This window comes from Wyeomyia smithii, chromosome 3 (genome assembly GCF_029784165.1).
Source record: "Wyeomyia smithii strain HCP4-BCI-WySm-NY-G18 chromosome 3, ASM2978416v1, whole genome shotgun sequence".
Lineage (NCBI taxonomy): Eukaryota > Metazoa > Arthropoda > Insecta > Diptera > Culicidae > Wyeomyia > Wyeomyia smithii.
The window spans coordinates 268291705-268363793 of NC_073696.1; the positions used below are offsets into that span (position 1 = coordinate 268291705).

General features: G+C 38.2%; 3 protein-coding genes across 3 annotated transcripts in view; 1 reads left to right on the top strand and 2 right to left on the bottom strand.

The window, feature by feature from the left end:
- Positions 1–5733: 5733 nt before the first annotated feature.
- On the bottom strand, positions 5734–23349 carry LOC129733126 (uncharacterized). Its single transcript, XM_055694716.1, has 4 exons — positions 22257–23349; positions 6688–7170; positions 6248–6616; positions 5734–6148 (listed from the first exon to the last, which is right to left on the bottom strand). Exons 1-4 carry the CDS (start codon positions 22306–22308, stop codon positions 6060–6062), a joined length of 993 nt encoding a protein of 330 aa, XP_055550691.1. The 5' UTR covers positions 22309–23349; the 3' UTR covers positions 5734–6059.
- Positions 23350–34957: 11608 nt separating this feature from the next.
- Positions 34958–57973, bottom strand: LOC129733128 (GILT-like protein 3). Its single transcript, XM_055694718.1, has 5 exons — positions 57716–57973; positions 57241–57586; positions 35394–35552; positions 35185–35331; positions 34958–35110 (listed from the first exon to the last, which is right to left on the bottom strand). Exons 2-5 carry the CDS (start codon positions 57511–57513, stop codon positions 35018–35020), a joined length of 672 nt encoding a protein of 223 aa, XP_055550693.1. The 5' UTR covers positions 57514–57586; positions 57716–57973; the 3' UTR covers positions 34958–35017.
- A 12179-nt stretch (positions 57974–70152) lies between these two features.
- The window catches only part of LOC129729279 (uncharacterized), a 3241-nt gene continuing 1304 nt past the window's right edge, over positions 70153–72089 (top strand). Inside the window, exons 1-3 of the mRNA XM_055687791.1 lie at positions 70153–70305; positions 70480–70954; positions 71253–72089. The exon at positions 71253–72089 is cut by the window's right edge and continues 1304 nt beyond it. Of these exons, the coding sequence (XP_055543766.1) occupies positions 70153–70305; positions 70480–70954; positions 71253–72089 (1465 nt within the window). The remainder of the gene's footprint in view (positions 70306–70479; positions 70955–71252) is intronic.

Consider the following 72089-nt stretch of genomic DNA (forward strand, 5'->3'; position numbering starts at 1 on the left):
GCGTAGCGAGAGAATTGCGAAATGATGCTTAACATTCGCGTTGTTGTCAAAAATACGATTTGTGGTTGGAATAAGTTTTAAATATATATATTTTTAATAAATCGCTCGCAACTTTTGTATCCGTTGTTTTTTCATAGAGTGAAAGTGGTACATCCCAAGTAACAATTTAAGTCGTATTGCATTCTTTTAGCGGTTTTCATGACCAATTTCGCAAAATTGCTGTTAAAACTAAAAATACTATCAGAACCTCCTGATAACCGCTATAGGTTTGCTTTACAGCCAGGTGGCCCACCCTTGCCAAGCTTATTGAATCAATTATAAGAATGGCAATAAAACTACTTTGAAACCACATGGAAAGAGTACCGCATACTATAAGCAGCTGGCATTACCTATTCAAGAGCGCAATAAGTTTGATTACATTATTGCGCTCTGCTACTTGCCACAATAAGTCCAAATCAACTCTTCATTGCTTGACAGCAACCGTAATAAGATTATTTGTTGTGCCGTTCCTGCACACACACCAGAACATCACGCCACTTTTTTTAATAAGGAAATCTCTCGTCGCGGGAGAAATGTTTTACCTGTGTTGGTTATCATCGTGCAATCGATTTTATTTGATGGTGATATTGTAGAAAGATAAGAAATAAGGAGGGGTTTTTGGTAGGTTTTGTAGCTCTCAAGCATATGCGCATGAAATTTTGTCGTGCATTTTGAGATTATAGACGCTTTAAATTTATGCGCCATCAAAATAGAACGGGCTTACAAAAAAGATCTCATTGTTAGCAAAAATGAATTGGATTGTTTCAGCTCAGTTTTTCAGAAAAAAAATCTAGCCGTGTTCTTCAATACAGAGATAGATCAAAATCAACTTAGGATATTCAATTTATTTGTTAGTCAGACGACGATTCGATTTTCGTTTCAAGATTATAAAATGTTTCAAAAATATCAATATGGCGCGGTTGGTAATTAGTTGGCATTCATCGTAGCCGCAATAAGCCTAGTTTAATGATATATATGTTGTAAGGTGCGGCAAAGGTTGGATGCCTGTATTATTAGAGAAAAATATGGTAAATCCCTGGGGCCTAGACAACTTTATTTTTATGAAAAATCTGACATCACACCGACGATAATGAGGAATCAACAAACTTTGATATAAATAGAGAGGTGCACGAAAAATGCAACGATACATACTTAGTTTAATTGAATATTGAATATATTTCGAAATATATCAATAGTGTCTTGCTCCTACCTTATTTTTAAGGACGCATAATTTAACGACATAGGAAATTACTTTCAACCAAAACAAGCCAAACTGGCGATAAAATTTAAAAAAAAAATCTACCGAAAAGTACTAAGTTTGCTGTGTTACTTTATTAGATTTTTGGAGTTCTACGTCATCAATGTTTACAAATGCGCTGCAAGATGCTCTAAAGCATTTTACACACATCTTACGGAGACTGCGACAGAATTCTGCATCACACTAAACCAACTCAGCCGCTTTTGTCTCACCTTTATGTATATCATTGCCTGCATATATTTGTTTACAAGTTTGACAGGTTAAAACTGGGCATTTGAATGACCGCAATAAAACTGGTTTCTATGTTATATGACAGCAAGCTGGGGTGGTTTTATGGGGCAATAGATAGTAATAATAAAACCAATAATAAAGCAAAATCGCATTGACTCTTGCCGGTTTTATTGGAAGTTTTATTAGAGTTTTATTGACAGCTATCAGTGTTCATTACGACTTGCTATTTTTGGCAACGGGTTTAACCGCCATAAAATCGTTGGTGATATTCATTGCTGTGATAAAACCGTTAGAAAACAAGTAGCTATAGAATTGTTACTTGGGATGCTACATGGCCGTCGTATCAAAATACAATTACGTTTTAATACAAAATTCCAATTCTTTTGATCGTCTCCTTTTGTTACATGGTCTGCACTGCATTAGTGTACTTGAATCTATGAAATTCAAAAATCAAAATAAGTTATCGGAGTATATTGATTAACAGCATTTAAAGAAAAAATCACCATTCTTGCTCGCAACAACGCAAAAAGGTGGTATATACCGTAAAACGGGGTAACATTGATTAGTTTTTTCACTTTTTCGCGAGTACACTGGGGACTTTTTTTACGCGATTTTTTACAATAACGCGGATTATTTTTACGCGTTTTTTTTGACATAACGCGGATTACACTGTGCTACAAATGAAAAAAAAAATGCAAGAACTTCTGAAGTGACCTAGTGTAGGTTATAGGTCTTGTTGAGTGTAACATACTATTTATCACATATAGGTAAAATTTAAAAAAAATATAAAAAAAAAAATAAAATCATCTTATTTTATTAATTATAAATCATCTTATTTATTTTAGAACTATTCATCACATATAGGTAAACTCTTTAAACATATTTATGTATATCAAAATTTCTATTTTTCGCCTTTCCAAAATTTGGGGTTTTTTGAAAAACTTCAAGTAAACGCGCAGGTAACACTTGACTAAAACTATAACCCACACTAAATCACATCAATAGTTCTTGCATTTTTTTATCATTTGTAGCGATAGAAGCCAAAGATACTGGTTTTCTAAAATAATATGTAACTAAGCCAAATATCAACCGATTTTCACAAAACTACTTTCATTTGATTCGAAAGTAAATATACTTTCAAAATTATAGTATAATTGTGGTATATTTCTTAAAAAAATAGACGGCGAATTTCAAATTAAGTCGAAAAACTGCGTTGAAAAATCTAAAAACTTATATTTAAACTCAAATAACTCAACATGTTTCATTGATATTAGTAGAAACCTGTATATATTTTGAAAGCTCTATTTGTCCCCTTTTTTAAACTGCTTAAATATTAAAAATCGGTTGATAAATGACTGAGTTAAAAAATATTATATGCGCTTAGGTCCAAAAAACCGTATTTTGACCCTAACTTCAGAATTTGAGGGTGTTTGTAAAATTTCTAGTATGGGCGAATGTTATACTCAACAAGACCTACAACCTACACTAGATCACTTAATAAGTTCTAAATCGCTGTAGCACAGTGACGATTATTTTTACGCGAAATAAGTTTAGTATAAGTAAATGCAATAAAGTAAAAATCAATCGTATGGTTCATGACAATAAGATATTCTGTTTTATCAACCTAAATAATGCATATTTTTAATATTTGCTTTTGAAATATTTTTAATATTTGCTATTTGCTAATATTTGCTGTTATTATCAAAAAACAGGCAATTTCCGTTGATTCGGGAAGAAGAAACAAAAATACAATAATAATTTTACAACGATACGAGTCAGGGTCGTTGCGATTTACTTCCGTTTAAGAAACGAAAGCTTAAACATGTAGCGAAATTATTATTAAAAAAGTTATTGTCATGTTCTTCAATGAATTTTCATTTTAGAAGCACTAAAACTTATTTTGTGTGTTTCGTTACCATTTTCATATCATTTTTCAAGTTTATATTTACTTACGTGCCATTATTTTTAATCGGATCTTATTATTGAATGGAGTTTTTTCAAGCGGTTTTTTAAAATCACGCGGTTTTTTATGCGCGGATTTTTTCAACGCAGTACAACCAACCGCGTAAAAAAAGTAAAAGTAAGTCTGCAATCGTTGCAGAAAACGTATGTTGATCATATATGCAAGGCCTTTCCAAACACGGCGTACGCCAGGATGATGTCTTGGTTAGAGCATAAAACTGGACTTTCTTAACATATATAAATTAATTAACTGTAAATGTAACAAATTTCCATAAGTTTTTTTCTAGTTGATTGAGAAAATTAGATAACGGATCTGGAAAACGTGTCAATGAATACGAAATGTTTAATATTCGACTAGTATAAAGTGCTTTTTTGGCACTTACTGAGAGTAAGAAATATAACGGTCGAATTGATTTTAAAATTTGGTTATCAAAACAATAAAAAATTTCAAACAATGCAATATTGTTCAGATCTCGAATGACACAAGACTAAGATGTTTTACTCAAATTTAGCAAAAGTAATCACGGGGCAGTTTTATTTCAACTATTCATGAGACGGGTAAAACTGATCAATGTTACCCCGCTGATCAATGAAACCCCGTTTTTCAGTACAAGATATTGATTAGAGAATATGATTTCTTTTACACCTTCAAAGGCCATCCACCTCAGATGCATAGCACACAATTAGGAAATAGCAAATCACATGTGTTAATTGCCGCGCAAGCGACCGAAAATTATTCCATTCTTAACTTCCCGCCTTCGGTGCCGTCTTCGCTGGCCCGCAACTCAGCGAAGCTGTTGAAATGGTACCAACTGCCCTATTCACTTTGTGCCTTGAACGTATACATAATGAAAGATTGAACGAAATAAACGAGCGCTGCTATAGCGAATGACCGTCACCTAGGAACTAAAAAAATGTTCAATTCCACTTTGACTGCTCTTTCTCCGGGCGATCGCTGTACTCTACCGAGCAGACAAGTTGACTGCGGAAGGCGATCGCATTCGTGTTTTAACAGTCAACTTGCGATCCTTTACAAAGCACTGGTGACTGTCACACACTGCTCAAAAGCACGCTTGCAGGATTGCTGCTGACACAAAACAAGGCAATGGACCTCCCGCCACATCCTAATTGGAACGATTGAGTGCTAATGTTGCCGCTAAACGGGACGCTCGAACCGAACCTCATTTTATCGATCATATGGCCTGAAGTCGCTCGAATCCTCATGCACGAATGTTGCGTAACGCCTGCTGCAAATACGTCGATAACAAAACCCGGCTTTAATGCGACAATGATTTTGCCGCTCCCGAGGGTACGCCAACCACCTCTCGTTCGGCGGATGCTGGACAGGACACACGCGCACACCCCGCCGTACCACATCCGCCGCCTGTTGCTGTTCGCGTCTCTAGTGCCGCTGGACAGATTCATTTGAAATTTACAATCATGACTCGCATATTTCCCTCGGTTCTCGTAAAACTTCCGCTTGGTGGAAACTCCATTGCCGCCGGGAGAGCAAAAGTCCCGTTCCCCAGCATCGTGGGTCCGTGTGTACTGCGCCAGAATGGAAAAGCTTGCCCCTCACTTACTTCAGTCGTCATCGTCATCATCGTCGTCGTTGTCGTCGTTTTGCTTTTGGTGGAAACAACCCACTTTCCACCCTTTTGTGAGAGTGGATAATAATGGTGTAGATTTAGTCTGGTACTCGGGACTGGCGAAAAGGGGGGGAGGGGTCTGTTGGGGCGTTCGCAGCTTAGAATCCGTTCGTTGTATTATTTCCTTTAGCCGCTGGCAGACTGACTGGCTGCATGAATGGCTGGTTGGTTAGCTTGATGCGAGAGGCATTGTAAATGCAAAACTTTCCCGAACCATGGATTGCGCATTTCTGTACACACACACTCACTCACATATGAGTGTTGTTAGCTTTCTGTTTTAGACGCCTATCGCTCGAGTTGCAGTTCGTTCGTCAACCGGGATGAGGGCGGAAAGGATATCCAGCAACGGTAAATTATCATTATACGACAGTTGCAGTGCGTTGCCGGAAGGGTGACTGCATAAATAAGAAACCTCACGGTTTACACGGGTCGGTTCGACCGCCGGTGGGATTTTGTGTCGATAGCACCAAAGCTCGGTGGTCACCGATCTGCGGATCGAACAATATCCTCTTGTATTGTCATGAGTTGAATTGAAAACAAAAACGAAGCTGAATGGATTTCTTTCAATACGCAGATAGGAAAAAAACGCTCGAATCGTAAAAAAAACCTTACCTATTTCGTAACTTTATTTACAAACTTCGTTCAAGTTTTGCACACTTCTGTGGACTTTTGTTTTTCTTCTTTATTTGCTATTTACACTACTGCATTATAGATTTGCTAGAGCTACTACAAGTTTTGTTGGTTTTGCGCCCATTCTAATCACGAAAAGCAACTGATTTTTGATCACTGCATGTACACAAATCATAAATAAGTTAAGCTCGCCGAAAAACAAATCACATTCGAACAGTATTCAATTTTACATTACTTCTTCTTCCTTGATTCTAAAAGAAAACAAAACAAAAACACTACCACGCGTGACTTCATAACAAACTTATCAACAATTGTACCACTAAAACACCTAGAACAGTTAAACTGCTGCATAATCGTTGCCCAGTTGTGCCGCTTCTCACTGTGGAAAATGGTTAAGAGAAAAATGTTAGCAAATATAGTGGAGAAAATCAGTCTGGAATCCCTCCAAAGGAGGAAACCAGCCTTTTGAAAACCTTACCAAGCAGCATAGCTTCGCGATTGTCGATGGTGGGCTGCTCCCACTGAAGGATGCTCTCCTTGCCCTCGCGCCACAGTACCGGCGACAGACTGGCCACGCACTTGATCCGCATGATGCCGTTTTCGTAGTGATGGGGAGCCACCACTACGCTCAGCCCGAGGTGGCTTATGATGAGACCGTGCGCATTCTGGAAGCGGGGATACGGCACGAGCAGACTTGCATCGGTGACTAGCTGATCGTTGAGGTACCACTGAAGGGTCGACGCCGGATAGGATCGGCCGGAAGTGCAGTTCAGCTCTAGAGTTTCACCCATGCTGTACGAGTTACGTTCGACATCACCGTTGATGTGTGGACCGTCCTTTGGGATATCTGCAAAAGAATTGCATAACAACGATTTTATGGGTGAGTGAATGGTCAGTAAGTGGGAGACTCCAACTCACATATCACATCCATCCGTCCTTCACCCTGCACCGAATCGAAACTGGGAGCTTCGGCCGATATTTCACACCGGTACAAACCGGACGATTTTAGGGTTAACGCACGTAGTAACACCTTAGTGTTGTCAGAATGATTCGGATCCACTCGGATGCCCTCGATTTTGTAGCTTTTGATCGGGGGGCTCGCTGACGGTACGTATCGGTAAAACTCTTCGTTGTCTTTGTACCATTTGACGGAGTAAATTTTCTCCCCGGTTGCGCCGAAGTTGGTGCTTCCACCTCCTCCTAATCCACCTACTCCTCCGCCACCGTCGTTGTAGTAATCATCGTTAGAGGAATGCGTTCGCGAGCTTCGATAGTCCGAACGATCCCGGTAGTGGTGTTGGTTGCCGTTGGCCAGCTCGTACTGGCACTCTAGCAGGGCGGATTCACCCCGGAACTTGTAGGATGGAATACGAACGTGTCTGAGGTGCAGCGGTGAAATACCTGCAAGGGGGAGATTGTTTTGTCGCCATAAAATATATGCTATTCATAAAAATATATAAATTTGAAATTTGTCTTTACCAAATGGAAAAAAGTTTAGGAAAACTAGGTCGACTTTAAGCACCAAAGGTATCTGAATCATCCACCGACAATCAGGTGAACTTTGTTTAACAAGACAGAAAACGCTTCAAAAGATTAAGAATAAAGTTCTAGATAAAAATGATTTCGAAGCGCTTTTTTACCATTGTGTTACTGGTGTGAAATATTAGACACTATGTCAAATGAATTTCATAACAATTTGCTACAGAAATCATTGCAATAAGCTCTGTCTATAGTTAATAGGCTATCAGTCAAGGTAGTTGTAAGATCATTCCCCTTTTTCACAAGTAGGTTAAAATCCCTTCGAATGGTGAGCCCAAGTTGCGAAAGTGAACAAGTCGTAACGGTACTAATTACACATCTCTAATAGTGTTGGGAGCTTCCCAGAAAAGTCACAATTTGTGATTGGCCGCATAAAGTAATTAATGAGTTACAAACAAACCCAAAGACTCCCTGCACCACGTTGAAAGCCGTGGCTTTTGACTATAGCAAAATATTTATTCGCTCCATTTATTCGCTCCATTTACGTATTTGACTTATTAATTTGGATGAAATTTAAAATGCACTTTCGAGACGGGTGAAACAAGCCTTTCAACAAAAACGAAAAGATTATTTAGCAATCAACATGATTATTTAGTGCTACAAATATTGACCGTTTCTGATTAGAATGAAACTTTGCACACTTATTTGACTTAACAAACTGAGTATTTTCGCGAGCGAATAATTTTTTGATGCACAAGAGTAATTTTTCAAGACGGCGTTAGCATTTTTGGCATAGGTTTTACTCAATGCTTAGTAGCCCAGGAATCTTTGGTTGTACATAAAAATTGTCTGAGAATGTTTTGTAGGGACTAATCATGCTTAAGTAGTATGATTATTAGGGTGGGGAATCGTTATATGGAAGAAACAAAATTTGATAGCAGAAAGCCAGAACCAAGTTTTTTTTGTTCTATTTGGGGCCCCAAACAATCCTGAATTTATTGGAAGTCGATTGGTTTTGTCTCCGCTTGGCGCATTGCATTTTAAATTCATATGGAGATTTGTATGGAAAACCCAACTTTTTTGCATTTTCCATTATAAAGAGCTCAAAATGGCTCAAACCATAGGTTTAATGACTTTATATGGTAGGTTTTTTGATGCCCAACAACTTGGCCGAAGACACTTAGGGGCTAGGGTGTGCCAAAAAAATACTAGAGCTGTTCAAAGTTGAGTATGTCGAAATTTATGTTGCAAATCATTTTTTCTGCCAACACTGCCAGTGTACCGGCGTCAGGCAGATTTCCATCAGAAGTAACCTCTGAAACACGTTGTAGATTCTATCTACGCCTAGAATATTGGCCTAAATTTGTTTACTTGATCCAGCTGAGTGTATAAACTCGTTACGACAGGTTACTTCTGATGGGAATCCTACTGACGCCGGTACATTGGTAATGTTGGCAGAAAAGAAGATTTTCTGCATTTAAATCGACATACTCAACTTTGAACAGCTATGGCTCTTCTTAGGGACATTCTAGCTCATCAGTGTCTTTTGCAAAGTTGTTAGGCATCTAAAATACTATACTTTAACATAATGTAGTGCATTATTAGAGCATTATTGAGCTCTCTAGGAAGGTAAATGCAAAAAAGTAGGTTTTCCCATATAAATTTTCATACAAATTTGAAATGCAATGCGCCAAGCGGAGACAAACCCAATCGACTTCAAGTAACTTTAGGGTTGTATGGGACCCCAAAAGGAACCAAAAAAACTTGGTTCTGGAAAATCGATTATTTTTCCCCACCCTAATGATTATTATATCCCATTTTGTTCCCCGGGTTTGCTCAATCAGTATTTAGACGGTTTGTCTATCTAACGCTAATTCTGAATTCTCCTTGTTTCCTCGTACAAAACCCTTTCAAATTTGTATAAATAGCACAAAATTAAATAATCAACATGCTAGACTTTTTAGATCGACGAAAAAATTTCTTTTTTTTTACCTAATCTAAAATCTTGCTTCAGCTATGAGACAGAAGCATCGCGTTTTCGATAAAGTTAAATGCAACCCCCTCTCCGCAAAGAGAGAGAATCATGTAAAGACAAATTGTTATTGTATCTTTGAGTAACGTTTACACTCTTAATATTACATTAAACAGATTTCAAATAAGTTAGTCTAACGTCGAGAAGAACCTATTTCAGTATTGTAGGGGAATTGGGGCAAAATTGATATGTTGTTGACATTTTACGTGGATCAGACGCCTACCAATCGATTCCAGGGACTTTTTTACTCAATATAAGACATAATTTGACTACCACTTTTAGATATTAACGCATTACTATTATTGCTCAGAAATACTCGATATTATTTTTCTTTGTGAAATATACTGAAACCATGCCAAAACCGTTTTCATAGAATCACCGTTTTGAGCTCAGTTTGGCTCCGATTTAAGATCTGTTTCTTTTGAAGATGGGTAAGAAGATGCTAATATGTGGGCAAACTCTTAGAATTTTGATATTTGGTCTCAAAACAAAATGGCGTCGTAAAAACATTGAAAATTTCCGATCTCCCAAAAATTGAAAACGGCGCCATTGCTGCCCCTTAAGTTAAAATAAGTTCAAACTCGGGGAAATTTGGTTTTGCATCAAAATACACAAAAAATCGGAGTATATCTAGTTTCGTAAGCTGTCAGTGGTCACGCACACGCCAAACGCAAGTTACTAAAATTGTCTTCTTTCCTAGCAAACTATGAGCCTGAAGCACACCAAAGTTTTTTTTTTGTGTGTAGCAACGCAAACACTACTGTCGTGACCATGATGAGTAGAACAACGGTTTGACCGAAAAGTAGGCGCGGGGTGAAGAAGCGTTTTTTCATTTTGGAGGGTTGAGAACGAAGCATCACTATGCAACAGCGAGTAACTTTTTCGTGTTTGTTGATATATCCTCACTAATTAGGGAATTGAATACCGCGAATTCAGTTGTTTTAAGTTGGAAATTGTTTCTTAAATTGATGAATAGTGGCAGCAAGGTATGTATCATTGTCATATTTATAATTTAAATGCATTCAAACGATATATTATGAGATGCGATAATTTTTTTGCTACTGATTGTTTCAAAATCTCCCAGACAGCAAAGGTTTTCGTATTCGGGTAGTTCGTCATTTCATCCTAGGTGTCTTAAAGCGAATTTCACGAACTTACGCTGAACTGATTCAAGTCGTTGTTTTTGCATGCCATACTTTGGTCGCCAAACCACACTCGCGAAATCCAGTTTTGTTCTGACAAGACTGCCGTAGATTGCAAAAATTGCATGAGGGTCCGTAGATTTCAGTCCAAATCGTCGTGTGAGAGCAAAAAGTTGCATCGATTCCTTCACTACTCTATCGATATGATCGTTGAACGTGAGAGACTAATCCATTGTCACGCCCGGGTCTCGAACATTCCGTAGGCGTTGTAGAATGGAAGGTCCTAGCATATAGTCAAACAATATCGGACGAACTCTTCTGGTGTACGTTATGACAGAGCATTTACTCGCATTTATACTTAATCCATTTTCATCAACGAATCTCCCAAAATTATTCAGATCCTCTTGAAGCAAATCGCAATCTTCGGCGATTTTAATCAGTAGGAAAATTTTCACATCATCTGCGTAAATTAGTACTATTGCTGGGCTCATGAAGGTTGGCAATTCATTCATAAACATTACAAATAACAATGGACCTAGGTGGCTACCCTGTGGGACACCTGACTGAACAACAAAAGTACTGGATGTTTTGTTGAATATTTTGACGTATTGCATTCTGTCTTTAAGGTATGTCTTAATCCATGCCAACAACTTCCCATTAATATTAAAATGGGCTGCGGCTCGTAAAATGCTATCTATTCCAACCACATCAAAGGCCTTGCTCATGTCCGTATATACACAGTCGACTTGATACCCTTTAGACATATAATATGTGACCATAGAGGAGAATTCACAAAGATTCGTCACAACCGATTTTCCTTTCAAGAATCCGTGTTGTGCAGTTGAATCGCGCTCTCGGATTCGTTCGTAGAGATGTGAGTAGACTAATCGTTCGAATAACTTAGGAACCACGGACGCTACCCCCCTGTAGTTATCCGCATTCGAGCGAGAGCCTTTTTTATGAGTTGGGGTTATATAAAAGATCTTTCAAGAGGTGGAAAATGACCGGATGACAACGAGAAGTTGAAAAGAAAATATAGAAGTTCTTTGTAGGCTGCGACATTCTCTATGGTTCGGTTTCGATGCATTCTTTTCAGAGCTCTCCATTTGTCTTTAAGAACTTGAATTACTATCGGCGAAAACCATTCCGGGTACGGATTTTCCCCATTCGAGCGTTCCTTAGTCAAGAGGGGAACCCTTGCGAAAATAGTGAAGATAAAAAAGTGAAATGACAAGACGTTGAAGTCTAGGCAGTTGCTAATGATCGCTAAACATTCAAGTCCACAATTCAAGACATCGAAAGAGTTTAGAAATTCTAACACGTAACGTCCGTTAATGCTGCTTTCACGGACGCCGTGTCCAATAATTTAAGATTCAGGTGCTTTTTGGACATCCCAACTGCCAGTTCGCGTAGCGCAGCAGTGTTTATTGTCAATTGCTCTGCGTAGTGGTGAATCTCGTTCGCTATTACCGGATCAGTCAACAATTTGACAAGACTCGGTATCGGTTAGAAAGCCTATAGAAAAGAGAGACGCCATGACACTCACTTCCATTAAGCTCACACCAAAACGGCTGGAAGGCCTTTAAAGTTTCGAAAGTTTTGACGCAAAGTATTGCAATCAAGTTGCGATGAAAAAAGGGACTTGCTAGTTTACGGAACAACTTGTATGCAAGTACAATTTAAAAAAAGAATTGGTAATGTTTTTCGAATCCCAGCTCTCGAGGTACGATGCTGGCCTAACAAGTCATTCATCGTAGGTTCGAGTCTTGACTCGGGAGAGACTGTTAGTGTTAGTAAGATCGTAGCGCTAGCCCCGCAATTGTCCTGTACACTTAACGGTTGGCTGCGAAGTCTGTGTATAGTAAACAGAAGGTCAAGTTCCGAATCGAAATGTGACTCTAACACATATCAAATTTAAACATGTTTGATATACGCTTTACTGTCATACGGTTTCATTCCTGTTACGTGAGATGTGTTTTGGGTCCCTAAACATATAATATTGAAAAAGTCACGCAAAATAACATCGCGAAGGGGTAACCCGCCGTTTTGGTGTGACAGTTACCATAACGGTGAGTTCTACGTCTTCTTTCTATCCTATAGGCTGACTAGTATCGGTGGTGAATACAAGATCCAAGTAGGTGCTGTTTGCGTTCGGCAAATCGCAAATTTGCATCAGTCCAGCTGACAGCAAACCATCAACAATGACAGCTTCACTCTGGGAAGTAATTCGATCAGGTAAGAGAAACGAATTCGTTCTTTCTTGCTCATTTCTATATAAACCATTGAAATTAACCCAAATCATTTATGCCAGTTACATACCAACAGCATTCTGGGAGTTTCGAGATATTATGTAGATTGAAACAATACTTAGTTATTTGAGAAATAATAAAAATAAGGTCACTCTCAACAGCAATGCAATGTGATGTAGTTTTTGCCGTGCCGAATATAAGCTTCTGCTGCGGTAAAACTTCACAAAAATATAGTTTGCAATGACATTGGAATAATTAAGCATATTTGAAACATGTGGGTGAAGATAGTTTAGTGAAAATATGATTTTTTTGGAAATCACATCGATCCAAAAAAATGTTTGCCTCTTGGGCAAGACGGTCAGTCGTAGTGTTCGCAAAATGGGCAGTCTGAGGAAACGACGATAGCACCATTCAATATTGTTTCTTTCAGCATTCTTAGCACGTGAGAAGAGACTTAAAGTCATTAACTCTCATTTGAAATAAAAATCATCATTAGAAACTTTGTTGAAACCTGTAAATATGTTACATGTAAATAATGTGAATGATTCCATCTGCGCAGCGGACAGTAAGCTTTAAACACGTGCTCTTTTGCGCAGCGCGTCGTCCCGTATAAAAAAGAAATTTGCTATAGTCACAGACAGACGTCCAAGCAAGAACAACATCGATCAAAATTTCCGTGTAAATTTTCAAAGTAAATTGCGTTATAAATCACTTGTACACTAGCGCCGCCTGGTGACCTTATCGCTACAATACATTTTTTTTCGCTGGTGTACGAGGCTGGCGGTACTGGTAGCGCTATCTGGTTACGGATTGCTACTACAAAAAACTTTACACAAGTTTGGAACCCAGCTTGGACGTCCGTCTGCGCTATAGTCTTTCATAGGGCCGTCTTTCCAGCACAGCCGGTCCGTTCCATATGCACGTTGTGAAATAGTGGTTTTTCGAGACTGTTTTTATTTTAGTGGAAACTAATATAAAATCACTCCAAAAAGGAAAGGTTTGCGTTATTTTATGAGAAGCACTAGTCAATGTCGAATATTATGAATATCGTTGGTTGCAATGTTGTGTTTTGAGCAGAATAATGAATGATTTCCTCAGGGTGACCGTCTTGCCCGTTGTTCCCCTACGCTTATTTCAGTTTAAGTTTGGCAGATTGAAATCCCCACAAACGACGACCGTATCATTTGGACCAGCGGCTTCAACCATGGACTCAACAAAAACGACGAACGAATCGTAACGACGAGTGTTAGAGGTAGGTGGGATATATCCACAACATAACAATATTGATCCATTCAATGTAGTTATCTTAACGCAAATCGCTTCATTGTTTTCAGCTCGGGCAAACTCCGTGCTGGCAATTCGACGATGGATGGCAACAAGTGCACCTGTAACATCATACAGCTTCATCAATATCATGGGTTATTTAAAACAAGACCAAAATACTCTACATATTGTGCTCCAACGTAATCCTTCAACTATACTCCGACGTTTAAACTGCACGGATAAAGTGATAATTCACTTGCCGATATGGTTGGTGTGCGACCAGAGCGAACCAAGCGCCATTTTTTTGAAAATTGATTTTTAAGCAGTGGATGTGAAAACTAGGGTTCGCCACAGAAGGCAGAATCACGAAAGACAGAAGCATGAAGGGCAGAATCATGAAAGGCAGAACTCTATGACCGTACACACAAGGCAGAATATTTCAAAAGGCAGAATTTCGAAGGGCACGAAAGGAAGAACCACTGATGGCAGAGCCTGACTCACGATAACCAAGTGCGTGATGGCAAATTGGTGCGAATCCTGATCACGGTATCAAAGCTGCTACTCTACATTTATTAATTAATATTATTCGGTAACCAGACATAATAACTGGTCTCACAGCAATGACCAGTTTTGATGGGAGGAGCAAATCAAGCCTAATTATTAGATCCGAAACGCGCAAACTGGTTTGGCTCAGGTTCTTAAGACTCTCACGGCATCGCGGAGAATAATTTTTCGATGTTAGGTATAAATTACACTAGTGTCAACGGCTTGTTGGTTATAATTAACATAAAACAATTCATGCGGCGAAGATGCATAATCGAGGACAAGCAACCGAGGCAGCACAAAGCCCCGCCAACCCGCCGTTGGATGCGGCGGCTTCTAGCATACAAACAACTGATCTATTGGTTTTATAGGATTATTAAAAAAGGTTTTCTTTCCCTTAGTTAAGTCCGAACGAGCGGTAGCGAGTAAGGACAGCATACACTTGGACAATAGAGTCGGTCAAAGGCCGCGAGTGTTTGTTGTTTAAAAGAAAATAGACCATTTTTCGATTCTGCCATGCGTTATTCTGCCTTATGAAATATTCTGTCTTCCGTAATTTTGCTTTTCGTGATTCTGCCTTTCGTGATTCTGCCTTTCGTAGGAGACCCGTGTAGCAGCTTGCAGTAAACTTACGGGGTGGTAAAACTTTGATCGCAGATTACTCGAAATAATGTTTTGGCGCTTGGTTTAGTTGCACGCCGACCATATATGAAAATGTCACCAGTCAATAACGACACTAAATCATAAGATATTATGTCATTGCTTTATAAATACAGATACAGAATAAGATTACACATTTTGTCATTATTTTGAAACATTATGTCAAATTTGATCACCGGTTTTTATTTTAGATGTTCGGTTATGTAGTTTTCGATTTTTCTAAAATCAAACATAGGTGCTGTCCTACAAATTCGCTAAATATATTCAACAGCAGGCAAACCCTTTCATTAACCATGCATTTGTTGATTTGTTTTAAAAGAAGAACAAAACAAATGCTGAAATCGGCGTAACAAAACCGCTAAATTCCGGAATTCGTGTTAAAAAAAACTTCATTTGCTAAAAGTTTTTCAACCATTTATGCTAAAAATAAAATCGATAAAGAATAAACAGCAGTGTTTACCAACCAGCGAATCGAGCTTCGAGGCCAAATCAGTTGATATTCAGTAATTGGATTAAGTAAACTCATCGGACACTCTAAATAAGCGATTTAAAAAAGAACATACCGCGTCAATAGGCTTTTCTGAAAAATCTGCGTTAAAATCCGCGTGAAATCTGAAATCCGCGTACAAAAACGCGTAAATTTCAAAATCCACGTAAAGAAGCTCTTAGTGTGTTTCCCGTTGACACAATCATACACATTTAAGGCTTGCATCACACATTTCAGGTTAAACACCAGGAACAAGGTCTCTATGATAGAACGCGGAGGACAGACTCTTCAATGCGCGAAATTGATCATGTGTGAGGTTATATCGGAGTATCTCAGAGAGATTTGATCTACCCAATAATGATTAGGAGACATCAGCATCAAGTTATTTTAGGTTTTGCTATGACTATTAAAAAGTACGGAGGTCAACTTTTGCACGTGTGAATGTTTTCTGGAGTAGTTCGGTATTTTCTCATGGGCCACTATTTTGCAAACTGTTACTTTTTTCTCAATTACATTCGTTTTTATTTGTTTTTTAAGATTTACTTGAAACGTAACATCATACAATTGAAAAATTGAACTCGTATTCAAGTTATACAGTTTAAACGGAAATTATAAAGTATTAGAAAACAATTTTTCGAAGGATGTTTCTCAAAGTTAAGGTTAACAGTTGAGTTAAAATTAGCGTTGACATCGGAATGTCGAATTGTCATAGTTGAATCTTGATTCCAAGTTAGATTTTTTGAAGAAGGTTTATCATTTTATAAAAACCAAGGCAGCAAAAAAGTCAATTTTTGTTGCACTGTGTTATCGCTCTGCAGGCGCCATTGCATCTTTGGTCATAGCCATTACGATCCTATTGGCTTTCGCGGCATAGCCTATCAAAGCAAGCATTCTGACTCGCCTTAATCGCACTCTACAGCACCGATCTTGCAGACCCGAAATACATTCTTTGGAACGTATGATTAATATAGTACAAATTATACTTTCACAGAAAAAGGGTAAGATAAATTTCAAGGAAGTCTTCAACTTTTTTTGTATTAATCCTGGGAAGATAATCATATTTTGATGTACCTAAAACAATAATTATAAGTCAAATTGATCCCCGACTTTTAAATAATTGTAGATGCAAACTTTTCTTCATAAATCAACAATGAATGGTCATTAGGGTGTTAACTCATCGATCAATATCAAATACCAGAATTCATGTTTTAATATTTTTTTTATGTTTAAGAAAAAAAAGTTCAATTTTAAAACGCAGACCATCAATTCAGGTTTAATATAAAATTTAGCGTTTATTTTCTTGCTCTCTAATCATAAATTAGAAATAATTTGTAAAGGGATCCATTTAGGAAGTTGATCATAATAAGCTTGCTTTCTTTGTTTTTTTAAAAACATCGTTTGGTACGGAAACGTTCCAATGATAATTCAAAGAATGATGTGCTTAGGTTTCATAGAACAATACTTTCCTAAGACCTGAGAGTTAATAAATTGTGGGAATATCATATTAATCAGTAAAAATTTCGGAAATTAAATTTACAAAATTCAACTGACACTCTGAATAAACGATATGAAAAACCACTGAAAACATACCGCGTAAAAATCGACTCTTGTGGAAAATCCGCGTCAAAAAACCACTTGAATTCCGAGCTAATTTTTATTTTTAACAACGACTTTTACCCGTTAACATTCAAGTTCATAAAGGCAGACAAAATGTGCAGCAGGGAAACCGAAAAATAAGCGAACTGAAAATATGATACAGGTTAGAAAAAATATACCGCATCCAGACGGGGCTTGAACCCGCAATCTCCCTGTCTCCGGTATGATGTTATGACCAATTAAACTACTGGGATGAGCAATAGAATAAGTCTGCAGTGGAATGTGATAAGATTGTGGAAGAGCCGTCCGAATATGGTCTAGAAAAACGGATACTTTACTAGAACGGGATTCAAGCTCTGCCAGAAAAATGAAACAAACTCAGTTGCACATCCAATATCATAATCTTTTCCACATATTTATAACATTATAACAAGAAAACTGTTTAATTCAAGATCAAACGGAATAAAAAATTTACATTGTAATAAAAAAGCTGATATTGACAGAAATATGATCATACATTCTACTGGAACAACATTGATCAGTTTTTCAATCATAAATGCACTAAAACAAATTTCATACTCTTTTATTATGGTATCCTCATTTATAATTTACTTGTTATCACTGTTCCTCGTCTCATGTTTTCGTATTTTCCTTTTGTTTGCTGTTTTTTTTTTTATTTATTTTTATCTCAAATTCACTGGAAAATTTTAGATTCGAGCAGTTTTACGCTGAATTATGGATCATCAAGGCTTGTCTCACATTATTTGAATTGAAAATTCAGACATATTTCTCATGAAAAAGTCTAAATATTTTTCACGTGATGAACCATTTTCATGACAAAGTAACTTTCATGTAGGCGCTTGTATTTCAGAATAATCTTGTTAAAAAATTTCGATATTCCGACCCGAAAACCGTTGGTTTCAAGACGAGTCTGTTGTGGGAAATTAACAACGCTTTGTAAATAAGAACCTTTTTCAACACAAGATGTAAACTCTGGTATTTGTTATGTATCGATGCGTTAACACCGTTATGATCCCTCATTACTAAATTTCAAACAAAAACTTGCAACTGAAATGATTTAAAATTCATGCGTCTATTTAACTTCAGAATTAGACTATCTTCCCAGGGTTAAAAGTAGCAACTGCCTGAAAACTTACTGACCATTTTTCGCCGCTAGATGGCACCACTTGGGAATTATTTCGTGTTTTTATAATATTTTTCATTAACAGTAGGTAAACGAAATGATTGAGGCAAGCAAAATTTTGTCAATTTTTTAATAGCCAGAACTTCATGAAAAATGAATCAATTATGATGAAACCGGTTTAATTCTACTGGAAAACTATCCTGGTTTCCTAGTAGAACTTTCAAATTTGACGTGGCCAGTTGACACCGGAAATGTGCCGGATTTTAGTAGTGTGTATCAAATTGTGCGTTTTTGCATCGCTTAGAACTTTTTCTGACATTTTGTTTCTTTTGGGTTTATATATTTCCAATAAACTAGAATTCATTCCGAGTTCATTGGTACCCGAAGGATAAAAATCTTTCGAAAAACCATCGATATATGAATTAATAAAGTATGGGTGTTGTTTCTGTTGGCTGTTTTTTCTTTGGTTGGGTACAATTTTCCTTAGGCACCCTAGCAGAACTCAATGAAACATTGTGGGTGTGTAGGCCTTCGAAAACAAAATAAACTTTGCAAACATTTTTTTTTAGTATATCTGAACTAACATTTGAAAAGGTTTGAAGTATTTAAACCTCTTTCTCATAAATCAACATACCTAAATAATGACGAGAGATAGAGAATAGTTGCCAATGGATAACTTCTAGAAAATTATCTGAACTTTTATTTAAACATATTTAAAAATTGAATTTAAGATCCTACACTGGAAAAATAAAAGTTTAAATAGCAGGAGGGTGGTATTCAAGACACGACCGCATGACGTTGACTAAGGTATTCTTATGTACCACTAAAACAAATAGTAGATGAAATTGCAACGCTTCTTTTACAAAGCTTCGAGACACCAGAAGGTGCCAGTTGCCGATTATTCTTGTTTACTGGTTAGTCCGTCCATAATTCCAGCCATTTTTGTATTTTTCAGTAGCCATGTACTACTAACAGCCACCAGCATTACGGGTGAAACCGGCACGAGATGACCGATACTATTTTGTCTTTCCTCCTTTCAGCTGCTAACACCTAGCATCCGTATGTAACCGGTACGGTTTAGTAATGAAACTGATGGGGTAACATTTTCGAACGGTACGTTAGAAAGAAGGAGGGGCTAAGTAGAAAATGGATTGACAAGGAACGCAAATAAACATCGGAAACAGAAAGTGACAACAACAATAACAACAAAGTCAGATCGATTGTATCCGTTAGTGTCGACTGTGCTTGGGAAGAGGTGTGATTTAGACAATCGATATTAATTACCAATTTTGCAATAGTGTATCTCAAACAATAGTTTGTTTTTGTTACATAAATTTAACCGTAAAAGAATTTCTGATCGATTGATGCCAAAATCCGAAAACCTGACTATAAATGACTGAAAAATAAGTGCTCAAAACCTGACCACTTTTCCCTGGTTTTCCCTGGTTGAATGATTAGATTTTCAAATTCAGGCGCCTAACATCGATATAGACGTTAGTCAACGTCAAAAACAAAAAGTGATTTTGAAAATATCGGTTATTCTAGATTTTTTTCAAATGAAGATTTTTAGATAGACAATTTAGCTTCCAAAACTCTTCAAAATAAACCACGGTGCAAACTTACAAAGAAAAAAAGGTTTTTTTAACGAAAAGTTTTTCGTGAACTATTAATTTATTCATATCTCGATGGTTCTTCGACGAATGAACTCGGAATGAATTCTTATTACTTGGAAACATATAAACCTAAAAGAAACAAGATATCAGAAAAAGTTCTAAGCGTTGCGAATGCACATTTTGACACACACTACTAAAATCCGGAACATTTCAAGTGTCCAATGGTCCCGTCGAATTCCCTAGTTTTTTTCTGTAAACTAGATTAATTTTCCAGTAAAATATAACCGGTTTCATCAAAATTGATTCATTTTTCGTTAAGATTTGACTATTTAAGAATTAACAAAATTTTACCTGTCTCAATCATTTTATCTACCCCTTCAGAAACGTGATAAAACCGAAATGCTTTGCGTGATAAATTCGAGAGTGATAAAAACGAACCGTGATAAAATCGACACGTCACGTATTGTATTCCTAGTTTAAAACTCTAATTCTTTACGAAATAAGCGATTTTTTTTGTAACATTTGGACCACTGCGACCAATATTCTGATCTTTTGTGGTAGAAATAAGCGATGATCGAATCATATCAATAAACTTTCCTGAGGCATGAGTTTTCTATTTTACAGATATTGATTTTTTTTCGCAATAGTACGCCTGAAAAGTAGACACGTGACAAACAACGACTTTAATTTGTTCAAAAGGCTTTCTTCTGTGTTTTATGATAAATTATTAGAGGGCAAAGCATATCTTTTAAAGACAGATCCAACCTCATAGCTAAAACTATTTATTGCACATTCCAAGTAACAAAACTGGTTTAACCAAAGTTTTATAGCGCTGTTTTGGATGTATTAGGCGCTATAAAACTTTTATAAAACCAATATTGTTACTAGAAATGTTTAACCACGAGATTTTTTCCTGTATCTGATTTGGAAAAAAAGCTGGGTGCTACAATTTGCTGTCTGAATTTGAACTTTTTTTTTGTTTTATTAGATGTTGCATTTGTTGCAAAGTAATGTACACAGTTCTAATATACAACAACTGGCTTGTTAAATCGTGCCAACTGGGAGGGTAAATTTAGTAACCAACATAGAAGAGAAAATACAAGTTCTAGACGATCTTTAAATTAACTGACGACATGTCTAGTCTAGTCTAGTCTAGTCTAGTCTAGTCTAGTCTACACTAACACAGCCAGTACTTGAAAGAATCCTGGAAAATGATAACCACCATTTGAAAAAAAATATTTCCATACATTTTTCATTTAAATCAACTGACGAACTGTTGACACAAAGTATTTCGTTAAAGTGGTGTGGATTCATCAGGTGAGTTGTGTTTGGATCTAATTTTCGAAATTTTACCTGTCCGAAAACCGGAAAAACTTGAACTATCAGAATCTAAAAAAACTAAGGTTGTTTTACAAAAACACTCAATTGGTTATTTCACAAACCTATTGGCAGTTTCATCGTGGGATAAAAGTTCTAACTGAGTGTCTGCAGCAGAAACTATAATAGAAATACTGGTGCCCATTGTTGATGCAAAGAATACATAAACATAAACATTTGTATCTATAAAATTAGGGCAAACCATTTGATAACAGAATGATGGAAGATAGTCAGGTGTGTTATCACCAAAGAGATGATTTATCTCTTCCACCTTGATTTCACAAATACACTTTGTATTCTACCAGGAAGAACATTTCCCCTACATTCAGGTCGGAAGTTGGCATTTCATACTACAAACAAAATTCGAAAAACTCTAGTAATGGTAATGTTTACTGTAGAAAATTAAAGACCTTTGAATAATTAGCAAGAACCATAATCAAAAAATAACTATTAAGAATTTATACTTATTTTATCAATTTTATGGTAATCAATAATTGCAAGACAAGTAGATTTTCAGTGAGACGGCTCTTCATTGCTGCCTCCAGAACATGGAGACTCACAAACTTATTCCAAATAACTGATCCACCATACAGGAAAGGATGAAATGGTGCGAATAGGAAGTAGGAACACGATGTCATACTAGCTCCAAATGCACGAAGCAATATTTCACTGTTAATACATAATTCTCAATTGATCAAGAAAGTTTATGATGATTGTTTTTTCTTCTCCCCATTTTATTCCTTCATCCTTTGTTTGAAGTATGAATCTGTAATATTCGTTTGCTTGAAAAGCACAAACAAAACAGTGATAACGAAGCTAAGTCGTATACTGTAATTCCCATGCCAGCCCTATTCCATCACCGAGAATCATTCCGAGCAAAGTTCACGAATGTCAAAACTCACCCCCGAGCATCAGCAACCGGCAAAATACTCCGAAAGCGATTTTCAGCAACATTCTTGCAGCATCTCCGTCCCCTGCTTAGCAGCACACAAGGTGGTGATTCGTCGTTCGAAGAGCGTTCCGAAGGCAGCTCGGGCTATAGTTATACCTTTTTCTGGTGCAATTTCCGGCGACAGTCACATTTCATCCGCACTTGCAAGCCAGTGCTTTCCCGACGCGAAACGACACCGATGGGTATTAAATTAATCCATGTTTCGAGCCGCCCCACCGGCCCCTTGCGTCCGTCCACACAGTGCGCCACAAGCCAGGAAGCTCTGCTGTAACCGGAGCGGAGTATCGACGGCACTGCACTCTAGTTGCGCTTCCGCCGAACAAACACTCTCACGTGAACCGACGCCAAACGACAGACGGAGTGTTCTTTGTCTTAACCTCTTCGTCAAGAGAAAGTTCACTTTCCTTCTGCCTGCCTTTTCCTTGGTGCACAAATTATTCGTCTCAAGCAGTCAACAACCAACAGCAGTGACACTCGAGGCTGGAAAGCCCTCTTGCGAGGCGCCGTGAAGGGTTCTTCTTTAGGGACTTTCCACCCTTGAACAGCTTTTCTCCTTTCTTCGTACACCGCACTCGAGCACCGATAGCACTAATCCAGCCGATTGCACCGGATTCAATCGTAAAACGGGGATATGTTTTTGTAAGACCCCCTAATCACTTTTGCAAACACTCGCCACCCGGGGTTCTAATGCTCTCAGCCGGCTCCGAAATGACACCCACAAATCACTGCATCCTGCCTTTGTTTCCGCCCAGCCGCTAGCTCTTAGGCTCGAGTATTGGCAGAGATTTCTTCATAAGCTTTAATTACAGGTCCTTGCAAACACCACAACGTGCCACCAACAATGTGGAGACTTGGAAAGCAAATCGTTTCCCACCCGTCTGAGGAGGCGCCCCAGGTGATAGCCAGCGCAGTGGGACAATAAAGAGCAGGAAAGAAAAACTCCGAATGGATCGATTAGCTCGGGGCTAAAGCTCAACCACCAAAAGCACGTCCGATGGGGGACAGAATATGTACGAGACTGAACCCACGATGGACAGGTGTTGCAAAATACATACCGACCCGAGGATGGAAGGATCGGAAAACTCAGCTGCTCGTGATTCGGGTGGGAAATTTTATGGGAGAGATTGGAAAATGTACAGAGAGTGAGAGAAAGTTTATGTTTATGTGAGATTAGCGAGTGAGACAATCGAGCAGTGAATGGAAAGGATTGGAGTGAATCCAGCTCACCGCTTCCCGGCTTCCGTTACTTGCCACGAGTGGTGATTTTCTGGTGACTAAGGGGTGAATTTGATATTAGTTTTATCTGCAAAAGATTTGATTTGTTCAACGATTTTATGTTTGACTCAGTGAAGTGTAATAGCAAACAAGCAAGCGCCTATATTGGGTGGATTGATTCACAGCAAACTAAACTATTTCAATGTCTCATTGCCCACCTCAGGTTCCCCAACTAAAATGAAAGTTACGTTACAAAATTCTTTGTGTCTAGTTTAACTGTAGAATAAAATATGCATTCAATTTAAAACCAAACTACAGTATATAGAAATATAGAAAACAGGCGTAACGTAAAACGTAATTGCTGTAGAATTGTTAAAATCTCTTGCGTTCTCAATCTTTTTAAGGCAATTATCAACGAAAAAATATCCATAAAACTACTTGAATTTGTACATTACTCACTGACTGCAATGGATAATGGAAACCACGTTGAAGCTCTTTACACAGACTTTGATAAGACAATCGACCTTATTAACATAACAAGGTACTTTTTGAGCTGCGAAAAATTGAAATTGGGCATGGTTTTAGAGACCTGACTTGTATCATATTTGACTAACAAGCAATATAAGGAATAAAATTTAGTAGAAAGAAATTAAATCCCAATCAAGTTGAACACTTTCACAAAAAATGTCCCTTATATATATATATATATATATATATATATATATATATATATATATATATATATATATATATATATATATATATATATATATATATATATATATATATATATATATATATATATATATATATATATATATATATATATATATATATATATATATTTTAATATACTTTTAATTTCTGGATTTCTCCATGGTCGGACCGGTTGCATTGTTTAGATAATCTTTTGTAGTTTTTATACAATAAAAATAGATTTTAAAAAAATGAGCTTGTTTAAATAGTTATTTTTTCTCGGAAAGACAAAGTTATTGTTTACAACTTTGCCGAAGACGTCACATTGATCAAACGAACCGTTTTCGCCCTAGATATATTTGTAATCATCAATACCTTCCCAAAATGGCATTTTCCAATAGTTCCTCAAAAATAAGTCGTGTTCCAAAAAATCAAACCAATAGCACAAAATAGCATCATTCGCCTATGGAAACGTCTATGCAAAGTTTCAGCCAAATCAAAATGCTCGATTAAATTGATTGCCCATTTTTTGTGGAGTAGCTCAGTTACTTCAGATGTCCTTCAAGGCTTCCATTAGGGACCACTTCATTCTATTTTCTACGTTAACGAGTCCAACTTTTTCTTCATCCTCAAAATTCTGAAAGTTTCAATATATGCCGACGACAATAAGTATTTGGACATGAGGAACTAAGAAGACATCAATATATTTCAAAGAGAAATCTACGCATTCTACATCTGGTGTAGAAAAAAAATTTTTTTAAAAATAAAATATTTTAGCAGAAAGTTAGCAACACCCAAGATTCAAATTGCATCAAGAAATCAACAGATAGAAAAATGTGGAAGAGTAAGGAACTTAGGAATAATCTTAGATTCTGAACTCAATTTCATTGGCAACTTTAACAGTATCATTACACTGAGACTTAGACACGGTTGTATGGTAAAAAAAATCTCGAGGAAGATTTTCCCAAGATCCTAGAAGCAAAAAATCACATTTTCAAACTTAATTCAACGCGAAATTGTTTCTGCAGTAGTGTTGATGGGAAAATTCAATGTTGGGCCGTTCATCAGATATTCAATAAGATTGAGGTAAATAGCTTTTTCTACATACATCGTAGCCCTTTAAAGTCTTCAAAGAAGTGTTTTTCCCAGGACAATCTCCTGCAAAGATCACGCAACGATATATTTTTAGGGACCAACTGGATATCCATGGAGAAAAAGTTTTGAAAAAGAGGATTTTATCATATAAAATTGTATGGGAACATTGAAAATCAGGCACAAAAATATTGTTCCACCGATCGATCTGAAAATATACACAGTTGTTAAAGGACCCATAAGAAACATTGAAAGTGCATTGGAGCAGACATTTGTTGTTAGTTCCACCCTAACTATCATACCCAAGGCAATTAGTTAGTTGGGGTTTATTGAACGCTTCTACAAAAATTTTCAAGATCCATACACTATCAAGAACTCATATATTGTCTATTTGAAATTCACACTGAAATATTGTGTTGTCTCCTCGTCCAGATTTAAACGAAGAAAGACAAGAATCAGTTGAAAAGGAATTTTCATTGTATGCTCTTCGTAAGCCAGGCTGGGCCCCACATCATCTTCCATCATATGAAGTTCGCTGCATGTTGATTGACATTCGAATATTAGAAGAATGGCAAGAGTATGCAATAGCTACAATTGTAAACGGTATCGTTTCGCTGTAAGTTGACTCAGTAGAACTACTTGCCAAATTGATCTTTTATGCATAATTTAGGCGACTTCGTAATCGTATATTTGCTCTGAACCGTAAAATGACAAAATATGTACCGTGGAATGGGGTGAAATTGATCAGTGGGGTGAATTTGATCACCTGAAAATTCGTGATAAAAAATAGTTATCAAAAGATATTGCTCTTACAACACTAGGCAATGTTAACGTGTCCATAAACGCAACTTTTGCATGATTCACATACCTGTCAAAGTGCGATTTTTCATATTTTCGAAAAATTCTTCTAACTCAGTCAAAACTCAATCGAATTTGATCAAACAAGTTTCCAAATAACAAAAAAAGTATTGAATTCACTTGGAGTAATCTTAGTTGAGGGTTAATTACGTTAAATTTGGAGAAGTGAGTAAAGTTTGATAAAAGCTCAAAAAATTTAATTTTCAACAATGATCATTCCATACCATTTTTTCCATTTTCCATTTTTTTTTTTACCATTTTCAGTACAGAAATCATCATTTATCTTTAGCATATCGAAAAAACAAGAACATTGCCAAAATAATGTATGGATTACAATGGTGAATAATTTCATCCCAATTTACCTCATAGTACCTCATAGAATTATCGAATTTATTTCATGAAGTAGACGATAGAAATTTCACTAATAGCCATAGGGGTTTACTGGAGCACATATCAGTACTTGTTTTAAAATTATACTATTTCGGGAAAAATGTACATGAAGCTAGTTGATTGGAAATTGTTATAAAAATTGATCAATTTCACCCCGTTACATGGTACCGATAAATAGAATTATGGATTTCTATAATCATAACTGCGCAGTTGGTGAATTTACAATGTTGCGGAATTGACGAAATGAATAAATTAAATGTTGACTTGGAAGTTTCAAAATATTATTCATAAGTTGAAAGTATTTAATAAAAAGTTTTGAATTCTGAATCCTAAAATACAAATCCCAAACTTTATATCCGAAATCAAAAATCCTACATACAAGGTCCTTAATCATAACTGCTAAATTTTAAATTCAAAATTCCAAATCCTGAATCCCTAATATTTAATATTAGATTGTCAATACTGAATCCTAACAACGATATCAAGAACACTTCTCTCTCTACTCTTACTGAATTAACAATGGAGTGGAAATGAAATACGAATTTTCGAATTTCGCTTAGAAGTAGTGCTCAAAAGTTTCGTATTCTCGAAAACCTCCAAAATTTCAATTCAGTTGGACTATGGGAACACGTGCCTCAAAGTGGTCAAAGTTTCACGAAAACTCTGGATCCTAAATCATAAATCCTAAACCCTTAATACTATATCCTAAGTTCCTTATAGTGAATCTGGATCCACTAAAATACTATATCCCAAATTTTCTAATCCCTTACAATAAATCTCAGACCCTGGATACTAAATCCTACAACCTGATTGCCCAAACGCAAATCATAAGTCCTAAATAACAAATGTATTCTAGAGGGCGAGGATACCAATAATTATTATCTAATATATTCATTTATAGTTTTAGAAAACGATGTAACTTTTCCACATAAATGTGGTCGATGAAATGTTGACTTGAAAAAAATCAGAAATCGAAAGTTTTAGTCATGAGTTTTGAAATCTCAATCCAAATACTCAAATCCTAAATCTGAAATCCAAAACTTTTATTCTTAACTTCTAAATTTTTAAATTCAAACCTCTAAAGCATAAATCCTGAATCCTAAATATTCAACCCTGGAATCTAATTACTGAATCCGAAGTCCAAAGTTTCGAAACATTAAGTATTAATTGAAGGATTAACTATGCATTTTGCATTTTGAATCCTGAAATTCAACTCGCAAAACTTAAATCCAGAATCCTAAACACAATATTTTAATTTTTAAACCCTCATACTAGATTTCATATCCTGAATCCTAAATCCTGTATCCTGAATCCTACATTTCAAATCCTAAGTCCCAAACTCCAAAGTCTTTATTCTTAATACTCTTTCCCAGATCTCGGATCCTAAATCCTGAAACAAGCCTTTTTAATCCGAACCATGGATCCTAAGCTCTAAATCCTAAATACTATATCACGATTAATTGATCTCTTATACTAAACATCAAATCCAGGGTTTTGAATCCTAAATCCCAAGTACTAGGTCTTAGATACTGAGTTCTAAATTTTAAATCCTCTTTACCAAATACTAAACCGTAAATTGTAAATGTTGATCACTTAATCCCAAACCAAAAATTTTCAATCCATAATCAATAATCCCAAATTATGAATCACAAATTCTAGATCCTAAAGCCTAAGTCCTAAATTTTATATACCTAATCCTTAACCCTAAATCAAAAATCCTGCATCCGAGCTAGGTCGTCTGTGGAGGTTAGGGCGCCAATCATCGTATGGAAAAAAAGTGACCAGAAAATTCCAAAAAAAAAACCCTATACAAAATGATCACCTGCTCGAAAAAACACCCTGTGCAAAATTTCAGCTCAATCGGACTTAAATGGGGTGACGCAAAGCGATTGAAGTTTGGCTCTTTTGAAAACAGAAAAATCACCCAAGGGGGTACGTGAAACTTCGGTTTTCAAAATATTTTTTTTGATGCCAAATGACTTAAAAACGCATGAAACGTCGAGAATTGGTGCCATCTGAAAAAAAAATTTTTTGTAAAAATTTACTCTCTGGGACTAAGTCGTTTTTTTAATTGTGGAAGGCGTAGTTCAAATTGTTTAGAATTTATCTTTTGTAATTGATCCCTAGTCTCTCGAAATAGCTTGTATAATGATATACACTATAACTAGTATCGAATACATTATGTTTCATTAGGGTGGTTCATTTATTCGACATAGGGTGGTTCATAATATTGTGTAAAAATGAGTATAAAATGAAAAAAATCACTTTTCACTGAATACCAATAGAAAAAATCCTGAAATATAATATTTGTTATATCATGTCGTTAGGGTGGCAATGTTGAATTGGAAAAATTTTAAGTAAAATGGCAAAATATTACAAAACAAATTTACAAAATGTATCAAACTACTCTGTGCAAAAAAAATAATTATCTCAACCAAAATTAAGATTGTGTATCGTGGAAAATGTTGAATGCTTTCATATCATTTGCAAAATCACACACGGGAGGTACATGGAATTTTATTATTTGAAAAATGTTTTCGATTCCATTTGTCTTAAACTTTTAAATGAAACGGTGGAAACTGATGGAATATGTTATATTGCTTCGTTTAAAAAATCTTCTCTCTTAAGCACTTGCACTCGTCTTTCGAATGTTGTACCAGACAATTTATTCGTTTTATTTACCACAATAATGTCCTTTGCCAACACTTGATTGAACACACAGTGCTCTGGCTTATATAATCGGACAATAGACTGTATCGATGTTATTCAGTGATAATGAGAGTATAGGGATCTCAATCAGACGCGCAACAAAATTGACTCGTTGTTTCTGGGTTTGCGTCGTTTTGACAGTTCGACCATACATTTTCTGTCAAGTTTACATCATCAGAAGGTGAACGTGCCCATTGGCTGGAACTTTGCATAGACGTTTTTATTGGCAAAAGAAGCCATTTTATGCTATTGGTTTAATTTATTGAAACACAACTCATTTTTGAAAAACTATTGGAAAATGCTATTTCGGATAGGTATTGATCATTACAAAAATTTTTAGAGCCAACACGGTTCGTTTGAGCGGTGTGACATCTTCGGCAAAGTTGTAGTTGTTTGTTTTTCAAAAAAAAAAAAATACACTCTAAAAACAAATTACAAATTTAAAAATAATTAAAGAATGTTATAAATTAATTATCGAAATCAGCCCATTTAAAAAAACTGATTTTTTTTTATAAAAACTACGAAAGTTTTCCTGAACAACGAAACCGGCCATGGAGAAATCAGAAAAAAAGCTATATTTTTTAAATTTATTTTTTTTTTCACAGGGTACATGAATGGACTGGCTTCATTGTTTTGGTAATCTTTCGTAGGTTTTATTAAAAAAATCAAGTTTTTAAAAATTGACTCCTTTTGAATAATTAATTTTTAATCTTTCTTCTAACTTTTGAACGAATAATTTTTTGGGTGTAATTTTTTTTGGAAAGACTGAATTATTATCTACAACTTTGTCGAAGACGTCACACCAATCAAACGAACCGAAGAGCTTTTTTTATTTTATACTCATTTTTACACAATATTATGAACCACCCTATGCCGAATAAATGAACCACCCTAATGAAACATAATGTATTCGATGCTAGTTATAGTGTATATCATTATACAAGCTGTTTCGAGAGACTAGTGATCAATTTCAAAAGATAAAAGATAAATTCTGGGTGATTTTTCGGTTTTCAAAAAAGCCAAACTTCAATCGCTTTGCGCCACCCCATTTTAAGTTCGATTGAGCTGAAATTTTGCACAGGGTGTTTTTTCGTGCAGTGAACATTTTGTATAGGGTTTTTTTTTTTTGAAATTCGAGATGACCATTTTGGCTGGCACCCTAGTGGAGGTCCCGCAGGTCATTCTCCACTTACTTAATCCGTGACATCTTGCTCGCTGCGCGCCTCGTCGCCACCTCTTTAGTCGAGTCGTTATCTAGAACCTTTCCTACCGCTTGACATCCTTCCGATTTTGAAATTTGAACTATGAGTGGTTCTCCCAGCAGCTGACGCAACTCGTGGTTCATTCGTCTCTGCCATGATTCATCTACCATCTGCACACAACTGCAGATGGCACGTAGTACCTTCCGTTCAAAACTCTCAAGTCCTTTTCGAGCATGATCCAAGTTGCATGACCGTAGAGGACTACCGGTTCGATTCACTTTTTGTGCGGCAGCTAATTCTGTTCAAGCGGAGCTTCTTCCGGAGTCCAAAGTAGACACGATTTCTTGCCATAAGGCGTCAGCGAGTTTCTCTGCTAGGGTCAGTAGTCACCAATGAACACAGGTACACGAGCTGGTCTAACACTTCACCTTCGCTAATGTGAATTCGTGGTGGAGGTGATTCTCCAAATCGGTGCTTAAATTTTATCCAACATATCAGATCTCCCAGATAGTCTCATAGCTAGCCTATCAAGCCAGTCGTTGTAGATTCGAGTATCGGCTCGGGAGAGACTGTTAGTATCAAAAGGATCGTAGCGTGGCAAGTGTCCTGAACACTGAACACTTGGCTGCGAAGTCTGTGTATCAATAAACAGAAGATCGAGTTTGAATCGAAATGTGCACCAAGGCTTTGCTTTTGGTATCTATGGTTTGGACTATTGAAAATTGAGAATTGATTCGAGAATTGACAATCTAAACAAATTAAGAGTCTGTCTGTCTGTCTGTCTGTCTGTCTGTCTGTCTGTCTGTCTGTCTGTCTGTCTGTCTGTCTGTCTGTCTGTCTGTCTGTCTGTCTGTCTGTCTGTCTGTCTGTCTGTCTGTCTGTCTGTCTGTCTGTCTGTCTGTCTGTCTGTCTGTCTGTCTGTCTGTCTGTCTGTCTGTCTGTCTGTCTGTCTGTCTGTCTGTCTGTCTGTCTGTCTGTCTGTCTGTCTGTCTGTCTGTCTGTCTGTCTGTCTGTCTGTCTGTCTGTCTGTCTGTCTGTCTGTCTGTCTGTCTGTCTGTCTGTCTGTCTGTCTGTCTGTCTGTCTGTCTGTCTGTCTGTCTGTCTGTCTGTCTGTCTGTCTGTCTGTCTGTCTGTCTGTCTGTCTGTCTGTCTGTCTGTCTGTCTGTCTGTCTGTCTGTCTGTCTGTCTGTCTGTCTGTCTGTCTGTCTGTCTGTCTGTCTGTCTGTCTGTCTGTCTGTCTGTCTGTCTGTCTGTCTGTCTGTCTGTCTGTCTGTCTGTCTGTCTGTCTGTCTGTCTGTCTGTCTGTCTGTCTGTCTGTCTGTCTGTCTGTCTGTCTGTCTGTCTGTCTGTCTGTCTGTCTGTCTGTCTGTCTGTCTGTCTGTCTGTCTGTCTGTCTGTCTGTCTGTCTGTCTGTCTGTCTGTCTGTCTGTCTGTCTGTCTGTCTGTCTGTCTGTCTGTCTGTCTGTCTGTCTGTCTGTCTGTCTGTCTGTCTGTCTGTCTGTCTGTCTGTCTGTCTGTCTGTCTGTCTGTCTGTCTGTCTGTCTGTCTGTCTGTCTGTCTGTCTGTCTGTCTGTCTGTCTGTCTGTCTGTCTGTCTGTCTGTCTGTCTGTCTGTCTGTCTGTCTGTCTGTCTGTCTGTCTGTCTGTCTGTCTGTCTGTCTGTCTGTCTGTCTGTCTGTCTGTCTGTCTGTCTGTCTGTCTGTCTGTCTGTCTGTCTGTCTGTCTGTCTGTCTGTCTGTCTGTCTGTCTGTCTGTCTGTCTGTCTGTCTGTCTGTCTGTCTGTCTGTCTGTCTGTCTGTCTGTCTGTCTGTCTGTCTGTCTGTCTGTCTGTCTGTCTGTCTGTCTGTCTGTCTGTCTGTCTGTCTGTCTGTCTGTCTGTCTGTCTGTCTGTCTGTCTGTCTGTCTGTCTGTCTGTCTGTCTGTCTGTCTGTCTGTCTGTCTGTCTGTCTGTCTGTCTGTCTGTCTGTCTGTCTGTCTGTCTGTCTGTCTGTCTGTCTGTCTGTCTGTCTGTCTGTCTGTCTGTCTGTCTGTCTGTCTGTCTGATCCAGGTCGACACCCCTCCCTTTTCGTGAGGGTGTTCCATACAAAGTGAATTACAAAATTCTGCACATCAAATAAATGAAACCCAATGAAAATGAAAAACATGACCAATGACCAATTTCAACCAATGCATGAAAAACTTTTTAAAGCCAAAAAATATTTCCATGGTGGTTCGACACTCTTCCTCTTCTGGAAGAAAGGGCTCTTATACAAATGAAACACAAATTTCTTCACAACTCAAAAACCAAACAAGTCAATGGAACCAAATTTGGCATGTGAAGGTTTTTGGAAGCAAAAAATGTTTTCGTAGTACTACACCCCTCCCTCTTCAAAAAGTGATACAATTCAAACAAAAATTTCTGTGGTGATTCGACACTTCTCCGTACCTTGGAATGAGGGGAGGTCTCACAGACAATTTAAACATATATTTCAACTAGTTTTTTCCGTAAAACATCCCAAAATGATGCACTGAAGCCACAAATCAACCTCAGACTCTCAGATTTTGAATTATAAGATGACGACTTCCAATTTCTGGAAAACAGTCAAAAATGGCCAACTTTCACCCAATATTAGTACCTCTGGAACCTCTGTGCATCATCAGAGACTAAAAAACCACCGCAGACACCATTTTGAATTCTAAGATGGCGACATACGGTGTCAAGAAACTATTTAACTAAATATTTACGGAACTATAATAACTCCAGAAATTGACAACTCCTGGTTTCTGGGAAACAGTCTAAACATCACCCAATCTGGATATTTCCGGAATCATGACGATTCACAGCATCCTTAAATCGACCCCAGATACCATTTTGAATATATGCGAAGAAAAAAAAAAACATTTTGAATTCTGAAATAGCGCCAACCGGTTTTTGGGAAACAGCTGAAAATGACCGAATACTACTCAATATGGATATTTCCAGAATCGAGTTGATGAACAGAAGCCAAAATGCGAGGATGTTGTCGTTCCGATAAAACCAATCATTTCAAACGATTTGTTTTTGACTTTGATCGTATCCAACTTTTGATTCGTAATGCATTTGCAGACTATAAACAAATCGCAAGGAATCAATTAATCTGAAACGTTCAAAATTATTTGAATGAAGACAAAAAAGCGGGACGATGTTTGGCGGTTCTGCTAGTTAAAAATAAATATTGGAAAGTAAAAACTTGATAACCAAAATTCAGAATCCAGATCCGAAACTCCAAAATAACATACCAAAATAAAATAAAATCAAACCATGAAATAAAAACCATACTTTCAGTAGGCAAAAATAGATTTTAGAAGCCAAAGTTCCTGTATCAGAAATCAAAGTTCGAGAGTCGAATGTCATAAGTGTGAACTCATTAAAATTCAACTGTAAAATCCAACATACAACAACTGCCGTCTGTTATCTGAATTCCTTTCCTTATTAGTCCAGAATGGTCTAATGGTCCAGAATTCGTGTTACCAAACTTTAAACCAAAATCTGGAAGTCGGATAGTGCAGAAAGGTCCAAATCATACAAAAACAAAACTGGCGCCAATCTGGCAAGATTTTCACGATATTTCTTTTAGGGGAGAATATCTTCCTAGTAGTTTAATTGGCCATGCCATCTGGATGAGGAAATTTTTTTCAAGCCACACCTTATGTCCATGTTCATATTCGCATCCTCGTAAAATTACAAACATTGGCTACTTTCCTAAACTTAAAATGCAAGTCATATGACAAAAAATGTAATTAGTTCGTAAAGTAAGTCGTAAGTTCAAGTCGCCAATCGTTTATCATACATTCAATGACAAAATTATTAAAAAGTTATTAATTTTGGAACAAAAAAACATTAAAAAAAATTAAATCGAGAAAGCCAACAAACAACAAAAAGGAGCCAAGCTGAAATTTCCCATTTGTCCTCCGCTGAATCCAGACCCGAATGCTACGGCGGGGAATAAAGGCGAACGATCGAAGTGACTCGTTGTCGCATACAGCAGCACACAGAGAACAATCTTCGAAATTAATTATTTCCCTCATCCAGCCACCGGATGTTACCCTATAATTATTCATAAGTGCAACACGACTTGCCAGCCGCTTTACCCCGTGAACTGTGGCATATGCAAAGCAGGCTCGCTAAAGGCTGCTTGCTTGCTTGTTTGTTCACAGACTCCAACAAGAAAGGGGGGAGGAGGGGGTGAAGCGTTTGCTGCTTTTGTTGTTGGCTGACACTTCTTTGGCCTGCGGTTGGATGACGGTTGTGGTGGTGGTGGTGGTGACGGGTTTGGGCCGATGTGGAATAGCACAAGTAGCAAACACATGGGGTTAATTAAAAATTAAATATTTTGGGAGAGCGAGGAAAATTGATATTGCTGCACAATATTGTAATTTTCTCCCGTTAGGGTGCATAAATTTGCTGCAGTGCTGCTGGAATAAAGCGACGCATTTTCCCGCTTTGTTCACCAAGGATTCGCAGACGTGATTATAGAGTCAGTGAATGTATTTTCGGAGGAAATAATAACTGTTCTGAATAATTGCCGCGCTACAATGTCTTCTGGAATTTTCTCGCGTACTCCTGCCGGAAGGTTCGATCGAACCGGTGCAGCCATTCGTTCTGTTCGAAGATATCGTACTTCTGGAATGAAATCAGAGAGAAAGAGGAAATTAAGGCTTAAGTGGAAAACCACACTTGGAGCACACTTTTCCTACCCCATCCACCTCGATGGTTGGAACGAATGACAGTGGAGTGGCAACGCGATTTGTTTCATCGGAAAAGCGTTTGAAAAGGGCCGCACCTTCTGCTCCACGGGAACAGGCTGTAATTGTGGACTTTTTCTCTTGATTTTGTTCCATACACTGCGAGAAAAAATATAAACGGATATTATCGGAAAACAGACACTTTCGAGGCAAATCTTTACTGTATTGAATGAGGATCGCATACTTTCCATCAGACAGCCGATCACCGGAAAGGCCTTCTCGAAAGGTAAATTATTCAGCACGCAACCGTGCATGATGTTAAGGGCGCATTCTGTTCGACCATGCTGACAGTGGTATCGAGGAGGGTTGGTGTCTTCGATCTACAATCGATTAAAATAGTTTACGTGAAAAGGTTGGTTTTAAGTAAGGCTACCGATCATTGATATAGAATAAATTTCTTAGAAGTTTCCCAGTATTACAGCATTACTCATATAAAATTATTACATATACAGTTTGGTTTGTGAACAATGATTTGTTCAAATCAATCACTGTTCAAAGAAAACATTTAATGAAAGAAACAAAACAACGAAATGGTTTGGACAAACATGAAACGAGACTTAGAAATAATCCGGACTTTCAACAAAATTTCGAGTTTATATTTATGCAGGATGAGAAGCTTATAAAAAAATAAGAATGAGAAAAAATGTAGCGTAGACAATTTTTTTATTATCTTTTAGCCTTGGGCTTCGTATAAACTGTCTCTCAATGTTAATTGTTCAAAACTTAAATCCGTCTTTGTTGTTTCAGAAAAAAAACTATTGCTGTATGACTATGAAAACCGACTTTTTTGTCTCGACAGAAAACTTTTCTTCCGCCATTACTGATTTTTCTTCCGCGTACCCCCTGGAGGCTTTCGCTGCCTTCGTTAAATTGAACCACCGCACAGCCATCGCTAAACTATAAAAACTCGGGATCAACGGGAACCTTTTGCAATGGTTCTAGACGTATATCACCGATCGCCATCTAACCGTTGCTGTCTATTGATACGTTTAGAGCCTCTGTCAGTCCGTAAAGACACCGCCAGAGCATAGTACACCACAGACCACACCACAGACGCATCGACTCTCTCAGAGAAGGTGATTATAAATGTTCAGTGACCGAGGTTTTTCTACGAAGTTCTAACACTCGGCTACGGTACTTTCACGAAACAAAAGCCCTCGGCTCCGGTGTTTGCCGAAGTTTGAGGCACCGGGGCCGAAAATATTACACTGACACTGGCTCCGGTGTTTCAAGTTTTGCTCTCCGTGCCGTCTGTATAACACTAACACTAATGTCGAATTCGTTTTTACGACAGGACTATACCGTCCCTGACTACAATTTGCAGCTGAAAAAAAAACACCTTCCGAGCAGTTGCAATGGTGTGCGTAATAACAGAGGTAGCTGTCACTTTTGTTTTGGTTATTATCGTTATTGTCTTTTTGTCTCGTTTGTGCTACTGTACGAAAAATTTGCCAATTTACTGAAAATGACAAAATAACAAAATAAAATAAATTAAATCCAACCTGATGATTGACACGCGAAAAACGATTATCAAAGCAAACCGATTTTGACACTTTTTGAAGTAGAATACTTCTCTCAGGAAGTTCGGCTACATAGGGATGTGAAATGAAAATCTAAAACCGAAAAAAGTGAAGAATATGTCCAATTTAAAATGCTAATAAATCGGTTAGTATTCGATGGATTTCCTTCGTTTGTACAGCAATAGATAGAATAGAAGATTCTTTCCAAAAGAAGTAAATGTAATTTTATTATTCACACTATTGTACTATTGAAAATAGTCAAGCCTTGTCAAAACGAAAAATTCGACCACTGATTGGTCGTTATATGATTGCTTCCCAAGCACGGTCGACAGAATCATATACCTTGCAATTTGAAACGTGCTATTTGGCCTATAAAAGAGCCTGTATCAGCCGAAGCCTCTCATAATAGTTCTAGACAGCGACAACAGCAGTCATCCTCCCTTAGCAGCAGCACTAACAGTGCAGTGGATCAAGGTTGTTAATACGATAGATTATCGTCGATAATCGTCTTCGCCGTTACCGATAACGTATGGTATCCACATCCCTGTCACGAACGTCATCCCCATCAGCGTTGCCAGGTATCCAGATTTAGCTGGATTATCCAGATTTTTGAACATGTATCCAGGTAGACAGCTTTGATGTCCAATTATCCAGATTTTTCATGGATGATCCAGATTTTATCCAGATTTTATTTTCTCTGTTCCGCAAAAAGGTCATCACTTCAATTTTGGCGCGAAATTTTGCAATTTTGTCACCTCAAATTTTGCGTACCCCAAGACTTTTATTCGAAAAATTAACCTTTCACCCCACGAAATGACTGCCAGATTTTTTCCAGATTTTTTTTTTGCCTTTTCCAGATTTATGAAAAAATGACCTGGCAACGCTGATCCCCATACATTTCGCTTGAAGCCGTTTTTCTCTGGCTCTCTGGCTTGATTATACGTCAAAAGGCTGTCAGTGCTTGCGAAACAGCGGATTAAGCACCGTCCATGCGAGATCAACTGTTGCTGCAAGTGGTGTGAAGAAATGCAGAAAGCGAAACACGATTGTTTTGTTTTGAACGTTTTATGGATTTTGTGCAGGTGTCACGTTCACGTCATGATCACGTTCAAACATGTTTCAACACGTTCCGGCTAGCCCTACATTCAATATAGTTAGAAGCACGCAACAAATCCGTACAGTAACACATGCGGCACAATGAAAGGAGCTTATGACCATATTGCCAACCGTAGCGCCAACATCATCGGCGGCAGCTTCAGGAAACTGTTGCCATGACATCGGTCTGATGGTATCGCTATTGACGATGACGATACCGTCTTCAAACTTTAACGATATCGGCGATAATGGTAGTCACTAGACGTTATCAGCTCACTAACGCCTTATGCCAGTTTTGTCTGCTGTGGTAGCGAGTGGTGTACGACTTGATCAAAAAGCAGGCACGGGATGAGGAAACGTTTTTTCACTTCGGAGGATTGGAGACGAAACATCACTAGGCAACTGGAAGAAACTTTTCCTTATTTATTTATGTTTCGCTTCTCATCAGGAAAACATTTTTTTCAGTTTTGATTGTTATAGCTTATGAGGCCCTTTTTAAAACACAAATTCGAATAGTAAGGTATGTAGCATTGTCATATTTGCATTTAAAATGCATCTAAATGATATATCTAATAAAGCAAAAGATGGTATTGCAGTGGATGGTAATAAAAAAACGTTTTTTTTTAAGGGGGGATTTGTTAGTAGCTTAGGTATTTATGATAAATATTAGTAAATAATGAGTATGTGTGTCCAATCACAAATGGTGACTTCTCAACACTGTTAGAAATTTGTAATTTTAATTGTTAGGATTTGTTTGCTTTCGCAATTAAGACTTATCATTCGTAGGGATTTAAACCTACTTGTCAGGAAAGGGGAAGTAAACTTACAACTAACTTAATTGCTAACTTATTGGCTATAAAGAGAGCTTATCGTAGCAATTGAGGATTGCAACGATTTTTGTCGAAAATTGTTAATAATTTTATTTGACATAGCTTCTAATGGTTCAACACCAGTAAGTCTATGTAATTCGAGTGTACCAAACCAAGGAGGACGCTTCAAAATCATTTTCAGAATTTTATTCTGAATCCTTTGGAGCGTTTTCTTCCTTGTTGAACAGCAACTTCACTAGATCGGTACAGCATAAAGCATTGCTGGTCTAAAAATTTGTTTGTAAATCAAAAGTTTGTTCTTTAAACAAAGTTTAGAATTCCTGTTAATGAGAGGATATAAACATCTCGTATATTTGATGCACTTGGCTTGTATACTCTCAATGTGCTCTTTGAAAATAAGTTTTTTATCATGAATTAGTCCCAAGTACTTAACCTTGTCGGACCAACTTAAAATAACCCCATTCATCTTGACAACGTGATTATTGTTTGGCTTGAGGAAAGAAGCTCTGGGCTTATGCGGAAAAATTATCATTTGAGTTTGAGAAGCATTGGGAGAGATTTTCCACTTTTGCAAGTAGAAAGAAAAAATATCTAAACTTTTCTGCAATCGACTGCTTATGACACGAAGACTTTTTCCTTTTACGGAAATGCTTGTGTCATCGCAGAACAATGACTTTGTGCATCCTGGAGGCAAATCAGGAAGATCTGAAGTGAATATGTTGTACAGGACTGGACCCAAGACTGAACCTTGAGGTACACCTGCTCTGACAGGAAATCTATCAGATTTTGAATTCTGATAGACAACCTGCAGAGTTCGATCAGTAAGATAATTTTTTAAAATTTTGATTAGGAAAATTGGAAAATTAAAAGTTTGCAATTTCGCAATCAAACCTTTATGCCAAACACTGTCGAATGCTTTTCCTATGTCTAAAAGAGCAGCTCCAGTGGAATAACCTTCAGATTTGTTAGCTCGTATCATATTAGTAACTCTGAGCAATTGATGAGTTGTGGAATGCCCATGGCGAAATCCAAACTGTTCATTTGCAAAAATTGAATTTTCGTTGATGTGTGACATCATTCTGTTAAGAATAACTCTCTCAAACAGTTTACTTATTGAAGAAAGCAAACTGATTGGTCGATAACTTGAAACTTCAGCTGGGTTCTTATCCGGTTTTAAAATGGGAGTAATTTTTGCATTTTTCCATAATTTGGGAAAATATGCAATTTTGAAGCAGCAATTGAAAATTTTCACTAAAAATTCCGTTGTGCTCTCAGGGAGATGTTTGATTAGTATATTAAAGATTCCATCGTCACCAGGTGCTTTCATATTTTTGAAATTTTTAATAATTGATTTAATCTCATTCAAGTTGGTTTCAATTATTTCTGCAGGTAAAAAATTCTGGGAAGAAATTAAATCAAATTGACGTGTGACTTCATTTTCAATTGGACTCACAAAATTCAAATTTGAGTTATGAACACTCTCAAACTGCTGAGCAAGTCTTTGAGCCTTTTGTTCATTGGATACAAGATAACGTTCACCATCTTTTAAAACTGGAATAGGCTTTGAAGGTTTCTTAAGAATCTTCGACAGCTTCCAAAATGGTTTTGAATATGGTTTCAAGTTTTCAACTTTAGTCTCAAAATTTTGATTACTCAGAAGAGTAAATCTATGCTTAATCTCTTTCTGTAAATCTTTATAAATAGTTTTAAAAACAGGGTCACGAGAACGTTGATGTTGACGTCTGCGGACATTTTTCAAACGAATTAGAAGTTGAAGATTTTTGTCAATTATTGATGAATCAAATTTCACTTGAGCCTTTGGAACAGAATAATTCCTGGCATCAACAATTGCACATTTTAATGCTTCCAAAGCGGAATCAATATTCACTTCGTTTTGCAAATCAAGCTCATTATTGAAATTTCTCTCAATATGAGTTTTGTATCCTTCCCAATTAGCCTTGTTATAATTAAAAACAGAGCTAATAGGGTTTAAAACTGATTCATGTGATAAAGAAAAAGTTATTGGAAGATGGTCAGAATCAAAGTCAGCATGTGTGATTAAATCACTACATACATGACTTTGATCTGTTAGCACCAAATCAATTGTTGAAGGGTTTCTTACAGAAGAAAAGCATGTAGGACTATTCGGAGACAAAATAGAATAGTATCCTGAAGAACAGTCATTGAATAAAATTTTGCCATTGGAATTACTTTGAGAATTACTCCATGAACGATGTTTAGCGTTAAAATCGCCGATTATGAAAAATTTCGAACGATTTCTGGTGAGTTTTTGTAAATCACCTTTAAAATAATTTTTGAGCTCGCGTGTGCATTGAAATGGTAAATATCCTGCGGCAATAAATAAAATCCCAAGTTCAGTTTGAACTTCAATTCCCAAAGTTTCAATAACTTTCGTCTCAAGATGGGGAAGAGCACGATGTTTGATTCGGCGATGAATAACAATTGCAACTCCACCGCCGGAACCCTGAATCCTATCATATCTATGAACCACGTAATTGGGATCATATTTTAATTTTATGTTAGGTTTCAAAAATGTTTCAGTAATAATTGCAAATGTTTCAGTAATAATTGCACATTATTTACTGTTAAAAAATTAAAAAGTTCATTCTCATTGGCCCTCAATGAGCGAGCATTCCAATTTAATATTTTAATTGTTTTATTTAAAATCATTGCTAAATTTTAAATTAGAAACAATTTTAATAGTAAAATTTGTGCCTATTTGAATGGCTTCAAACATTGATTTTGCCTGCAACATGACGTTCATAAGATCGAACATTGCCTGTTGCAAAAAAGAAAGTTTACCTGCCGTAATAGGCCCCAGGCAGTTGACATTAGAAAAATTATTTTCGGCAGCAATATTAGCTGGAGTAATAGGTGTACAATTATTTTCTAGCGTGTTTTGCTTACCCATATTAACGGTCATTTTCGAACTACCAACAACCTGTAACCTGTGCATAAGTTAAACGGGTATGCAAAGGAGTAGGTAAACTATGCGTCACTGGTACGCTTGGAGAATTTTGTTTTGAAGTTGGTTTTAATTGAGAAATTGAATTTTGTTCACCTTGCCTTGCCTTAACAATTGCTAAACGGACTGGGCATTGATAAAAATTTGACATATGGTTGCCGTTACAATTCGCACAGCGAAAATTTATACTCTCTTTCACAGGACATGTGTCCTTTTGTGAGAAGAGTCTCCACAATTAAGACATTTTTGGTCCATGTTACAGAATTTGGAACCATGGCCATAAGGTTGGCAAGTACGGCATTGGGTGATATGCTTTTCACCTCCGCCATACTTCCTATAAATTTCCCACTTTACACGCACATTATACAAAGCATGTGCTTTTTCAAAAAATTTTAAGTTGTTAACCTCATTGCGGTTAAAATGAATTAAATAATTAACAAGGGAAATTCCAGTTCTCTGACTGTTTTCGCCTCGTGATTTTTGTTTCATTAGAATTACTTGGGTAGGGGCTATGCCAAGTAATTCTGTTAAAGTAAGTTTGATCTCATCAACGGTTTGATCGTTGGTGAGACCTTTCAAGACAACCTTGAACGGCTTGGCGTTCTTGGTGTCATATGTAAAAAATTTGTACATCTTGTCAGTTAAATACTGAACAAGACGATCACGACCCTTTACTGAGTCGGCTAATAAGCGGCATTCACCTCTACGGCCAATTTGATAGGTAACTTTAACGTCAGAAACAAACGTTGAAAGTTCCTTTTTGAATATATTAAATTCAGAAGAAATAGTTACCACAATAGGTGGAACTTTCTCCTTTTTTAAAGATTTTATATTTTGTATAGTTTTATTATTAATAACTTCCATTTCACCAGCTTCTTGCTCAGGCAAAATATCAAAAGGATTGTCACTACATACACTCGAAGTGTCAGAAAGAGATGCCTCTCTTTTCCTCCCCGCAGCGATGCGAGGTTTCTTTTTCCGTCCAGCCATTTCAGGTGATACGAAAAAAGTTAAAACAAATGTTAAATTCAAAAGTAGATAGTCTTGAGAAAGACTGATGGGAAATAACTTTCAGGTAGTCTTTAAAAGACACACTGGCAAAACACTAACTTTGAAGCTATAGGCAGTCAAAGACCAGTCCACAAGCAACCGAAAAAACGTCTGATCTGTAGGACAGTTCAAGTCGCACTGATAAAAAAACGTTATTGATTCGATACCGTCCAGTAGCTATCGTCATTGACAATGACGATAATGTCTGAAGACGTAAGCGTCATCGTCGATAACGATAACAGTCGGTATCGTTATCGGCGTTTACGATAAATTATAGATTAACAACCTTGCAGTGGATACCAGCGATGGCGGAAAGCGGCCACAGCTGTGGCGTAGCAATGGATAGCGCACTAGTTGCAGCGGATTCCAGCAATGATAGCAGCTTGGCCAGCTGATGCAGGGACAGTGGATACCAATGGCAGCGTATAGCGGCCACAACTGTAGCATGGCTATGGATAGCGCACTAGTTGCAGCGGATCTCAGCATCGATAGCGGCTGATGCAGTGAGGCACTTTAGTGAAATGCAGTCTCTGTGCGATAGTGGGCACTCGTAAATGCATTCAATGAAAAGTTGACTCAATTGGAAACACGTGAGCCGTCTAGTTTTGAATGTTGAATCAGCTTTTCACTGTTTATTTTATCACAAGGAATACTTTATTCGCACTGTCAGTGATAACGCAAAGATGTGATCGGCATCTTATCCGATACTGAAATGAACAACAGATTGTCCTTTTCAGGATGAAATAAAAACTTGATTGAAGAGGTAATATTTTCTGATGAGGTAATTCACATTTTTAAATTTGTGAAAGTTATGAATTTTACTTTATCTCCGTGTCTCAGAACGTACTGAATTATCTTTTCGTTCAGTCATGAACACGACAGCCGAAACTTTCATTATCTGCATAAAAATCAATTTTTCGCAAAATCAAAATTTAAAAACAAGCCCCAATCATGACAAGCAACTCACTATATTATTGAAAATGGTCAATCCTTGTTGAAGCGCAAAATTCGATTGATCTGATTGGTCGTTAACATGATTGCTTCCCAAGCACAGTCGACAGAAACATAGACCTTGCAATTTGAAATGTGCTCTTTGTCAGTATAAGAGTAAGGATGGGAAATATCGACCGATATGGCTATCGATAGTTATCGATGATTTCTATCGATGATTTCTATCGATGATAACTATCGATAAGTTTTTCATCCCTATATAAGAGCCTGTTTCAGTCGAAGTTCTAGACAGCGACAACAGCAGTGTTCCTCCTTTAGCAACAGCACTAGCAGTGCAGTGGATACCAGCGATGGCGAAAAGCGGCGATTGATCTGATTAGTCAACGTTTATTTACTAGAAAAAACAGGGCGCTCTTGTGGCTGTCAAACTCCATACATTTTCCATCTACCACTCATTGATTCTGGTACCAGCGTTTCTGGTACCCAGTTTTTGGTTGGTTTGCCCTAAAACAAGTGAAATAGAGTAAACGTCCCATTTTTTCGGTAGACTTATTCTCGAGTAAATGTCGTTTTAGATGGAAAAAAACAAGAGCTCAACATTTGTTTTCAGTACAATGTGCACTTTCAATGAATAAGATAAGTTTTGTAAGTATTTGAAATGAAATATTACCGCCGTGATGAATTTATGATTGGTAGGCAAAATGTTGACGTTTATAGGCCCCTAAAAAAAAATGACTGACACGCAAGCAGCCGGGTTATCTTTCTTGTAAAAGTATTCTACTTCAACCTTGCGGTCGTGGCTTTGCACACAACCTTCCTGTTATTTTTTCATTTTGACACATATGTGTGAATGTGTTGGTGTCTTCAAAACTGCACTCTGTTTCTTCCGCGGACTGTCCGGGACAGAAAAAGGGTAGTCCGGGATAGACCGGAAAATGAAAAAAAAAAAACAGCAAAAGGACAAAGTGTAATCTGCGGGGTAGCTACACCGCAAAAACGAAAACGACATAAGTGGTGGTTGCAAGACATGTGGTGTCGTGTTGCTATGCAAAAACTGCACCCAGGCAACACAGTTCAGTGTTTATACCATGGCTGTCAAAAAGGCGATGCTCTTAAGTTGGTAGATTCGACAACTTGTGGGAGAAAAACGATACACCGGACAATGAACCATCGTTTACGTCGTTGATCGAATTTCTCAAAAAGCAAACTCGAGTCTTGGGTACGGTTTCGGTCGATCAGCATATATGTTTTAAACGACAACATCGTTTAGTGGTAGCAAATTTCGTTCCACTAAAGTTTCGTTCAGTTCGGCGACCAAAAATACTCCCTCAAGTTGTTTCGCTTGCAGTAAAAAGCACTGGGTTACCAGGTATGTTACTTTCGCCAGTCTTCCGGTGGGCAAAATTTCTTGGCGTGAGATTATCCTTACAAATTTCGTTGCAAAACGTGCTTGAAAAAGCATCATTCGTTGCTGTATCCCGGTTTTCCTGGTTCTGGTTCTACTTCTAGTCCTAATTTAACTTCATCGGCGAGTAACGTGCATTCTACTGTTCCATCTACTTCCGGTCCCAAGTAACATACGTTGTTATAGAATAATTGACGTTGTCTATTTCATGACATCTCTATCACCAGAAAACACGCAAAAATTGAAGGCCACTAGAACAAGAACCGATACTATATGAAGTATGCTGCATGCTACATAACTGCATAAGAGCAGGCCAACTTGGTAGAATGAAGTGGCAAAATACTGTTACAGTTCAAATACTTTGCCCTATTAACATTGCTAAGAGCGTGCAGAGCCGAAGCAGAGAGATTACGGCATACTAGAGATCGTGATGAATCACCATGAGATACGTGCTATAATTCAGGGGAAGGTGAATTATTAAAAGAATTCCCCTCCTCACACCGGAGTAAACGATTCACCACAATGAATATAGAATTAAAGATATAAATAATAATTTAGAAATAAATAAGTTAGTAGAGTTAGGAGAACAGATTGCAATAGGATTAAGAGGATGATTGGCGGCTAACGGTCAAATTGAAAATTGTACCAACATAACACTTAAAATCAGGGTTCACACAAAACACTTACACCGTATAGATCTGACGGAAAAAGAGGATAAAGAATACGGGAGGACCAAGTAGACAGCCGGCTGTTCCTGTTCGTGATGTCTTGGCGAGCCGTGACCTATCCTACATGTCCCTTATATACGTTTTCCTGAAATCCATCCACGCCCCAGTCTAGTCCCGTTCCCCCCCGTCTACACCCAACAAAACGACAAGAACACGTTTGAACCTTAAGCACAAAACCAGCAACCAGACCCCGCACAATAGAACCAGGACCCAAGGACTACGAGCCTCTGTCCCAACTCACGACATCGTGGCTCAGCAGAACGAATCCATACATGCCATTCGACGATTATCAGACGACCATTGAACAACAAAACACTGATTGGAAATCCCATGCTAGTTTTAAGTTAGACTTAATTTCAGCTCGTAGTCGGCAGCGAGGATAAAAAATTTGCTTTAGTTTTTAAGTCATCAGATATAATTGGCGCCGTTAAACATTAAATTGTATTTGTGCCGTGTCAAATAAATGTTATGTGAAGAAAAAAAAAAAAAAAAATACGGGAGGACAAAATGTAAAGAGAAATAAGGGAAGTTGGCTTGAGAGGAGGGCTGGAGCGAAAGGAGAGAAGGCTCGATCACTCCATTCTAATCCAGCAAGCGGACGAGTATAGTAAAGTTAAAACCTGTGAATAAAACCTGTGCATTAATAAAAAATTAAAAATAAAGTACAGCGCATCTTGCGCTTACCAGCGGCAGTCAGGTAAATCTTGCTTCCTATTAGAAAACTGCCAGATCGAGCCTTGCGAAAGAATTCTGAGCCCAGCCATTTCCCTCCCCTCACCTAGCCTCATTGGCTCGAAAGAAGCGGATAGCACGCGGTGCCAGATATAGAACGGCAGACTCACGTTAACTGTCCGGAATTCCCACGGGGACCAGCAACCACCCACACGTGGGCAGCATCATCGAAGGACGAAGGAACCACATGGTAGTGCACGAGTAACATCTACCGTTACCTTCCCGAAAACAGCATATCCCGTGAACGACAGCCACCGTAGCCTACCCCGAAAGCAGCAGCCGTTCCACCCCCGAGAGTACCGCCAAGCAACACAGTAGCTGTGCGGCGAGAGCAAACGAGTGAACTTCACCCACCGTTCACCCGATAGATTCAGCCCATCCAGTCACCCGAGTCACCCGAAGTAGATCACCCGTCAGAACAAGCATCCCGAGTCATCATCCGAGGCAGATTCAGCAGCCGGCCGGCCCCCTACACACACCCACACATTGTAAGATAGTAAGTAATAAAAACTTAACCTTACTTAGAGTGGTTTTAATAGAGCCGTCTGCATCCCTGATCGGTGTCACAAAGCCGCCCAATGGCAGGTTTAGTTGATTATAAATTGATGACAAAAAATAATATTAAACCTTTCAAAATGAGTTGTTTCTTCCGCCTGAATATTAAAATTGTTTTCGCATAGTTTCAACGTTATCCGGACATAAGATCTAACAACACTAGAAAACGTTGTTAGATATACGATGACAAAAAGCGGAGTCATATTGGTTACACTGCAAGCGTTTTGTTTATTTTCTGATGTGCACCATCAACCGCTGAACCGCTTCGAATAAATATAGAAATCGTTCAAATGATGAAAATATTAATTTGACCAAGTAATTTTACGTTGGCTATTGAATGCTACGACCTTTGCCCTAAGGAAAATTTGTTAGATGATTTAATGTCTCACGAAAAGACATAGCTATTATCATTGTTAAACTCGTGCTATTAAAAACATTTCCAAAACCAGAAAAAGAGCGCTCGTTTTTGAAATACAGTTGTATTACTGATGAAAAACAACCTCAAACACAATATAATAACACAAGTTTTCAATTACACTTGTAGTACACTTGAATAACTACTTTCGTTGTAACTTATTTTCTAACATGTTTTATGTGTTACCTGGAGTGGTGCTCTAAACTTTGGTAAATCGGTTCCTAGTTCGGTGGAATCATTCACTTCTTATGTGGTGATGGGGCAACCTAGGTCGCACACGATTTTGTTAACGGTACTGTTCACGGTGAAGGTCGTATGAGGAAGGACACACTAAGCAAGGCCGCTTTTGGATTCTGGATCACAGGTCATCTTGATGTCTGAAAATCTGTGTAAACTACACTAAAGTCACTTTTCACGCGGGGGATACGTGCCGCGTAAAAATTAACCGCGTAAAGGAAAAACCGCGTAAATTCCGGAGTCCGCGTAAAAAAAAAACGCGAAAACTTCTACTAACTTCTCCCTTAATGAACCTTCTATTCCAGACGACCTGCTAAATTTGATCCCCAACTTCCGCCATAGTTTTGGTCGCAGATGTTGCGAAAATGTATCGGCAAATTTGGGTTCACTCAGACGATAGGGGCCGTTCTTAACCACGTGGTCATGAAGAGGGGGGCGTAAGGGTTTGTCAAATGACCATGAAAGACCACGCATGGGGGTAGGGGGGTTTGCGAAATAACCACGTGGTCATTTTTCCAGACTTATAATTTATTGTTGCCACCAAGTCAAGAATGAAGCTTTTGCATTTTAGAAATATAGAATGTACTGAAAGTTTAATAATAAAAATGTAAAAATTAAAGCGAAATTCTGGCACTTGATAACTGAAAAAACCACGTGGTTAAAGTCGCAAGTAGGGGGAGGGGTTGTCAGGAGACCACGGGGGGGGGGGGGGTACAGGGGGTATAAAAAGTGACCAAAAAATGACCACGTGGTTTAGGAACGGCCCCATACTCGCTTTAACGCATCCTTTGGCGCTTCAAATCTTGGGATCCAATCCAGGTATATGAGCTACAAACTGTCACATACGGCCCCATCGCCATTTCACGCTGCTCGTGTGAAATTGGTTTAGATCTGGTCTCTCTCTCCCCCTCTTCACCACATTGCTTGTTGCAACCATCCCTATAAAAACCCTTACTCCGCCAGTACTATTATAAATCCCGACCCAGCGGACTTTTTCTACTAACAAAGACTCTTTTCTGCGACCTTTGTGTAGATGCAGAGGTTAACACGGTCTCCAAAAAGCAAAAGTCATGTATTGTGCAACTAGCTGAAGGTTCCCGGCGATGCTCGGGATCAAAGGTTTTAAATTTAAGAATCATTTTTTATAATTCAGTAGCTGACACGGCAAACTTCGTCCCGCCTATTTTAGTGTTTAATTTAATAACTTTAAATATTTTAAATTCATTGATTCCTTGCGATTTGTTTATGTCGTTTGAAGTGATTGGTTTTATCGGAATGACAACATCCTCGACTTTTGGCTTTTGTACATCACCTCTATTCCGGAAATATATTGAATGCATTTCAGTTATTTTCGTTGTTTTCCAGAAACTGAAAGTGGTCATCTTCGAATTTAAAATGGTGTCCAGGGTCAATGCTTGGCTTCTATACATCATTGCGATTACGGAAATATCCATATGTAGTAGTATTCGGTTATTTTGGGCTGTTTCCCAGAAGTTGCCATTTTACAATTCAAACTGGTGTCTGAGGTCAATTTTTAGCTCCTCGCATCATCCTGGATCCGGTGATACACATATTGGGTGGTGTTTGGTCATTTGCCGCTGTTTTTCAGAAACCGGAAGACGCCATCTTGAATTTAAAAATGAAATGGCATTAGGAGACAATTTTTGGCCTACTAGCGTCAATCTGGTTGAAGAAACACTCATATTGGGTGGTATTTGGTCATTTTCGGCTGTTTTCCAGACACCGGAAGTCGCCATCTTACAATTCAAAATGTTGTCTGAGGTCGATTTGTGGCTTCAGTGTATCATAACAATTCTGGAAATACCCATATTGGGTGGTATTTGGTCATTTACAGCTGTTTTCCGGAAACCGGAAGACGCCATCTTGAATTTTGAAATCGCATTTGGGAACAATTTCTGGCCTCCGTGCGTCGATCTGGTCGAAGAAACGCTCATATTGGGTGGTATTTGGTCATTTTCAGCCGTTTTTCAGTAACCGGAAGTCGCCATCTTGGATTTCAAAATGGCATTTGTAAACAATTTCTGGCATCTGATCGTCAATCTGGTTAAAGAAACACTCATATTGGGTGGTATTTGGTCATTTTCAGCTGTTTTCCAGACACCGGAAGTCGCCATCTTACAATTCAAAATGTTGTCTAAGGTTGATAGGTCGATTTGTGGCTTCAGTGCATCATAACAATTCCGAAAATACGCATATTGGGTGGTATTTGGTCATTTGCTGCTGTTTTCTGGACACCGGAAGACGCCATCTTGGATTTTGAAATGGCATTTGGGAACAATTTATGGCCTCCGTGCGTCAATCTGGTCGAAGAAACGCTCATATTGGGTGGTATTTGGTCATTTTCAGCTGTTTTCCAGACACCGGAAGTCGCCATTTTTCAATTCAAAATGTTGTGCCCCACGGAAGGTAAAATAACTGGACGAGATGTTAAACTCAATGAGCTTGATGAAAACATTTTGCTCTTTGATCGTTGTATTTTTCTTGATCAAGTTCCAGTTATTTCTCACCGCTTGTACCACCAAGTCTCTCGGTATGCAAGTGAACAGGCTTACTACATCAAACGATACCAATACATAGTTGAGGGGAAGCGTGACATCTTCTTCTTCTTCTACTATATAAAAATGGAATTCCATAACGTTTGATCTTATTGATGTTATTGCTTCCGTCTCAGTGGTGTACAGTCACCACCATCATTTGAAATAGTTCTAAATCAAAAAAATAAGCGGTGATATGTGGGTTTTTTACATGAAAATGTTTGTTAACGTTCAGGAAAGACATTTGGGGAAAAATAAAAAGTATCTGATTACTAAAACTTGAGATTTTATTCACAAAACTACGTAAAACAAGCAAAAATATGACTTTTTATGCTGAATTTGCCTCTAAATCAAAATTTAGAGCGATGACATGTTATTTTTTTACATTAAAATGTTTGTTAACGTTCAGGAAAGACATGTGAGGAAAAATATTAAGTATCTGTTTACTAAAACTTGATATTTTATTCACAAAACTACGTAAAACTTGCAAAATCATGACTTTTTATGCTGAACTTGCCTCTAAATCAAAATTTAAAGTGATGAAATGTGATTCTCTTTTAATTAAAATGTTTGTGAACGTTCATGAGAGACATGTGAGGAAAAATTAAAAGTATATGATTACTAAAACTTGAGATATTATTCACAAAACTACGTGAAACATGCAAATTCATGACTTTTTATGCTGAACTTGCCTCTAAATCAAAATTTAAAGCGATGACATGTTATTCGTTATCGATATTGTTTTTAGCACATTTTGCATGTTGTAGGATGAGTACAACGGTACACCGTGCCCCAGAGCTGAGTCAAAAAAAAATCCAGTTCGAAAAGACTCTCGACCTGATCGGGGACCGAACCGATATCACAACCGTGTGGGAGACAATCGACATCGCTAACCACAGAGCCACGAGGACCATATACAGCATACAGAATACAGAAAAACACCTGAAAATACTTTTTTTTTAATTTATACGTATTATACGTATACATGCGAAATCTTGACTTTTTATGCGCAATCAAAATTCAATTATTTGTGTTTTTTTTTTTTTTTCAATACAATGTTCGTTGTTCTTTCACCATTTACATTTTTTTTGCAGAATAATCCATGTCTCAAGCATAAACATTTTACATTTCTGATGTTTTCGTAGTTTTGTGAATAGTTACATATTACGGCATTCGATTTACTTTTGTACTTTTGAATTTGAATTTGATTTTTATTAGAGAGCTTTTAACCAGAAGGTCATTCAGCTCTTAACCTTAGGCGTCGTAACGCTAATGATCTAGATTTCAGACTTCCTTCCCCCCTATGTAACGATAGGTAACGTTCGACATGACTCCCCCCCTAAAATTACGTAACGCTGATCAAATTTTCAATTTCGAGCAAACATCACAGTTACGTAACTGTCTCTACTACCCCCCGTCCCCCCTACGTAACAATGAGTAATGCAGACTCAACCCCCCTCCCCCCGCTTCATGCGTTACGTAATTTGTGTAAGACGCCTTACTGTTTTACTTTTTCTACTTTAATCCAAACTAGAACTCTTGGGACATTTAGCTGGAGGAAAGGTTAAGATTCATTGGTTTGAATATCGATAAAGAGGCAGCTTAAGCATTAAAAATCTTTTATTTTCTTATTTTCTACGAAGTTTTGTGGAATAAAAAAAGGCGACTTCCGGTTTCAGGAAAATAACCTGAAGTGATATTTGGCCAACAATTCCAATACTTCTGAAAGTGGTACTCCATACGTCGTTTTATAGCGATGACGAGTGTTTTTTTTTTTTTTATTAAAATGTTTGTTAACGTTCAGAAAAGAGATTTGAAGAAAAATAACAAGTATCTGATTACTTAATTTGAGATATTATTCACAAAACTACGTGAAACATGCAAATTTCTGACTTTTAAAATGATATTTGGCCAACAATTTCAATACTTTCGAAAGTTGAACTCCATACGTCATTTTTAAATTCAAAATGGTGACTTCCAGTTTCTGTAAATCAGCCCAAAATCACAAAAAACAATCCAATACGGGTATTTCCGTTCTGTGCGTTCTCAGAATATTGAAGTACCTAAAGTGATGATGGAAATATAAGATGTAAATTATATTTTTGAAGTGAGTTGAGCTAATGCAGCAATGAAATATAAAAAAAAACTATCTTTGACACCTTTGATCCCGAGCATCGCCGGGAAAGTTCAACTAGTTGTTAATAAACGTACAGAACTCATATGAGTTCACAATATAGCCAACACTAGAATTTTAACTTCGGATGACAGGATTCAAGCATTACAGGTATTAGAAATGTGCTACATCGCATGTGACAGATCCGCAATAAATTATAGAACGGACACGAACAACTTAAGCATCGCTTACTCCGGCACGCTGCGACCTCTCACATGTTGATGCAAACTGGTACAGTCTCTATCACTCTCTATCTCTGTCTTGCAACATTATTTCTCTCCGTTTTGACGCAACATTTCCCGACGGCTTTAATCGTGTGTGATGTGTGTTGGAAGATACTGTGTAAGTGTAGCTCATCCGTTTGCATTTTTAAATTTTGGAAAGTCACAAACCAATATTTATTTTACATATTTGACATCCACAGTGTAGTGTAGTTAACCAACAGCAATTTAACACCAATGCACCATATTTTGACGAGAGCTTGTTTGTTTTGTTTGTAAGTTGTGTACGTAATAACTTAATTCGTGTGGCTAATCTATGTAAATTGTAAACTGTTAATCGTAGTTGCCCTGAGGACGAGGAAATATATCCTTGAAACGTCGGCTTTGACATAATAAAACGTGTTTTAAAGTAACCCGTGACCGAAATTGCCATCATCGAACCCATTAACTATTTATTGGTCAAACAACGCTCAACGTTACTCCTAAAAACATTCACTTACCAAATTTGGTTATATTTGCTTGATTGGTTCTCGAGCTATGCTAAATTTGAGTTTCATTTTTATGAGACCCCTTTCTTATAGAAGAGGGAGGGGTGTCAAACCATTATGGATATATTTGTTACCCCTAAAAACATTCACCTGCCAAATTTGGTTCCATTTAGTTGGTTAGTTCTCGAGATAAGCAGAAATTTGTGTTTCATTTGTATGGAACCCCTCCCTCACAGAAGAGGGAGGGGAGTCGAACCATTATGGACATATTTTTTACCTCTAAAAACATTCACATACCAAATTTGGTTGTATTTGGTTGATTGGTTTTCGAGCTGTGCGAAATTCGTGTTTCATTTGTATGGGACCACTCCCTTGTAGAAGAGGGAGGGGTGTCAAACTATTATGGATATATTTGTTACCCCTGAAAACATCCACCTACCAAATTTGGTTTTATTTACTTTATTAGTTCTCGAGATGTGCAGAAATTTGTGTTTCATTTGTATGGAACCCCTCTCTTCCTGAAGAGGGAGGGGTGTCGAACCAATATGAATATATTCATTACTCCTAAAATAATCCACATGCCAAATTTGGTTCCTTTTGCTTGGTTAGTTTTTGAGATGTGCAGAAATTTGTGTTTCGTTTGTATGGGACCCCTCCCTTTCAGAAGAGGGAAGGGTCTCAAACCATCATAGGAACCTTTATCGGCCCCTAAAACCCCTACATACAAATTTTCACGTTGATCGGTTCGGTAGTTTCCGAGCCTATATGGATCAGACAGACCGACAGACAGACAGATTGGACTGCATTTTTATAGGTATAGATTACTGCTTTAGCACAACTCACTTAAAAAAAATTTCACATCTTATACGTTCTTCATCACTTTAAATACTTCAATATTTTGAGAACAGAACACACATAAACTGGAAGTCGCCATATCGGATTTCCAAACGACGTATGGAGTTCCACTTTCGGAATTATTGAAATGGTTGGCCAAATACCATTTTAGATTATTTTCCTGAAGCCGGAAGCCGCTGTTTTGGAAAATGTTGTGTGGAGTCATCACAGTTTCGGGCTATTTGACAATCGTTTACAGTAAAACCTCTTTTTAGGAAATTAAAGTAAGTAAGAAGAATTGAGCATGACCATTCATGCTTATTTTTCCTCCATAATGGAATCTAAAGAGATGTTTGCGATTTTTTCAACACGAAAATGTTTGTTGGTGTCTAAGGAACACGTCTGAGAAGAAGTGAAGGTTTTCTGATAACTAACAATTATGCTTTAATCCACTAAACTATGTGGAAAATAAAAAATGACTTTCAATGCTTAAGTCGCCTCTTAATCTATGTTCAAACCAATGAAATGGGACCTTTCCTCCAGCTAAATGTTCCAAGATCTAGTTTGGGTGAAGGTAAAAAAGTAAATCGAATCCCGTGATTTGTTACTATTCACAAATTTACGAATACATCAGAAAGGTAAATTTTTTATGCTCGACTCGCACTGATTCAAAACATGGATTTTTCTGCAAAAAAATATTTGGAAGTGTTAAAGAAACAACGAACATTTTATTGAAGGAAAAATCACATGTCATCGTTTTGAATTTTGATTTAGATGCAATTTGAGTTTATGCTTAAAAAGTCAAAGTTTTGCATGTATTATATGTTTTAAAAAAAAATCAAAGAGAGTATTTTAAGGTGTTTCTTTGTATGCAGAAAATCATCTTCAAAAATGGTTCGAACATACGTAGTTTTTTGAGTAATATGTCAACTTTTAGAAATAAGATACGTGTTATTTTTTCTTAAATGTCTTTCCTGAACATTAACTAACATTTTATTGGAGAACAATCACATATCATAGCTCTGAATTTTGATTTGCAGACATATTGAGCCTAAATATTCATGATTTTGCACGTTTTACTTAGTTTTGTGAATAATATCTACATTTTCAGTAATCAGATACCTATCACTTTATCTATATCTCGAGTTTTAGTAATCAAATACATGTTATTTTTACTCGAATATCTTTCTTGAACATCAACGAACTTTTTAATGAAAAAAAAACACATGTCATCTCTTTGAATTTGATTTGGAGACGAATTGAGTATAAAAAGTCCTAATTTTGCATGTCTTACGTAGTTTTGAGAATTATATTTCAAGTTTTAGTAATTAGCTATTAATTATTTTTCCTCAAATGTCTTTTCTGAACATAAACAAATATTTTAATGAAAAAAGAATCTCATGTCATCGCTTTGAATTTTGGTTTAGAGGTAAATTTAGCACAAAAAGTCAGAATTTTGCATGTTTTACGTAGTTTTGTAAATAATATCTCAAGTTTTAGTAATCAGATACTAATTTTTTTTTTCTCGAATGTCTTTCCTTAACATTACAAACATTTTAATGAATAAAAAACCACATGTCATTGCTTTGAATTTTGATTTAGACGCAAATTCAGCTTGAAAAGTCATAATTTTGCTTCGTAGTTTTGTGAATAATATCTCAAATTGTAGTAATCAAATACTAATTATTTTTCCTCAAATGTCTTTCCTGAACATTAACAAACATTTTAATGAAAACAGAAACACATGTCATCGTTTTGAATTTTGAATTAGAGGCAAATTCAGCTTGAAAAGTCATAATTTTGCATGTTTTACGTAGTTTTGTGAATAATATCCCATCCCAAGTTTTAGTAATCAGATACTAATTATTTTTCTCATATGTCTTTCCTTAACATCAGCGAACATTTCCCGGTTAAAAAAACCTTTATGTCACCGCTTATTTTGCTGATTTAAACGATTTTAAATGATGATTACTGTACACCACAGAGACGGAGGGAATAATATCAAAAAGATCAAGCGTTACGGAATTCCATTTTTATGTAGTAGATTGTACTGATTCCGATCAGTAACGCGATAACAACTAGCAATCATTGTTATTTACAGTCAAATGGGCAGGCTCCAGGTTTAAAATAACTTTACTCCATTCAATTTGAGTGCAAAAGGTAAAGAAGAAACTCGAAATTTTCGCGCAACAAAAAACTCTTCCAGTGATAAAATGAACTTGCTGATACAGGTCGGACTCGATTAACCGGAACATCAACAAATTTTCCATTCCGGATAATCGAGTTTTCCGGATAATCGAAACACACAAAAAATACTGAAATTTTTCGATTAACGAACATAAAATAAATATTTCTTTTCTTTATTTCACTTGTATGATGCAGTGGCGTAACCAGAAATTATTTCTGAGGCGAAAAGAGGAAAAATCTTGAGAAGCAAAAAAAATAAATTGGACATTGATTATTTTCACTTAATTCGAACATGTCCCAAACATACCGGAATTGACTTAAATAGTAACAAATATGCCAGAAGGGATGGTAAAGGCAAAATTTCGGAATAATAGGTAATTGAAAACGGACACCAAAAAAATTAAATTCCGGATAATCGAGTCTAAAATTCCGGATAATCGAATTCCGGATAATCAAGTTTCCTGATAATCGAGTCTCCGGGTAATCAAGTCCAACCTGTATTTTGGCTCCTGTTTTCACAAACTAACGTTTACAGAGTGTATCCCGAAGTGGACAAAACCGAAACCTAAATATATAATCTCACCAAAAATAATTCAATGTGTGTTATAGGAAAAATGCAAAGGAATTTTCACATTTTCCCGTTTTTTCTATAAAAGATTTACCTCAATTTCTGTCAAACGCAAATAATAGAAGTTCAAACGAAGCTTAACGAAGAACATTGCCAAAAGGCACTGTAGCCCTAAGCTGTTTTCTGCAATATTTTTAGAATTGAATAACTGGAATGCTACTGAATCAATTCTTGGAATTATTATTTTTTAAATGTACATAGCTCATATTGAATCAAAACTTGTTTTTTTTGCATATGTCAAGAAATATATCACTTTAACTTTTCAAATTTAATTCAGGTATTTCAGTTCTTCAAGTCACAATTGTGAAAAAACCAAATTTAAAAAAAATATTACTGGGTAATAATGCTTATATTCAAAAGCTTCGCAACAAAATAGACAAACTGCTAGGAATGGTCAGTAAAAGAAATATATACTCACATAGGCTTTCCCGAACGGAACCAACTTAAGATCCATCTGATCCCGATAGCGACCCCAGGCCGGCACCAGTTGATATGAGATGAATGACACGCTGTCCGGGCAGAGGGCTTCGTAGTACACGGTCACCGATAATTTATCATCATCGTTGCTGATGGTGCTGTTGGGGGTTGTACCGTCACCTTCCAGGCGGCTTTGTACCGGATCCTCCGCCTGGGCCGTTAATGAGAAAATAATGGCCAACCAGCAAATCCTTGCCATCGATTCCGGGATCATTATTGCCGATCCGGAGTGGAAATTGAATTAAGTAGCGCGTGAAAAATGGCCTCCCGTTACGAGGCTGGCAGATCTGTTGGTGGCAAAAAAGCATTACCAGAACCAATCAATTTCAATAGGCAACGGATGCGGTCGCGTAATGTGGTCGTGAATCATAATAGCGCCGCTCGCAGGAAGGATGGTGGGAATATTCAACTCTTACCCGAAAGTAGCCTCTTCGCCGAAGCACGGACGAATGCAAATTGATTTATGCACCACGATAATCAAAATACGATCAGCGAGGGACTACGGAGCGACAGAACGACGACGCGATGACGGCACCGGCTGAGGGTGTACTGTCTGCTACGCCTCCACCCTAGACTCCAACGGGCAACAGACGGCTTAGTGGTGGCGAGGCAAAAAATAATATAAGCTAGTGAACTCCAACCAGTTCTTCGATGCTCGCCCGGAACTGAATGTGCCTCATTCGAACCAGACCAGAAGACGCGATGCGACGCGATGAACATGACAAAGAAGCGCAGTTTCGAGCTTGAACCACACAGCTGAGCTCGATATCACGCGTACCACACCGAAGAATGTGTGTGCGATATAAAGAGAATAATAATAAGCTTAACAAGACTGAGATAACAACGTCAGGAAACTGGATTTTGTAGTTGATTTGTTTTTTTTTCCTTCTCATTCAGAACGTGATAGTGACCGAAATCCACCACGCATGCATACATTATAAAGATGTAGAGCGAGGGCAAAAAAACCTTCTTCGAACACGCAGAGCATCCGGCAGCTCGCGCGAGTAGACATCGTAGAATGCGCGGGCGCGCGCGTTGTATGTAAACAAGCAATTTGTGACCGTTATAGACGATGAAATCGCCTCAACGAGCAGTGTGAAGTAGAACTGCGTGGTAAGATTGAGTACGCCTTGAACATTTTGATATGAAAGGTGCGTTTCAGATAAAATTGTCAAAATAATAAAATTTGGTGTGACATTTTAATCAATCGTCGATTTAAATGCCACACCACTTCCCTTCCTGAAGAAAACTTAACACTCCTAACCCAGTTTACCAATGTTTAAACTAAAGCTTAGCTCTATTATTATCATCATCAAAACCAGAAACAAAGCGCTGAAGCGCATAATTGAATCCAGCCGCCAATCCAAACTTCAATCCTACTTAAAGCAAAACAATGTCGGCTGAAGGGCTGTGGCTGTCTGCCGTTTGGTTCCGCGCAAAAATAATTAACTACCCCATCTTCCCAACAACAGCAAAAAAAAGATTGCATTCTCTAGTTACCAACTCGCGCTGTGCAATAAATAATGGGAAAGCTCGGTGCAGCGTCGCGCGAAAAGTTCAGCGCGCAAGCAAACGAAACAACGAAGGAAAAAAGAACGCGACTAGCGCAGCTTTCCAGGCAGATCACTTTTACTACCAGATTTCGCAATCCGCTCCGCGTAAAAGATGTACAGCAAGACAACCCGGGAAACAACGGAAATTATAATTGAAAAAGTTTCACATAACCACCGACCGACCGTCCACAACCGGTCCGGGACGGTCCACGTGTTTGGCGTCGTCGGCGTCGTCGTCCTCGTCATCATCGTCGGCGTACTGTCAGCTGTGTGGGTGTTTCATCCCCGAGAAAAGAAAGAGGTAAACGCAGCGAAATAAAACAACTTACACTAAAGTTTAGCCGAGCGATCCCCTCTGGCACTTTTCGAAACTGCGGCCCGCTATGAGATCTTTCTGTTTTCACTTGAAATTAAAGTGGATAGCAATGTAATATTAGTTTGTTTACAGTCAAGCTGGGAATCTGGTGGAAACAGATGAAGATTAATCATGAAATTCGCTGAACTTTGGAAGTGGGAATCAGTATTCTCTCGCTAATCAGAAAACTTTTTTCATCAGCTTTACTTGCACTGCGAATGTACTAATCGTATGATGAGGGCAGAGAGCTTATGGGCTTAGGTACTTGCTGCTTGATTTCAGTTACCTGTTGGTGCGTCTTCGGCAGCTACTAATCACAGGTCTGGCTTTCAAGATTGAATTTCTTTGTAGGAAACAAGTATCTCGAAAAAATTAGGCTCCTTATCTGGAAGATTCGTGCCCGATCTTGGATTTTGTTGGTTCATACAGATGAAGTGTACGTACACTGATGGGCACAAAAAAATCCTCTCTCATTAGAAAACAAAGTGTGTCAAATTAGGGTTTTTTCAACTTTTCGGTCAATACCACGTGAAAGCAAGTAATCGGTAGACCCTATTGCCATTTCAGTATCGTTATCGTTATTTATTGTTTCTAGAAAAGCAAAACAAAATAGTTTTGTTCCAAAACGGATATTTTTATCATGATTTTTACATCCATTCACCTATCGGTTTTGACAGCTGGTTGTTTACACCTGACACAAACATAATATTCGTAGCTGTTGAGTGAACTTTTCGTGCTTAGTGACGTGTTTTCAGGCTGTGAAAGTTTCCGGAAAATTAGTGGAAAGCAGATTTCAACACAGGTCTGTAGTTTGGTTGTACGTCACGCACCAGCGCAAGGAGTCTCAACGAAATATTCCTAAGAATTATCGTGTAAGCCTACGGCCCAGCTCGTCATTCGGAAGCATCAGACACTCAAAAGCATGTCCGATCGACCAGGAAGTGAACCGAAACGTAAGATCGGTGCAAAATGGACACGCTAATTTTCCGAGACATGGAAAACACGAACGATCATTTGGACAATTGAAGAAAGGTTGGTGTACGAGAGTATCACTAACCACCCGAGCATACAACCCTGGATCACAGCTTGATCCACTGCACAACTTCACACTAACCAATGATACTCTCTCCTAGCGAGCGGCTGGCTGATAGCGACGGCGAGAAGGCTGGCGGGAACTCGGCACATACTGGCAGCGTACGTGCTGATCTATTGTCATCATCTTTTGAATCCGAAAGATAGCAGACGGCCACGATAAGAGCGTGAGTGGCACTCTCATACTATGACTGGCATGGGAGCTGGGCATCTTCACAAGGAGAAGCGGTGATTGGAGTTAAAAGGTCACAATCACAATCAAATCTGGTCAGTTCGATTGCAGATTGTCGCCAAGAAGAGACGCTGGCTAACGCGTCACATTTACTTATTTGTTTATTAGTCGTTTAATATAAGTAATATGCGTAAGAATAAATGTTTAATTATTTAAACTCTGTTTGAATATATCCGCCGCGTTTTATTTCGGCTACGGTAATCGCGAATGGTGCTATAATTGAGTGGCCATAGAAAACAGTGTGCTGGTAATTTGGCCCAGAGAGCCTTCCAACTTTCCTCCGCTTATGCATCTGGACTGCCTCACTGCTATCGAAGCCATCCGGATGGATAGCAGCCAGTAATCCTACAGTTGGATCCGGCAATTTCCAAGCCAAATCAGAAATGACAATTTAAAAAAAAAAAATAGGGGAACTGTTCCATCATTCATCTCATTAAGCCGATATTCATGAAGAATGCACGGATTAAAAAACAAATTTTCACGAAATCATTGAACAAATAAACAAAAACCGCGTGCTCTTATGGAATCGCCCATCATTGTTCAATCAGTAAACCTAGCAAGATTTATCCTGAATTTTGTAAAACAAACCAATTTTCACAACGCTTTCATATTCACCTCAAAACTTGAATCACTGCTCGATTATTCATCTCACGACGCCCCCCAATTCAACACACTGTTAATCACGAATGAATCACATTATTGTGAATGAACGTAGCCGCAGACCGTCGTAGTAGGTTGGCTAGATATCCGCTGAAGTTGTTTACGTCCAAAATTGGTAACCTAGGTAACCACTGCAGTGCGGTCCATTAATGTCAATTGCGTCGGAATAATTTAACATTTTCAGTATAATTTTTTCGTATTAACAGCAACTGATTCGGCTACTTTTGACTTTCTTCAACGCAGTGAAAACAGATGAAAATACATGCAGTTGAAATTTTGTTGTAGCCGTGCAAAGCAATGTGCGGAAGTTTTTTCTGAGGTAGGTGATTGAAATAAATGAATTTTCGAGTGCAGATGCCTGAATATAATATTAAATGTGATTAAGTGAGTTTTTGAGGATTTTACTTTATGAGAAATCTAAACTAAACTAAGAAGAATCCATTTCATGGATTAGCAGATTGATGTAGATAGACAATATGTGTTTTTTCCTATTTTCAATTGTGTTTTCATGATGTATGAGATGAATATATGGGCTGAGATGAATAATGGAACAGTTCCCCTATTAGAACTGGGACTTTCTTTGTGGAACTTCTCAGTAGTTATGCCTAAAGTGAAAACATGAGACCATATTAGGGAAACAAGGTGGTACACAAATTGGCGGTGAAATGGAGTGAAAAAATTAAAAGATGTTAAAAAGAAAAATTTAAAATGAAAAAAATTGAAAACCCACTGTGAATGAAAATGAATAAATAAGTTAAAATATATAGCAAGGGCTGCGAGAATTTTTTGAAAAATTGATAAAAAATTATATTTCTTACTCTTTTTTGAAGAATAGAAAGAAGCACTGACACTGACAGAATTGAGCAAAACGAAGAAAACACAATCCAAACGAATTAGTGGAAAAACGTGAAGACAATAGAAAATAAGCCTATAAAATAAATTGAGAGGGCAGTGAGGTGGTCAACTAAACACATAAAAATGCAGCTCTGTCTGTCTGTCTGTCTGATCCATATAGGCTTGGAAACTACTGAACCGATCGACCTGAAATTTTGTATATAGGGGTTTTAGGGGCCGAGTAAGGTGACTAAGATATTCCGGGACCCCTCCCTCTTCTGAAAGGGATGGGTCCCATGCAAATGAAACACAAATTTCTGCACATCTCGAGAACTAACCAAGTAAATGGAACCAAATTTGGCAGATGAATGTTTTTAGGAGTGAGAAATATGTCCATAATATTTCGATACCCTTCCCTCTTCTTTAAGGGAGGCATGTGGCATGCGAATGTTTTTGTGGGCAACAATTAAGTCCATAATGGTTGAACACCCCTCCCTTTTCTGGAAGGATGGGGTCCCATACAAATGAAACATAAATTTCTGCACATATCGATAAAATGGAACCAAATTCGATATGTTACGGTTTTTGGAAGCAACAAATATTTTCATGGTGGTTTGACACCGCTCCCACTTCTGAATGGGAGGGCTCCTATAGAAATCAAACACAAATTTCTATGGTGGTTTGACGCTCCTCCGTACTCTGGAAGGGGAGAGATATGTCAATCTTTTTTTCTGAAAAACAGCCTAAAATGATCGGGATGATGCACAGGAGCCAAAAATTGACTCCAGATGCGATTCTTAAATTTAAGATGGACATTCGAGTATCGATGTTTCCGGAACCAGAATGTTACCCAAATGCCAAAAAATGGCTTCAAATGCCATTTCGAAATCCAAGATGGCGACTACCGGTTACTGAAAAACAGCGGAAAGTGCCCAATCTCACCCAATATGGGTATTTCCCGGATCGTTATGATGCATTGAAGCCACAAATCGTCCTCAAACACCACTTTGAATTATAAGATGGCAACTTCCGGCTTCTGAGAAACAGCTAAAAATGGCCGATTTTCTTCCAATATGATTATATCCTGAACTATAAAGATGCACAGGATCTGAAAGTTAACCACAGTGTGACATGTGTATTTTACATGTCATCGCCAACCTTTCCAAATACACTAAGGTCGTTTTTCACGCGGGGGATGCGTTCCAAATTTGTACGGGCCCGCGTAAAAAACGACTTTTTTAAGTTGCAAATATAACAAAGAAAAACGTCCTAAAACGTTTAAACCTCGTATGAATATGATAGTGGCCAATCTAGAGACCAAAATGCAATATTTTAAATTTGCACCAAAAATTGTGAAGTTTTTTGAAAACTGATATATGATCACTCGTGGCCTAAAACGGAAAACGTGATTGAAATGAGGTCGATATCTTCTACCTACCTTCTACCTTTTTGAGTAATGGAGAAAAGCAACCCGCGCAAAAAACGACCTTACTGTATTACAGAGGCCAGAGGAATCTTAATGATGCACTGAAGCCACGAATCGACTTTAGAAACCATTTTGAATTGTAGGATGGCAACTGCCAGTTTCTGGAAAAAAGCAAAAATGGCCGAATTCCAACCAATATGAGTATCTCCCAGCTGGTCTCGAGGTACGATGCTGGCCTAACAAGCCAATAGTCGTATGTTCGAGTCCCGGCTCGGGAGGGACTGTGAGTGTCAGTAGGATCGTAGCGCTAGCCCCGCAATTGTCCTGTACACTTAACAGTCGGCTGCGAATTCTGTATATAGTAAAACAGAAGCTCGAATTCCGATACGAAATGTAGCACCAAGGCTTTGCTTTGCTATGAGTATCTCCGGAACCAATGTGATGCACAGAAGCAAGAAGTCGGTCACAGACACCATTTTGAATTCTAAGGTGGCGACTTACGATTTCTGGAAAACAGCTGAAAATGACCATACACCATCCATTATAGATGTTTCCGGAATGAGAATGACGCCCAGAGACCAGAAATTGATTTCACAGGCTTTTTTGAAATCCAAGATCATAGCTGAATACCACCCAATATGGGTATTTCCGGAATCAGATTGATACCAGAAAAAAAAAACAGCTTAAAATGACCGAATACCGCCCAAAATGGATATTTACAAAATCGAGTGATGAAAAAGCAACCAGAAGGCGAGGATGTTGTCATTCCGATAAAACCAATCATTTCAAACGATTTGTCTTTTGACTTTAATCATATCCTATGACCGATTCATCGTACGTTTGCAGACTATAAACGAACCGCAAAGAATCAATCAATTTGGAATGTTTCAAATTATTTAATTAAACACAAAAATGGGCGGGACGAAGTTTGCCGGGTCAGCTAGTACATTGATAAATGGTGACATGAAGAAAACAAATATGACGGAGAAATAATTTTTATATTGTTAAAAAGTGGTTAGAGCACAAAGAGAAGAAAACGGTGAGAATTATTTCAAAAATATTGCAAAAATTCTGAATATTTTATAAAGGAATCCTTTTTTTATCAGTGCGTCTCACTAATTATCAAATAAAACAGTCACTGAGCAAAGCAATTTCATGGAAATATTCCAACTTTCATATTTTCTTCATTTTTTTTTTATTTGGGTGAAAACTCGCGCAGGTATTCAAACTGTCTAGAGATTTCGTTTTATGATATCATTATTTCTTACAATTGTTTGACTAATTTGTGAGAAGGACTTGTGTAGAAAGGGTACTGAAGATTCAACTAACAAAAAACACAGGTTTTGCCCTTTAGCTCAAACTGGAAAAATGAAAGATTAAAAAGTTTCCCCGTTAGCCGAAGTAGAAGCGACGGACCCGGCGAGTAATTGCTCTGCGACCATATATGATTATTATTATTATTATAGAGTTTTGGCACTTCTCAGCAAAGATGCTGGAAAATTTCTTTACGTACCCTCGGGCTTCTGTATGCCAAAGATAGTTAGACTATGTGGATCTTTTTGTATCATTAAACTTAATCCTAATCGTCTGCATCGGTCAATTATACTGGTTCAAGAAACGCCGCGCAATGTTGCAGGTCTCAAGAACCCCTACCTTCTGAATGTTCTAGTTCAAGCGACTGACTTAGGATACGGGGAATGATTCCGACGAGATTTCTACCGGAATTACACGGACATCCTCTTGGTGCCACACCTGCTTGAACTCATCAGCCAGATCATGGTAGGGTAAACAGGTATAATATATAAAAATTATATAGTTTTTAACGTTTTTTCACTAGATACAGCTGCTTAGAGGTCCATTTGAGATATATAAGTACAAAACCAGGTAATAAACTTTATACATTAGTGAGAAAACGTTACGGAAACGCTGCTAGAAATTAGATCTTAAGCAACTCAAATCAAAATTGATTTTTGTTTTTTTTTTTGTTGCAAGTGACAATTATCAAACTTTCACAGAAGGGTGTCCTTTGACCCGCTACGGATTCCCAATAGTCTCATGTCTTATTTTTTGTGTGTTTCCGAATAAATGGACTGGGGCATTATGCCGGGGGGGGGGGGGGGGGGGCGTTTTATACATATTTACCCTACTCTTTTATGTTCAACGCTCCGACGTGATATTTTAACTTCGCCAAATGAGGCAACCGAGGGCTCGCAGTTTCGAGGAACACACAAGCATTAGTCGCCCCGACGAGATCGACAATGGTATAACATTGGAAAGCTGGACGGTAGTCATCGCATGCAACCACCTGCAATTTTTTTTTTTTCATATGTACTTTAGTAAACATGATGCGTTTGAGAAAACACGCGTGAGCAAGCGGGCTTCGGGGGGCTCACGAATTCGGAAACACTCGGACCTGTGTTTGCCGAAGCTTCTGAAGGGCTGTTTAATTTAGAACACTGTGGGGTGGGTTTCCGTTTTGTATAAGCATTGAAGGGCAATGAAAATACCCTCCGTGGCATCGCCTAAAACACACACGCAGTAGTGTGGTGGGTTTGGACATGCCTGGGTTAGACTACAAACATTTTAACAAATAAACGTTCAGTTGTTGTTAAAAATGTTTTGAAGAACAAAATTTTTAAAACTTCTGCTTCTATGATCCAGAGTTGGATGTTTCAAAATGTAAGTGAATAAAAAAAAAATAAGTAATACATTACAATCCGTTTTGGGTTTGGTCCAGTTGGCTCCGTTCGGTCTGGTTCGGAGCCTGGAAACGAAAGTCCCCAGTTTTTTCGAACTACAGTTTAATGACAAATCAAAAAATGTCTGACATGCATGTTAGAAACAGTTTGATGAAATGGAAAGAATGCAAAATGTTTTGTTGTAAAATTTGAAAGGCTTCCTCAAAACGTTTTTTGTTTTTGTCGAAGGGTCAGTGCCCCGGAACTCCGGCAGCGGTTTCTCCGTCAGATTGTCTACAGCATTCTAATGCAAAACCTGCCAAAAAGCAACCGCTATCGATGTAGTGTGATTCATTACCAGATAGAAAATTGTATTACCTCGGCAGTGGTCGCTCTTCGGCAGGATTTGCATTAGGAAGCTACAAAAAACCTGACAGAGAAACCGCAGCCGGAGTAGTTCCATACTCTGCATGAATTTTTCAAACCGAGTTGTGATCGTTTATATTACAAAAAAAATCAAAAAATTTAGGTTAAAAATTAGTTTATTTGACACGGCACGATACATTTTCTGTTTTACTGAGCCAAGTACAATTCCTATTAATTCTACGTTAGCAGGGAAAAGAGGGAGGCCTTTTATTTATTCTCGCGGCCGACTACGAGTTAGTGGGGATTTAAGGTGAGAGGATGGAAATAAAATTCTTGCTTAAAACTAATTAAGATATACGATCAATTTGTGTTTCGACTGGTGTTCTGTTTTGTTTTTTAAACATAGATTTAGGCTCTTCGTGTTCGTGTCTCCAGCGTCGTATACGGGTATTCTGACAAATAGACAAAAGAATATTAAATTTTAATGTCAGTCTTTTTCAAATAACAGTACAGTTGTGTCATGTACTGGAGATCACCGCTTCCCAGAATGTCTCTAACGGGTACGTTCGGTTGTTTTCCTCGGGCCCGGAGGGAATCTATAAGCTCGGACCTAACATCACAGAATTCGGCACACGACCAAACAACATGCTCGATGTCATGGTAGCCATCGCCACAAACGCAGTGATTACTGTCTACAAGCCCTATACGAAAGAGATGCGTGTTTAACGTGTAGTGATTGGACATAAGTCTGGACATCACGCGAATGAAGTCCCGACCTACATCCAACCCCTTGAACCATGCTTTCGTCGATACCTTAGTAAAAATGGAATGTAGCCACCATCCCAGTTCATCTGAGTTCCATGATGATTGCCAACTGTTAAGTGTTCTCTGAGGCAAAATGCTATAAAATTCATCATAAGCAATTGGTCTTTCATAAATATCGCCATCAATAGCACCCACCTTAGCTAAAGAGTCAGCCTTTTCATTACCCGGAATCGAGCAATGAGAAGGGACCCACGCTAAGGTAACCCGGTAATTTTTACCTGTTAAAGCACTTAAAAACCGCCGTATTTTCCCCAGGAAATACGGGGTGTGCTTCACAGGCTTCATCGATCGCAGAGCCTCAATGGCACTGAGACTATCTGTGAAGATGAAGTAGTGGTCTATGGGCAGGGTTTCGATGATCCCAAGAGAGTACTGAATGGCAGCAAGTTCTGCGACGAACACGGAAGCAGGAGCATCGAGTTTGTAGGAGGCGGTAAAATTTTCGTGGAAAACACCGAAGCCAGTGGACTCATCTAGATTAGATCCGTCAGTGTAAAACCTTTTATCATAACTAACATGTTTAAACTTATTACAAAAAATTTTAGGGATCTCTTGGGGTCGCAATTGATCCGGGATACCAGAAATGTCTTGTTTCATGGTGGTGTCGAAGAATATAGCATTATTAAAAGTATCTAAAAGTGCGACATTGGAGGAATCGTATGAAGAAGGATTAATATCTTGAGCCATATAGTCAAAATATAAAGTCATAAATCTGGATTGAGATTGAAGGTCGACCAACCTCTCGAAATTTTCAATTACTAATGGGTTCATAACTGTGCATCGAATTAGCAACCGGTAAGAGAGATTCCAAAAACGATGTTTCAACGGAAGAATACCCGCTAACACTTCAAGACTCATCGTATGGGTCGACTGCATGCAACCCAAGGCAATACGCAAACAACGATATTGTATTCTTTCTAGTTTCAAAATATGCGTGTTCGCAGCGGAGCGAAAGCAGAAACAACCGTACTCAAGAGCTAACAGTATTGTTGTTTGGTATAACCTCAGAAGGTCTCCTGGGTGGGCTCCCCACCAGGTTCCGGTAATCGTACGAAGAAAATCAATCCTCTGTTGGCATTTTCGTGTCAGATACCTAATATGACAAGCCCAGGTGCATTTAGAGTCGAACCAGACCCCGAGATATTTAGCGACTAAAACCTGAGAGATCGTTTTACCCGTTAGTACGAGCTGCAGCTGAGCTGGGTTATGCTTCCTAGAAAAAACGACCAACTCAGTTTTCTCCGGAGAGAATTCGATACCCAGCTTAAGAGCCCATTCAGACAAATTGTCTAAGGTATCTTGCAATGGTCCTTGCAGATCGCTAGCCTCGCTACCAGTAATGGATACAACGCTATCGTCTGCAAGTTGCCTTAGCGTGCATGAATTTGCAAGACATTCATCGATGTCATTGACGTAAAAATTATATAAGAGAGGACTTAAACATGAGCCCTGGGGAAGGCCCATTTAACTAATTCGGGAAGTTGTCGATTCGCCATGTGAGAAATACATATGCTTTTCTGACAACAAGTTGAGCAAAAAGTTATTCAAATTTGGTGAAAGTCCCTGCGAATGAAGTTTCGCGCTTAAAACTTCTACAGAGACAGAGTCAAAAGCCCCCTTAATATCCAAGAACGCAGAAGCCATTTGCTCTTTCCGAGCAAATGCGACTTGAATTTCAGTAGAAAGCAACGCTAGGCAATCGTTCGTCCCTTTGCCCCGGCGAAAGCCGAATTGAGTATCTGAAAGTAAACCGTTTGTTTCGACCCATTTGTCTAACCGTAAGAGGATCAATTTCTCCATTAATTTCCGGAGGCAAGAGAACATCGCAATCGGCCTATATGAATTGTGATTGCGTTAGCGCTCAACTTTCGAAGGAAGCAGACGTGCCTTTTCTCTGAAAGTCATACGCAAGCTATTTAACAAGTCTTTTCGAATACCGTTTTGAGTGATCTATCGCCGCGTTTATCTGCGCGATGAGTGTTCGACGCGAAAACACGTTTCGCATCGATTACGCGAACGTGCCGAAGAAGCCGTCCTTTGAGGAGCTTCACGAGTTTGTCGGTACCGTGTTGGGTCTACAGTACGAACAGGTGCTACGTCTCCAGCCAAGTAAGACACTTGGATGCGCTTTTGTAAAGGTCGTTGACTTGGAGCTGGCGCAGAAGAACGTAGCAGAACACGACAAAAAGCACGAAACCGAAGTAGATGGAAAAATCTATACGCTTCGGATTACGCTGGAGGATGGAGCGGTAGAGGTTAAGCTATCGGACTTGTCCGAAGATATCACGAACGAGCAAATTGCGGAATTTCTAAGCGACTACGGTGAGGTTATATCGGTCACCGATCACGTATGGGACAGCAAATTTCGCTTCGGCGGTCTTTCGACGGGAGGAAAAATAGTGCGCATGATGGTGAAGCGCAATATTGAAAGCTACATCACGATTGATGGCCAGACGACGAGTGTGACATACTTTGGGCAGCTGCAAACATGTCGCCACTGCAGTGAATTTATTCAAAATGGCATCTCGTGTGTGCAAAATAAAAAGTTGCTAGTGCAGAAGACATACGCGAATGTTGCAAAACAGACCGGACAAAAACCGACCACCACGAAACCCTCTGCTACTACGCAGAAGACAACATCTGCCAGACCGTTCGGCCCTAAGCCCGAAGAGGGAGGAAAAAACGAGAAACAACAACCACAACCGAACCTACTTTTTCAAAAACCGGGTACAAGTAAACCTGCACCGGTAGCTCCGAAGCTACCCTATCGATCTAAAGTTCGCAAAAACCAACATTTCTGATCAACTCGTGACGCTCATGGCACCCCCGGCAATGACAGGTGCCATCAGCAGAATGAGTACCCGACAAACTACCTCCACCGATGGAAACGACACAGACTGCTCATCAGCTTCAGGAAGCAGCAAGCGCCGAATTGGTCGGCCGCCAGGCAAGAAATCGCGACAAAACAACGCAGATGACGATGAGGTTGAGGAGATTGATATCAATAATATATAAACTCTTGAGGCTATATAATATATAATGGATCTCGTTAGCTACAATATCGCATCAATAAACATAAACACCATCACGAACTCAACAAAGCTAAACGCGCTTCGAACGTTTCTCCAAACACACAACGTAGACATAGCACTCTTGCAGGAAGTAGAAAACGACCAAATCAGCTTGCCTGGGTATAACATCGAATGCAATATTGATCACTCACGTAGAGGAACAGCAATAGCACTGAAGGACCACTTGCGTTTCTCGAACGTCGAGAGGAGCCTCGACGGACGACTGATCGCGCTTCGGCTGCAAAACACAACCATTTGTAATGTATACGCTCCATCTGGCAAGGCCCTGCGAGCGGAGAGAGAACGCTTCCTGAATAGTACTCTCGCTTACTATATCCGTCATCCAACGGAACACACAGTGATAGGAGGTGATTTCAACTGTGTTGTGCGGCGATGCGATTCGACTGGAAATAATCACAGCCCCGCGCTCTCTGCATTTGTGCAGCAGCTTAACCTGCTCGATGTTTGGGTACAGCTCCGTCCAACCATCCCTGGCTACACCTATATTACACACAACTCATCATCTCGACTAGACCGCATTTATGTCAGCCAAAGTCTACAAGGTATGCTGAGGTCAACTGATTCTCACGTGTGTTGCTTTACGGACCATAAGGCGTCAAAAGCCGCGTCCAGGCTCATCTCCCGATTGTGGTAGACACAAACTACCACAATCGGGAGATGAGCCTGGACGCGGCTTTTGGTATCTACGTCCTCATTTACTAACAGCAGAAAACATACATGAGTTCCAATTGAAATGGCAGTATTGGACTCGTCAAAAACGCAACTTTCTCTCATGGATTCAGTGGTGGCTATTGTACGCTAAACCTAAAATAAAAACTTTTTTCCGCTGGAAATCAAAAGCTGTATTCAATGATTTCCATCAGCAACATCAACGCTTATACAGAGAACTGCGGCAAGCGTACGATGGCTACTTTCAGAACCAAGAAATGTTATCCACAATTAACCGTGTCAAGGCAAAAATGTTGACCCTACAGCGCAATTTCACACAGGCGATAATGCGCACCAATGAGTCATTCATAGCGGGGGAACCAATTTCGATGTTCCAGCTTGGCAACAGACGCAGGAAAAAAACAAATATTACACAGTTACGCGACGAAGAAAACCAACTCATCGACGACTCTACCGAAATTGAACGGCACATGCTACGCTTCTACCAATCACTTTATGCAGCGGGTGAGACGGAAGAAGATGCGGAGAACATATTCGAATGCGAGAGAGTGATTCCAGAGAACGATCCGGTAAGTGAGTCTTGCATGCACGAAATAACAGCGGCAGAAATCTTCACTGCCATCAAGTCCAGCAGCCCGAATAAATCTCCTGGTGGAGACTCCCTACCCCGAGAGTTTTATCTCAAAACATACGACGTTATATGGAGAGAGCTAACCCTTGTTATAAACGAGACACTGTCAGGAAACTTTCCGCCAGAATTTGTTGATGGTGTGATCGTGCTTGTCAAAAAGAAAAGTAACAATCAAACAGCGAGCTCTTACAGGCCGATCTCACTATTAAATTTTGATTATAAAATTTTATCTCGTATTCTGAAGCAGCGTCTAGAGAGTGTTATGAGCACCCACCATGTGCTAACCGATAGCCAGAAATGCGCGAATACTGGCCGAAATATTTTTCAGGCCACCCTTGCTATGAAGGATCGTATCGCACGATTGACCAAATGTAAAC

Bases quoted from the DNA above. Each gene is read 5' to 3' on its own strand.
- LOC129733126 (XM_055694716.1), bottom strand. From the start codon at position 22,308: ATGTTGCTGAAAATCGCTTTCGGAGTATTTTGCCGGTTGCTGATGCTC. The intron at 6,617-6,687 runs GTGAGTTGGAGT...ATTCTTTTGCAG, and splicing joins AGGACGGATGGATGTGATAT to ATATCCCAAAGGACGGTCCA. The intron at 6,149-6,247 runs GTAAGGTTTTCA...CATTTTCCACAG, and splicing joins TCGCGAAGCTATGCTGCTTG to TGAGAAGCGGCACAACTGGG.
- LOC129733128 (XM_055694718.1), bottom strand. From the start codon at position 57,513: ATGATCCCGGAATCGATGGCAAGGATTTGCTGGTTGGCCATTATTTTC. The intron at 35,553-57,240 runs GTGAGTATATAT...AATCGATTGTAG, and splicing joins TTCCGTTCGGGAAAGCCTAT to ATCGAAGACACCAACCCTCC. The intron at 35,111-35,184 runs GTAGGAAAAGTG...ATTTCATTCCAG, and splicing joins CAACCATCGAGGTGGATGGG to AAGTACGATATCTTCGAACA.